General features: G+C 44.0%; 1 protein-coding gene and 2 pseudogenes across 1 annotated transcript; all 3 read left to right on the top strand.

The window, feature by feature from the left end:
* Positions 1 to 21551: 21551 nt before the first annotated feature.
* On the top strand, positions 21552 to 34165 carry LOC127624713 (myosin-13-like; annotated as a pseudogene).
* A 4561-nt stretch (positions 34166 to 38726) lies between these two features.
* On the top strand, positions 38727 to 49852 carry LOC127630231 (myosin heavy chain, fast skeletal muscle-like). The gene is made up of 41 exons (XM_052107708.1): positions 38727 to 38753; positions 38962 to 38992; positions 39454 to 39672; positions 39769 to 39912; positions 39995 to 40151; positions 40251 to 40278; positions 40383 to 40497; positions 40740 to 40832; positions 40928 to 40991; positions 41082 to 41180; positions 41271 to 41374; positions 41454 to 41592; positions 41739 to 41857; positions 41966 to 42115; positions 42214 to 42384; positions 42472 to 42772; positions 42871 to 42935; positions 43019 to 43106; positions 43185 to 43302; positions 43383 to 43506; positions 43606 to 43742; positions 44393 to 44648; positions 44743 to 44985; positions 45101 to 45277; positions 45379 to 45524; positions 45629 to 45719; positions 45812 to 46201; positions 46278 to 46404; positions 46554 to 46672; positions 46748 to 46944; positions 47031 to 47214; positions 47305 to 47470; positions 47595 to 47719; positions 47851 to 48159; positions 48272 to 48475; positions 48573 to 48698; positions 48793 to 48963; positions 49107 to 49211; positions 49289 to 49384; positions 49465 to 49596; positions 49762 to 49852. The coding sequence occupies exons 3-41, from the start codon at positions 39466 to 39468 to the stop codon at positions 49780 to 49782; spliced, it is 5808 nt and encodes a 1935-aa protein (XP_051963668.1). The 5' UTR covers positions 38727 to 38753; positions 38962 to 38992; positions 39454 to 39465; the 3' UTR covers positions 49783 to 49852.
* An 8886-nt stretch (positions 49853 to 58738) lies between these two features.
* Positions 58739 to 72089, top strand: part of LOC127624707 (myosin heavy chain, fast skeletal muscle-like) — a 22605-nt pseudogene continuing 9254 nt past the window's right edge.

Here is a 72089-nt window from a genome sequence, read left to right as displayed (position 1 = left end):
GGGCACCAAAGCGAAGCCAGCCGAAGAAGGTCTAAGAGAAGAGCAAGAGCTAAGAGAGAAGAGTTCCTCCTATGCAGGGAGGTTTGGTTGAGTTGAGGTTGGCCACACCCCAAAGGTGTCTTGAGCCTATAAGAAGTGTCTTCTATTGGGTCACATGGTTATATCTGTCCTCCCCTCAAGATAATTAATTTATAGCCTTTGTTCTATGATTTATCAGTTTTCCCGCTCAAAAAGTGAACACATAAGATGAAATCGGTGCAAGAGACATGAAATTTGTTAACATCAACATTCTGTATGTAAACAGACAAACATTTACATGTGAAACATGACATACGATCATGAATATTCAAGGTGCTAGATAAAAAACATGAAAATACCTGATTAAAAAATCGTAATGGTTCATTCATTGGTTTTACAACATGGATAATACATTACACATTATGAGAAACATAATTTTCAGGGTTATAATGTTCATAGGAAACATTTGTCCATATTTTTATTATAATCGTACACATGGCTTTGTATTTAGATTAAGTGAAATGAGAAAAGTGCAAAGTCCATGTCAAATGTTCATCAATTCAGCTTCTTGTGAGCTGGTGAGCCAAAAACATGCCTCATGATTAGTATAATAATTTTAAGTATAGAGAGTTGGTTATATTGAAGAACAAAGGATTTCCATGGGATTCATAGAAGAGCAGTCCTCAGCAAATGCTGACCATTAATGTTTCGGTCATTTCTGATATACAACATGGACGAGGAGGGGTTTTGGTGCATCCACAGAACTCTCTTTGTTCTCAAGACGGTTAAAGTTAGGCAGCTGTGAATTTTGTCTCATTTGCACAGGGTTGCTTCAGAGTTCAGCACCGTCTTTCGCTGAGTCTTCAAATGTATTGCCCTAAGGAATTTCAGTGAGACTGTGGCCTCTGTGTCTTAATTTTAAAACCTGGAAGGAAAATATCAGTGTAAATCCTGGAATAAAATCGTTCTGCATAGAAAATGCTCATTCTTCTGCCCATAATATACGTTCATATTCTGCATTAAAACAATTAAAATATTCAATAACCATGCTGTATGTTTTCAGCTACAATTTAAACAAACTCTGCATTATTGTGCATGAATTCAGGTGTTCTTCAAAGCTAGTCTTCTGGATACTCTTGAAGAGATGCGTGATGAGAAACTGGCTGCTTCAGCGGACAGAACGCCCCTCTGCTTTTCTGGCGGCACCTGGGGACATTCCTCCGCCCCTGGCAGCAAACCTATTGCTCCAGGCGATCAGGGAGTTACTTCCCTCCTCCCCTCATGGACGGCGGTCTTCACTCGACCCCTCCGCGTTTCTGGGGGACGGCAGGGCACTCCTCCGCCCCTGGCAGCGGCTCCATCACTCCAGGAGGTTGGGAATCCAGTCCCCACTCGCCCCGCGGACGGCGGCCGTTCAACGCATCTGGGCAGTTGGGCTACTCCGTCACCCGGCAGATGGCAGCGGCATTTATCCCTCGCGCGCCTCATCAGGCCGATTGGCGACCGGGCACGCAATATTCCGTCCCGCAACCCCCGCCCACTCCCCAGTGACCATAAACTTTTGACTGGTAGTCTAGATCTGTACATATCAGCACATATTTAGCTTTTCTGTGATTTTAGACCATAGTACAGTCTCAATGCAAAACTTTTAAAAAGTATTGTACATGTTTGTATTGTTGTATTGTTAGACATAAAGATTGAAAGAGAGGCTCTAAAAATGGATTCTTTGAATTATTAATGAGGTTTGTAATGGCGGGCTCTGAGGTGTTGTCATCACAGCTGCACTACACAGAACGCGCCGGCTATCTGTACCGCTTAACTCATAAATATTTTTTTAATTTACTGTTAATGCTTTGCTACACACTATTCATTTTGCTATTCATGTCAGTTTTGGTCCAAATTCCCCTAAAAAATGCTGTTATATCAAGGTAACCTCATTTCTGGATTTAGTAGTTCAGGATTTAGTAGGGAGTCCATTTTACCAGAAGGGGTAAACATTGCATTTATTGTTGCCTTTGAGTTTTTAGATGTAGTTTAAATATATATATATATATATACTGTATATGTATGCAAATTGCTCTTGATTTCCTCTTACTTTGATAATGTTTGTTTTGTCCCTGTATGTATGTTTTGCATTTTTAAGGGTTTTGTTTACCTTCATTCCCCATTGAATGGTTTAGACCATCAATTGGTGTGGCAAAGGTTTTCTATTTATTTAGGATGACCAGATTCTGATGGAGCGTGAACTTTTCTTCCCTCTCAATAAGAAAACCCTTGAAGTCAGGAGTTCCAGGTGCCAAAGGTTAGAGTTTATTGAGCAAATCAACAAACCTGAGATCAGCTGAGATCTGACTCTCTTGGTCAAAACCCACATTTTTTATTAAGTTTGTTATCTAGCATGACCTCATATCTACACCCTCTTTATATTTTCTGTAGCCACTGGATACTGTCCGCAACCATTATTTCACAGAGCCTCTGGCATCTGATGTCTTTTTAATGGTGGGAACCTGGCTTCTTGCCCTTTTTAAACAAACTTTTTAATTAATTTATTATAAAAGCAACAATTTGAGCAAATACAATATAACAGTCTGAACATATTACGGTAAATTTGATCATTGGTTGTATTAATCTTTAACCTTTCTGTGCTTCCCAGAGTTTTCTCATGTCTCAGTACCATTGTTCTTTGCTACAGCTGAAAGTGTTTCTTGCAACATTTCTGCTATTACGTAGTGCACATTGTGTTTCTTGCAGCATAAGCACATTTAGTTACCTTATATGCCCTCTCCTGGGTCGCACAAAGTCCACACTTCTAGCAACCTCATATGCCCTCTACTGGGACACACAATGTCCAGGCTGTATATTAGATCTTTTCTATGTATTGATATAAAAATCTTCTATATATTCCCTCCTTTGTGACTTATAAAAATTCTCACCATCTATTGCCCTTTCCCAGAGTGCAACTTCACAAGATAGTCTCCTTTATTCATCCAAGTGACCAATATAAGTCACACATTCCTCTAACACTGACTGTTCTAATGGAATTGCACTCCGGAGGAGAAACGTTCCTCTTTTGAAAGTCACTTTGGATAAAAGTGTCTGCCAAATTAATAAATGTAAATGTAAACAAGACCAAACATCTCCCCTCACATTTGACTTGAAGGAAGTAAAAGATTTTTCACAGTGTCTAAGGGGTCCCAGAGAAGCTACAGATTTCAATTTGGAGCCATTTGGACCTTTCCAAGTCATGTCCACGGACCCGCTGTGAAAATGAATGGTAGAAATTGTAAGTAGGATTGCTCTTCCTGAGGTCCTACAGACCCCAAATTTCGCACAGTGACACGTCAAGGGCTAAGGCCTAGGATGCAAAAAAATAATTTTCATTATTTTGAACAGATCTCTCTGCCTGTCATTGGAATCAATGAGACAGGCTGCATTTTAGGCCTGTGTGCAAAAGTATCAGAGGCTTTAATACTTAGCAAGCCCCCAGGGCCTCCAAACTCTAGGACCTGACTCGGACCTGATATCTGAAATTTCAAGGTCCTGCGACCTTTGGAACCCCCTTTTCTAGACATCCCACCTGCCCACTGAGCAATGTAATTCCCCGTGGTTTCGTGTATGGGGTTAAATTTAGTGCTATGACCTGGGGGCTTTGAGTGCTTCATCTTTGGTCCCTCAGAAACGACCTATTAAAAGGCAGTGTTCCTGGGAATGGAAGTACTTAAATAAATTGCAGATGGACTTTTCTAGAAAGCTCCTCTGGGCCCCAAACTTCACATGCTGGTAATCCGGGGCCCCTAGTGTGTCATATTAAAAGCGCAAGTCTCTAGAATGAATTTTTTTTTTTTGCTATAATTCGAGAATCAACCTCACAGGCCTCTTGCTCTCAAAGCCAGAGAGACCCTCTTGCATGTGCAAAGTCATTTGGGTGTTAATTTAAGGTCTAGAGCTGAAAGAGTGCATTCAGAAAATGTCTAGAGCTTCCAAATTTTAGGCACTGATTTGTGGGGCCCCTGGGGCTCCAGAATCCCAGAAGCCCCTGAGAAGCTACAGTTGTCAATTTGGAGTCGTTTGGACCTTTCGGGGTCGTGAAAATACACGGTACAAATTGTAAGTGGGATGTGCTCTAACTTCGCTCCCTGAGCTCCAACGGAGCCGAAATTTTGCTCGGTTGCACATCTGGTGCCCCTCTATCACATACTAAGAGGGAAGAGGGTAGACTCCTGGGTCTGGGGTAGCTGCTGCATCAGGTATACCAGCATTAGTATCCATATCAGACCTTTTCTCACCCTCCAGTTCTGATTCCACTGGTTGCCGTACATCCTCCTGCAGCTGTACTTCATCTCTAGTTTCAGCATGCTGAGCTGCCCTAAAATGAGGTGTAACAGCATCACTACTTTCTCCCTCCTGCTCTGAGCTTTCCACTTCTTGTTCAGATCTTTTGTGGTTATGGGCTTCAGATTCTCCTTAAGTTTCAGGAGAATCAACTTCAAAATTTTCCTGCTCTTCTACTCTAGCTGCTGATCTTGATAATCTCAGTTTTGGCACCCTAGTGCAGTGATTTCAATTATACTACGTTGTGCTACCTTCTACCTGCACTGCTGTTGGGGTCCTTCACTTCTGGATTCATTAAATTTTCTCTTAAAAACTCTCAATTAGACTTGGTCTCCAGGAACTATGGGACACTGCACTTCCTTTTCTTCATGTCTGGGGCCCCTGTTCTGTTCCTGTGAATGAATGGCTTCCTGTACAGAAGTTAATTGTAAGGAAATTGTAACATGTAAGCCCTTAGCTCCATAACTGTTCTAGCAGTGGGCCTCCATATGGACCTCTCAAATATGGTATTGGCATTTTGTTAGCAGTGTTGTTAGATTGGTGATTATATTAGTCTGCATGTGGTAAGACATCAATGCAAGAGGCAGAGCATCTAAACAATTGAGTCTAGTATCAGGACACATTTTGTTGAGCTTAGATTTGAGTGTTCAATTCACTCTTTCAAACATTCCCTGTGATTGTGGACGGTAAACACACCCTAGCCTTTGTTTTATTCTCAACTGTTGTATCACTGTTTTTACTGTTCTTTGAATGAATGCCAAACCTTGGAATGACCTCTCTGGTCAAAAAATGTATCACAGTTTGAGCTCCCTGGTCTGCTGACAGTACTGCCTCTACCCATCTGCTGAATCTGTCTATTATCACCAACATGAATCTTTTCCCTCTTATTGATTTTGTCATGTTCACATAATCCATTACCGTGTGTTAAATGGTCCTTCTGGGACTGGTATGTGACCTATTGGTGCAGATGTACCCTTTCTGACATTGCTCTAGGCACAAATTTCACATTCAGACAAAAATGTATCTACCATGGCCTCTAAATATGGGGACCAATATCTCTGTCTTTTTATTTTCCTAATTACCTCCCCCCTTACGGAATGGTCAAAACCATGTGCATCTGAGATTAAAATGTTAAGGAGTGCTGTTGGATCAATCATATGGCCTTCATGAGATTGCCATGTAGGGTGCTACTGGTTGTTTAGAACATATTTATTATTTATTGGTTATTGGTTATTTAGAACCAACAATATTAATAATATTAAGTATTTGGTTAATAATCAAAATAATCAAGAAGGGGAGAAACTAGTCAAATTATTGCCATGAATCCAACAGTAATCTGGTTACAGTTGGCTTCTAACAACAACAAAATATCAATACACTGAAGTAATAGAGGAGTTCTTGACGTGGCAGAGGCAGGCTTCAACACAATATTCAAACAAACAACTAGGAGTACTTCTTATTATAAATATAACAAGATTTATTATAATCAAACAGCAATGAACACTGCTAACACTATATGATTTTAATACAAAAACATAAAATGGAAATCATAACTAAATAGTGGAGCTATATGCTAGTGTATGTATGTATGTATGTGGGGGGTATCTTCACAGATTAAACTCCACACGGAGAGCTAGTTTCAAAATGGAGGAACATTTTCAACATGGAGAACCAGGTTCAAAATGGAGGATCAGGTCCACTTGGAGAACTAGGTTCAAAATGGTGAACTGGATTCAAAATGGAAACTAAATTAAAAATGAAGGACCAGGTCCAGTATGGAGAACCAGGTTCAAAATGGAGGACTAGATCAAAAAGGTGGAGCCAACGATCATTTGAATTTGGAGGGAAGGGAGGAATGAAAAATGGCTGGATCAGATCCAGAGCAATGGAACTATTACCGCGTGTGGGTGGAAATGAGCAGGCACACAAAGGAACTGACGAAACAGGCGGGAGAATTTGAAACACCAGCCTGAGTCATACATAAACCGCAATGCCGCTCACTCCATGAATTTCAGTGAGAGAGAGAGCGAACGAAAGGGTGTGCATGCAGTATAACTGAGGGTATCCGCTCATAACAGCGGGGCTGAAACGATAGTTCAGATCACTCAATAAACAACATTTCACTCAAAATTGACGATCTCACAAATCAAAACAGCAATCAGCGATCAGAATTAAACATATAAGATTATACTCAAAACATCAAACATTCAGCATCAAATATACGATTTAGTTGTACAAGATAAGTCACAGTTTCTAAACTAAATCTGCCCAGATAGCAAGCCTTACTTGGGAAATCCTGTGGGATTTCAGCAGGGTTGTCCATTTGAATTCATGTTGCTTTGAGCGGTCAGGAGAAAACGATCTGGACTTGGTCCTTTGTCTTACGCTCGTCAGCGAAAAGACGTCTCTGCTTTGTTCCTCGGTTCCGGTGATGGAGAGAAATGCAGGTGATGGTCAACGTTGATAGAAAAGGGAGAAGGAAAGCTGGTTGCCTTTCCGTTTTCTAAATCAATTCACTGTTGTCTTTTAGTGAAAATGAATGAACCGGTTGTAATAGGTATACTACTAGACTGGAACAAAGCTAAGTTGATCTTACTCTACCGTGGCCAAATGTTGAGGTTAGAAAAATGTGGTCTCTCTTTGTCCTTTGTCTAGAAGGAGGGAAAACTCCTTTGTATGTGTAGATACACATCTCTTTAAACTGCTAGCTTAGAAGCTGGGCACAGAGATTTGTTGGCAATATAATGTCATCGGTCATAGGCAGCTTTTTGACCAATGACGTTTGATATTGGGTCCATGGACGGGACTGTGAAGGACCCTGGGAAACTGAGTTCAATGTCTCACCTTTGATCATAGAACAACGGGCCATGAGGTCTCCGCTGCCATTTTGATTGGGCAAGGCCCTACAGCCATATACCATTGACATCTACTGCATGTTCATATGGGGCAGCTTGATGTCGCATATGTGTAATGTCATCTAACTGGGTTTGGTAGAAGCAAACCTGATCCAGTTGCCATTACTGCTACTTGAAATCCTGAGGCTTTTTTGTTGTGTAAGTCTGCATCATTATTACCTTGAATAACAAAATCATTGCCTTTTTGTGTGCTTGACATTTGATGACAATTTTTTTTGGATGCATCATGGCCGAAATGAGCTTGATTATTTGGTCAACATGCTGAATTGGTGTCCCATCAGTCTTTTTTAACCCTTTTTGTTTCCAGACTGCTCCAAATTAATGGCATACTCCATGTGCATATGTGGAATCTGTATAAATATTGTGCAGTGCACAAGCCTCAGTCAGTGCTTTTAATTCAGCCAATTGTGCTGAGAATGGCGGCTCATAATGCTGCAACACAATTGGAACAACATTTTTGAAGCTATAATAAGACATTGGTTGCTTTTTTCTTCTACTACAGGTCTGCTGAATTAAGACTGCTGATGCATATCCATAATTTCTATCGGCAACATACAGATAAAATGGTTTAGTATAGTCTGGGGTTGTTAGAGATGGAGCAGTCTGAAGCTAGTTTTTTCAATGATTCGAAGGCTATCAACGCATCTGTATCCCATGTTAGTCGAGCTCAGAGATTTTGATGCATTCTCTGTTTCATCAGTGCTCTTAAGGGAGCTGTTTTAATAGCATAATTAATCCAATCAGCACTAAAACCGGTCAAGCCCAAAAAGGTCATAATTTGTCCCTCTGTTTGTGGTTGGGGTGCTGTTATGTGTTACAATCTTAATCAGTATATATGTGTGACAAATCTTAAACAAAGTATGCCTGCTAACAAATGATGAATGATGTGTGTAACTAACTAGAAAATATATGTTAAAACCAAAAACGCTAAAAGGATAAGTGAATGTGAAGGTGTGATAAACTGCAGCTGCATTGTTCACACAGGAGATGAGGGGAACCTAGAAACAGTTTCTAAATTGGAAATTCTTTAGGCAGGGGAACCTAGAAACAGTTTTCTACATTGGAAATTCTTTAGGCAAAAAACTGATAAGAATGAACCAATGGGAGGCAAAACCAGTAACCCCACTGTAGCAAAAAACGAACCAACCAAATGATTGGAACTTATCTCTTAGAATATTGGAGATGCCCCAGTGGCAAAAATAAGCCAATCAAAAGAGTAAAAACCTGAGAACAAAGGGATACACCCTGGGTCAGAAATGTAGAAAAGAAGGGACCACAGGAGAAACGGGGTCTTTTGAGCTGAGCTTAGGGGTGAAGCAGACAAGATCCCCAGCTAGGCAAATTATTTTTGTACTTATTCTTTCTTGTTAATGAATACTATTTTTATCTTGAAAACTTGACTTCGTCTCCTCAAAAAAGAACACGACAGTGCTTAGCTTATACCTTACAATTGGCTTGGTGATATAGCTTTAGTTTTGTGCAATGATTCAACCTAAGTATTCTAACTGTTGTAAGCAGTACTGCAGTTTCTCTTTTGAGACTGTGTGGCCACCTTCAGTTAATGTTGAACAAATCAACAGATCATCTAAATATTTATCAACAACAGCATTGTTGTTTCAATCATTATACCAATTTTAGCCAACCATTTCTTAAACAATTCTTTTTAAATTGTAATAAACAAACAAGACAAGCAATCTTAATTTTTAGTCACCACCATGATTTCTTTTTCATTACTATTGAAAATATACATGATTTCAATAAAAGCACAAGTAAAAGTTATAAATCATTTTCCTATCTTAATTCCATACCCAGGTTTGTTTAATAGTTTTATAAGTCAGACACTCCTTTGTCTGCAACAGCTTCTCGAAACTTAACCCCCAAAACCTATCTATAAATAATCCTCTACACAACGTATGTGTTATGTACTGTATACCTTGTCTTGTTTCACTGTTGCCCTTTTGTTTGCCATTTTTGTCACTTTTGCATTCCTTAGTTTTCACTTTTGTCCCTTGTGTACTCCATAGTCTCTTTGTTAGCTTTCGTGTTCACCGTTCATTGTTTGCACCTGCCCTCGTTGATTTGCCATTTTGATTCTGTTAATCACCTTGTTATCTTGTTTGAGTTCTGTTTGTTCATTGGCCCCTTTGTCCCATGTTTATGTATTTATACCTCGGTTCTTTGTTCACTCCTTGTCTATCGTTGTTTGTTGTCAGCCTGGTATGTGTTCCCTGCCCGAGTTCTCTGTTTGTTTTCATCGTGTTTAGTTTTCAGTTTTATGTTTTATTTCCCCATTGAGGGTTGTTCCTTTGTGTTTACTTGTTTGTTTATTTAATAAAATCTAAACTGCATTTGGATCCGCATCTCCTCGTCTGCCTGGTTGCTCAAGCGTTACAGAACGATAGACCACCATGGATCCAGCGGTTTTACGTGCCAGATACCACCTGCTCTGCCTGAGGCAAGCGGACCGTCCGATTGAGGCCCACGTCCGCGACTTCCTTGGTCTTGCGGCTGTTGCGGACTTCCCGGACACCTCCCTTGTGGTCTTCTTCAGGGAAAACCTGAGTGGCTGGCTGAAGGAGCGACTGCCGCCGGCATCACGCGGCTGGACTCTCCTCGACTTCCTGGAGGTGACCTTATTGTTGTGCGGCTCCCCGTTCACTGTGGGCCATGCTGGGAAGGACCCTACCTCCCCACCTACTGAGGAGACTCTTCAGCCGTCCCAGGCTCTCCCTGTCACGCCTGCCCCGGTCTGCGAGCCAGAGCCCACGCCTGCCCCGGTCTGCGAACCAGAGCCCACGCCTGCCCCGGTCTGCGAACCAGAGCCCACGCATGTCATGGTGAGCGAGCCTGCGCCCACGCCTGTCACGGTGAGTGAGCCTGCGCCCACGCCTGTCACGGTGAGCGAGCCTGCGCCCACGCATGTCACTGTGAGCGAGTCAGCGCCCACGCATGTCACTGTGAGCGAGCCAGCACCCACGCATGTCACTGTGAGCGAGCCTGCGCCTGCGGCCTCTACCGTCAGCGAGCCGGAGCCCTTGCCAGCCACGGCCAGCGAGCCTGAAGCCACGCTGACCAGGAAAAGCGTCCCAGCTTCGCCAGTCGTATCAGTCCGGAGGAAGAGAAGGGGAAAGGTCTCTGCTCTCCAGCCTCCGCCTGCCGCAGCCCCGTGCCCTAAACCCCCCTTGGCTCTGCCCTCAGCACCCAGCGAACCCAAGCCGGCGCATACCACGGTAACCCAGCCAGAACCTGTCGCCTCAGAAGTCAGTGAGCCAGTGCCTGTCACCTCAGAAGTCAGTGAGCCAGCGCCTGTAGCCTCGACCGTCCCTGAGCCAGCGCCTGTAGCCTCGACCGTCCCTGAGCCAGCGCCTGTAGCCTCGACCGTCCCTGAGCCAGCGCCTGTAGCCTCGACCGTCCCTGAGCCAGCGCCAGTAGCCATGACCGTCCAAGAGCCAGTGCCAGTAGCCACAACCGTCCAAGAGCTAGCGCCAGCAGCCATGACCGTCCAAAGGCCAGCGCCAGTGGTCGCGCCCGTCCAAGAGTCAGCTCCTCTCGAGCTTCCCAGTGCTCCGCCTTCCGAGCTTCCCAGTGCTCCGCCTTCAGAGCTTTCCAGAGCTCCGCCTTCCGAGCTTCCCAGTGCCCCGCCTTCCGAGCTTCCTAGTACTCTGCCTTCCGAGCCTTCCGAGCTTTCCAGAGCTCCGCCTTCCGAGCTTCCTAGTACTCTGCCTTCCGAGCTTTCCAGAGCTCCGCCTTCCGAGCTTCCTAGTACTCTGCCTTCCGAGCCTTCCGAGCTTTCCAGAGCTCCACCTTCCGAGCTTCCTAGTACTCTGCCTTCCGAGCCTTCTGAGCTTTCCAGAGCTCTACCTCCCGAGCTTCCTAGAGCTCTGTCCTCCGAGCTTCCCGAGTTTTCCAGAGCTCCGCCTCCCGAGCCTCCTAGGGCTCCGCCTCTCAAGCCTCTCGAGCCTTCCAGGGCTCCTCCTCCCGAGCCTCCTAGGGCTCTGCCTCTCAAGCCCCTCGAGCCTTCCAGGGCTCCGCCCCTCAAGTCTCTCGAGTCTTCCAGGGCTCCGTCTCTCAAGTCTCCCGTGCTTTCCAGAGCTCCTCCTCCCGAGCTTCCTGGGGCTCCGCCTCTCAAGCCCCTCGAGCCTTCCAGGGCTCCGCCCCTCAAGTCTCTCGAGTCTTCCAGGGCTCCTCCTCCCGAGCCTCCCAGGGCTCCATCTCTCAAGTCTCTCGAGTCTTCCAGGGCTCCTCCTCCCGAGCCTCCCAGGGCTCTGCCTCGCAAGTCTCTCGAGCCTCTCGAGCCTTCCAGTGCTCCGCCTCTCAAGTCTCTTGAGCCACTCGAGCCTTCCAGGGCTCCGTCTCTCAAGTCTCCCGAGCTTTCCAGAGCTCCTCCTCCCAAGCCTCCTGGGGCTCCGCCTCTCAAGCTTCTCGAGCCTACCAAGCCTCCGCCCCTCAAGCCTCTCGAGCCTTCCAGGGCTCCGCCTCCTATGGCTCAGCCTCCTACAGCTCCGCCTCCCGAGCCTCCCACAGCTATGCCTCCCGAGCCTCCTACAGCTCTGCCTCCTATGGCTCAGCCTCCTACGGCTCCGCCTCCCGAGCCTCCTACAGCTCTGCCTCCTGCGGCTCCGCCTCCCGAGCCTCCTACGGCTCCGCCTCCTGAGCCTCCTACGGCTCCGCCTCCCACGGCTCTGCCTCTCGAACCTCCTACGGCTCAACCTTCCTCGGCTCCACCTCCAAAGCCTTCCAGCTCACCGCCTGAAGAACCTCCTACGGCGCCACCTCCCTCGGCCCTGCTGCAAGAGCCACTCCCGGCTCCGCCTCCAAAGCCTCCCTTAGCCTCGCCTCCGATGCCTCCTAGTTCCTTCCCGGCTCCGCCTCTCCCGGCTCGGCCTCCCATGCCTCCCTCGGCTCTGCCCCCTGGGCCTCCCTCGGCTCTGCCTCCTAAGCCCCCTACGGTCCTGCCTATGCCTCCTTCGGCGCCGCCTCCCAAGTCTTCTACGGCTCCGCCTCCGAAGTCCTCCTTGGCTCTGCCTCACGCGGCACCGCCGGCCCCTATCCTGCGGCCACCACCCAGGACCCCCAAGCCTACCCATATCCCGTGGTCAATTCCCAGGCCTCCTGAACCTGTCCCTGCACTGTAGCCAGCTCCCAGGCCACCTGAGCCCGTCCTTGCCCTGAGGTCAGCTCCCAGACCTCCTGCACCTGTCCTTGCCCTGCGGCCAGGCCCCAAGCCACCTGAACCTGTCTTTGCCCTGAGGCCAGCTCCCAGACCTCCTGAACCGGTCCTTGCCCCATGGCCATCTCCTAGGCCACCAAAACCAGCCTCTGTCCTGTGGCCACGTCCCAGGTCCCCTGAACCGGCCCTTGGCTCACAGCCATCTCCCAGGCCACCAAAACCGGCCTCTGTCCTGTGGCCTCCTCCTAGGCCCCCTGAGCCGGCCCTTGCCTTATGGCCAGCCCCCAGGCCATCTAAACCTGTCCCTGCCCGGTCGATACCTCCCTGGCCCCCTAAACCTGTCCCTTTGTGCCCCCATAGACTGCTTGCCTGTCCTCTCGGCCTCCTTGGACTGCCTGTCTGCCAATCGTTGCCCCTCTGGACTGCCTGTCTGCCCTCTGTGCCCCTTGGACTGCCCTCTTGCTCTTGTGCCCCCCTGGTCTGCCTGTCTGCCCCTGGTGCCCTCATTTTGTTTTTTGTGAGTTTTTTGTCCTTGGTTTTTTCTTTAGGATCGTCTGGAATCCGATCCTTTGAGGGGGGGCTCTGTTATGTATACCTTGTCTTGTTTCACTGTTGCCCTTTTGTTTGCCATTTTTGTCACTTTTGCATTCCTTAGTTTTCACTTTTGTCCCTTGTGTACTCCATAGTCTCTTTGTTAGCTTTCGTGTTCACCGTTCATTGTTTGCACCTGCCCTCGTTGATTTGCCATTTTGCTTCTGTTAATCACCTTGTTATCTTGTTTGAGTTCTGTTTGTTCATTGGCCCCTTTGTCCCATGTTTATGTATTTATACCTCGGTTCTTTGTTCACTCCTTGTCTATCGTTGTTTGTTGTCAGCCTGGTATGTGTTCCCTGCCCGAGTTCTCTGTTTTCATCGTGTTTAGTTTTCAGTTTTATGTTTTATTTCCCCATTGAGGGTTGTTCCTTTGTGTTTACTTGTTTGTTTATTTAATAAAATCTAAACTGCATTTGGATCTGCATCTCGTCGTCTGCCTCATTGCTCAAGCGTTACAGTATGATCCCCTGATGGCACAGTGACAGAATGCTTGGTATTTAACACTGTGATAAGTTAATTTAGTAAAGCAGTTTTAAAATGCAGTCGTGTTGACTCGTCTCTTCTAGACCTCCCTTTTGATGCTTCTGACCTAAGAGCATTCATCCACTTCCTTAAACCTTGGGCAGGTTTCCAGGGCAGTGATGCTCTGCCTTAGTTTGCCCCCCTTTTTGCAATTGGAGAGTCTTACCCGTCATTGGGTCATCACCTCTTGTCACTTGTCTCGATAACGCTCAGTCCTATTAACCAATCCTTAATAATTTGTATCAGTAAACAAATATTTTATTTTGTTTCAGTGAGTATCACCTGAGAACCATCACAGACAATGAAACCATCTACAAATGCTTAAATATGGAGACAGTTGAAAACATGGTTAAATTCACAAAGCATTACTCAAAATTCTTCAATCTATTAAAATGGTCCAAAGTAAAAGTAAGAATAATACAATTAAACTCACAGATCATTCATTTTCATTCAGGTTGTATATCTGCTACTTTAGCAAAAATCAGAACAATCAAAATAAAGGGAAGCCTCTGTCAAGCTTCTAGGAAGCTTAATTTAAAAACCACCTTAATTCAATAATAGTCTCTAGATAGTATTTGAACCTACATTTATTCTTTCAGATGAATGTTTAACTGAATCTCTTATCTTTAGTATAAACCCTTCACTTTAGATTGTCCTCTGAATATATAAAATATTTTATCATGATGAGGAAAACTGTTTGAACCTCTCATTCATATCACTGTATCTACCATTATTGTCAAATCACATCATTTTCCATATATCAAAAGGAAATAAAACAACTCAGAGATGTGCCTCTAGTAAACAAAAAAAATCTGCTTTTGTGTTTCTGTTTCAAGCAGACACTTATCAAACTTAGACTGAGAGTGAGAGAGAGAGTAGGGCAGGGTAGAAATTAGGAGGGGGGACATTCCACTCTCTCACACCATTTCAAATCTCATTACAGCCATTCCTTCTTTTTCATTTTAGTATCTCACAATAATATTTAAGTTCCCCTTCTGTCACTCACTCAACATTGTGTTGATGTTGTGACACTAGGGGTCTCTCTTGAGAGCCTCGGTTACCTCTTATCTTTGAGAAAAGGCCAATAAGAATTGGCAAACAGAATTTGCATGCCCCTCCCCCAGACATATGGGTATAAAAGGATAGAAGTGTGCGTCTGTTCAAAAAAAAAATTTTCTTCAGAGCCGAGTGGTTGTGTTTCAGCGAGCTGAGTAAAACACAACCACTCGGCTTGTGTTTTACTCAGAGGAGTGGTGGTGTTGTAGTGGCTAAAGCACAGGGCTGTTAATCAGAAAGTCATAGGTTCTAACCCCACGGCCACCACCATTGTGTCCTTGAGCAAGACACTTAACTCCAGGTTGTTCTGGGGGGATTGTCCCTGTAATAAGTGCACTGTAAGTCGCTCTGGATAAAAGTGTCTGCCAAATGCATAAATGTAAATGTAAAACCACTGCTGTTCCACTCACCTCTAAAGAGCATTCGCTGTTGGAGATATGGCGCATTTCAACAGCTTTTCTCTTCTTCTGAAGTGCAGACTACCCTGGGTGCTTCGACAGCCCTCTAAAAGTATATACAGTATTTGTCTAAAAGAGTTAGCACATTGACATTGAATGTCTTTTTAAAGACGCATCTTTCTCAAGATGCCCTTCCGTCTTTGTGTCATTCCTGGATGCGGTCATTATCTCTCCACTTCTGACGGCCATGGGCGCTGCCTCACGTGTCTGGGCAGAGATCACACCGAGGCAGCATTAATGGCAGCATTGCAACGTTGTGGTCATGGTTTTCCTTCAGCCACTCTTGCCACTTCTACCCATGGGTATAGGGCCGGCATGGCTGGTGCTGGAGGCAATTTTGGGAATTTAATGGGCACGGTTTCACCAGGTAAATCCCCGCAGACTACCCATTCCACAGCACACCCCTGTCCGGTCCCAAGATGAGACCAGCTTGCCTTACGGCCAGTCTGATTCATTCTTGTCATTCGCATACTCAACTACCTCAATGACTGTATAGACTGTATAGAGTTGCTGGCTGTATTTCTTGCCCTGTGCAGATTCCTGTCACTGATCCACTGCAAGCATGTGTTGATCCGCTCAAACAACATGATTTGGGGTCGGTTTGGCAGAGCACAGGTAGATCTGTTTCCCTCCCTAGAATCCACCGACTGCCCGATCTGGTACTCTCTGACAGAAGCCTCCCTCTGCACAGACACACTGGCAAACAGCTGGCCCAGGGGCTGCGCAAGTATGCATTTCCCCCAGTGAGCCTACTTGCACTGATTCTGTGCAAGGTCAGGTAGGATGAGGAACAAGTCACTCTCGTGACAGCTCCTCGTGATAGCACCTTCCTGACGGATTCCCCTGAGGAAGGACCTTCTTTCCCAGAGATGGGGCACCCTCTGGCATCCATGCCCAGACCTTTGGAACCTCCACTTCTAGCCCTTGGATGGGATGCCATATGTGACTGGTAAGCCCATGTGTCATATGAATAGTATTCAAAACATATGCAAGTGAAAATTACTATTTTTTTTTTGTTGTTGTTAGTGACTAGTTAAGTGCTTTTGGAAAATATGTGTTTTGAGTAGTTTTTTAAAGACAGAGAGTGAGTCTGCTTCACGGATGGAGTTGGGGAGGTCATTCCACCAACGTGGTATGATGAAGCTGAAAGTCCGAGAGAGTGTTTTGGTGCCTCTTTGTGTTGGTACAACAAGGCCGAACGTAGGCTTCTAGTGGGCATGTAGCTCTGCAGAAATGATTTTAGGTATGTTGGAGCAGAATGTTCTGTATGCCAGCATAAGAGATTTGATACGTGCATCAACGTTAGCCAGTGGAGAGAGACAAGAAGTGGTGTAACATGTGCTCTCTTTGGTTCATTAAAGATCAGACATGCTGCTGCATTCTGGATCATTTGCAGAGGTCTAATTGCACATGCAGGGAGGCCTACAATAAGAGAGTTACAGTAGTCCAGTCTAGTTATGACAAATCACTGAACAAGCAGTTGTGTGGCATGTTCAGATAAGAAGGGTCTTATCTTCCTGATGTTGCAGAGTGTAAATCTACATGATCTTGCTGTCACAATTTTGCCACATGTTAACCTCCCCTGCTGGGCAGGATGTGTTCTCCACAGGGTCTTTTACCCCTGAAAGAATAGGATAGGAAAAGAAGCCTTCCCTGATGTGTGTTATATCGTTAGATGGCCCTAGCCGCATCTAACACACTATGGAGAGAAAACATAGAGAGAGAAATGGCTGGTGTGGCCTGCTTCCATGCTAGTTGCATTGCTTCCCCCCTCAGGGATGTGGGGAACTACATAATGTCTTTTAGGCCATTGGGAAAGGTTACGTGCAGTCTGATGCACTTGCTATTTTTGCACACAGCGGCTTGCTTGCACCTGCATGAGCAGTCCACGTAACATGGTTCAGTATATTGCCGTTTTTAGATAGGGTCCCCTAGTGTCACTACATCGACACAAAGTTGAGTGAGTGACAGAAAGGGAACATCTCGGTTACTGACGTAACTTCCATGGGTCCTTACATTTAAATATCATGTTCAAAATTTGATTCTCTCATAAACTGGACCAGACAGAATGTAAAACAGACACAGGAATGTAAAGTTTTCACATTTAAGGTTTGCTTCTCATACTTTATAGTTATAGTTATAAAATAGAATGTTTTTCTTATTAGTCAGTTTCTCCGTTTTTTCTCTTTCCCATTTCTTTGATATTTTATCAATCAATTTTCTTTTATACCGTATGTCCAGGGAAGGGGCATACAAATTCTGTTTGGCAATTCTCATTGGCATTTTCTCAAGATAAGAGGTAACCGAGGCTCTCAAGGGAGACCCAGAGTGTCACTACATCGACAAAATGTCTCATTCCCTCCATCAGGGAACAGAGGTTACAACAGTAACCGAGACATCATTATTTAACAATGAAAATTGTAATAATAACTCTCTTAAGTTTACTTTCTCCCTTTCCTAGATGAGCACAGGTGACTAGCTGTGTCAGATCACACGTACCCTTCACAACTGCCCCAAAACAGTCATCGGAGTCCTTCTGGTTACCCTAAACAGGGGAACAAGGTGACACTTGCCAACCTGGGAACAGGCCAAGCCTGGCTGGGCCTCTTTTCTCTCTATGTTTCTCCCCATAGAGCAATAAATGGCCGGGGCCCTTACACGCATCGAGGGAAGGGGGTCTTACCCAGTTTCCTATTCTTTCAGGGGGAAAAGACCCTACGGTGACCACACCTACCCTGAATGGGAGGTAAGAGAGCTGAATACATCACATGGGTTTTTTAGAAGGCATGTGGAAATGGCGCAGTGGTAGATCCAGCATCACTAGGAGGGGGAGTTGCTACAACACAGCGACCGGAGGGCAGCTGGGACTGCCTAAGGGAGACGCGGGTCCACTCGCAAGGGGACCATACCACAGAAAATACACACAGGGTAGATTAAAAGCATGTCGGTCATCTGCGCATCTGCCTCATCCTGGGCTTGCTGGCCTGAAGGCGGCAGCCCAGGGAAGTCGTCAGCATCAGATGCCACGCTCTCCTGTCATGTATTTACCTATAATTCCCATTTTTGCCCACTAGATGTCCCTAGTTCTCTTTTGTGCCCTGTTTTCCCGCCATTTTTAACATCATTGTTTTCACCTGTGTCTTGTTTGGTACTATATATTTAAGTTACCTCAGTTCCCTTGTTTGTCACTTGGTTTTTGAATGTGCTAGCCACCAGTCCCTTGTGTTGCTCTCTCAGCCTGCCCTGTAACTAGGAGGAGTGAATTCTAAGTTTTTTCCCTTGCTGGACTTACTGAGCTTTGTTTTGGATATCTCCTCTTCAAGTTTTCTTCATTGGATTGAGAAGATGTGGCTCAGTGGATAGTCAGTGCCACTCCCTCACCAGAGACCTGGGTTTGAGACCAGCTCGTGACAGGAAAACCAAGTCAACATGGATCCAGAGACAACCAGCACTTCTGAGTACTCCAACCAGCTTGAAGCTAGTGTGCAGAGACATGAGAAACAGATCGTGGATCAAGAGGAACTGCTGGCCAAACATTCAGAGCTGTTGACTGAGATTCGCCCCGCTCTGAAGCAAGTTTTTGAGAAGCTGGCAGTGCCAGCTCCTTCTGCCCCTGTTCCTCCTCCGTCAGTCAATGTCCAGCAGCCAATGTCATCCACTGAGCCAAAATTACCTCCACCCCAACGATTCTCAGGTAACCCGAGTGCATGTAGAGGCTTCTTGATACAGTGTTCCTTAACTTTTGATCTTCAACCCTCCAGTTTTCCCACTGATCGCTCCAAGATTGCTTATGTGATCACTCTGCTCTCTGGTACTGCCCTGGACTGGGCCACTGCTGTATGGGAGGCACAGAGCCCCTGCTGTGCTAGTTTCCAGACTTTCACAGATGAGTTTCGGTGGACTTTTCATCACCCCCTCACCAGTCGGGAGTCCTCCAGATGTCTTCTCTCCCTGCGCCAGGGACAACGTAGTGTGGCGGAGTACGCCATCCAGTTCCGTACCATAGCTGCAGAGAGTGGCTGGAACAAGGAGGTTCTGATGGCCAGCTTTTTGTCTGGGCTCTCAGATGATATCTTGGATGAGCTCGCTACACGAGAACCAGCCGTGAATCTTGAGACCCTCATCGAACTCTCCCTTCGCCTGGATAATCGTCTTCGAGAGAGGGCACTCAACAACAGATCAGCCAGTCCCATCTATCAAACCCTTATCCTTGACTCTCCTTCTGACCAAGAACCTCCTCAGCCTATGCAGGTAGGCCGAGCCCGGATCACCCCAAGAGAATGAGATCGTTGCATGCGGGAGCACTGCTGCTTGTGCTGCGGCGGAACCGACCACTTCCGAGTGACTTGTCCTGTTCTACAGGGAAATGCTCGACTGTAACGGGAGCTGCCATCACCTCCCTATCGTTTAACTCTGGTCTTTTTCTACCCATTACCCTCAAGTGGAACTCTCACAGTCACCCCCTACAGGCTTTTGTGGAATCAGGAGCAGCTGGAAATTTCATGTATACCGCCTGGGCCAGCAAACATGGAATCCCATCTGGACTCCTACCTGTTCCCATTGCAGTTACAGCCTTGGATGGAAGACCCCTAGGCGTGGAAGGCGTCACCCGGGCCACAAGATCCTCTTTCTCTCTCAGTCCATCATCACCAAGATGAAGTTTACACTCTGACTCTCCTGTCTCACCTCCCGAGTTCCCAGAGTCCATTGACCTCTCCCGAGTCCCCAGTGTGTACCATCAACTTAAGCTGGTATTCAGTAAGCATAGCGCCACAACACTGCCACCCCACCGCCCATATGAATGCACTATTAACTTGTTCCCTGGTACCTGTCCCCCCAGAGGCTGGATTTTCTCCCTGTCGGCTCCTGAGCGTGCAGCTATGGATGAGTACATCAAGGAGGCCCTTGCTGCTGGTTTCATCCATCAGTCCATGTCACCTGCAGGAGCCGGTTTTTTCTTTGTGGGGAAGAAGGACGGGGGCCTCCGGCCCTGCATTGACTACCATGGATTAAATAGCATCACCATCAGAAACTGCTTATGAACTGCATCAGAAACCCCTTACCACTGCTGGGAACAGCGTTAGAGTTGTTGCAGGGAGCATCCGTCTTCACCAAGCTCGATTTGCGCAACGCTTACCATCTCGTGCGCATCCGGCAAGGCGATGAGTGGAAGACGGCATTCAACACACCCACCGGTCAATAAGAATATCAAGTGATGCCCTTCGGCCTGACCAATGCTCCAGCGGTGTTCCAGGCCTTGATTAATGATGCTCTCCGGGATATGCTCAACATCTTCATGTTTGTCTATCTGGATGATATCCTGATCTTCTCGAGTTCCCTGCAAGAACACATTGAGCATGTTCGACTAGTGCTCAAACGCCTTCTGGAGAATCATTTGTATGTCAAGCCAGAAAAATGTGAGTTCCACGCCACTAAGGTGCAATTCTTGGGATTCATAGTGGAACCCGGCCATATGCTCATGGACCCCAGCAAGGTCAAGGCTGTGTTAGAGTGGCCCACCCCAGCCTCAGTCAAGGAAGTCCAGCGATTTCTCGGCTTTGCCAATTTTTATCGAAAATTCATCAAGAATTTCAGCTCTGTGGCGTCAGATCTCTCAGCACTCACCAAGGCAAGCCACACCCATTTCCAGTGGATCCCAGGAGCCGAGGCCGCCTTCGACAAGCTCAAGCATCTATTTACCTCCACACCCATTCTCTCTATGCCTGACCCTGAAGTTCCATTCGTCGTGGAGGTGGATGCCTCAGATGTAGGAGTGGGAGCTGTGCTTTCTCAGAGAGGAAAGGATGAGCAGCTTCACCCATGTGCTTTTTTCTCCAATCGCCTTACATCAGCCGAAATGAATTATGATGTGGGGGACCGGGAACTCTTGGCAGTAAAACTGGCACTGGAGGAGTGGAGACATTGGCTCGAGGGTTTTACTCATCCTTTTGAAGTTCTTATGGACCACAAGAACCTTGAGTACATACAAAAAGCTAAGCGTCTGAATCCCCGTCAGGCCAGGTGGTCACTTTTTTTAACCGCTTTGAATTTACACTTACTTATCGTCCAGGATCCAAGAATCTCAAGCCAGATGCCCTGTCTCAAATCTATGCCCCTTCTGTCCGAGAAGATTCTGTAAGATACATCATCCCCAGAAACAGGATTGTGGCCCCGGTGCGGTGGAAGATCGTGGATGTGGTCAGACAGGCTCAAGTCCGAGAACCTGATCCGGGCAATGGCCCCCCTGACTGTCTGTTCGTTCCCCACTCTGTCCGCTCTCAAGTTCTCCAGTGGGCTCATGCATCTCCTCTCACCTGTCACCCGAGTTACGGTCGCACCCTCGAGTTTCTCCAAAGGCAGTTCTGGTGGCCTACGATTAAGGAAAACACTGAGACTTTTGTTAAGGCCTGCAAGGCTTCTCACCGTGCTCCTTAGGGCCTTCTGTTTCCACTTCCTATCCCTCGATGCCCCTGGTCTCATCTCTCCATGGACTTCATCACAGGCCTCCCGTCATCCCACAGTAATACCACCATTTTTGTCATTATAGACAGATTTTCCAAGGCTTCCAGATTCATTCCACTTCCTAAACTACCCTCCGCTAAACAGACAGCTGAATTGGTCATTGAACATGTTTTTCGAGTCTTTGGTTTTCCCCAGGACATTGTCTCTGATCGAGGACCCCAGTTCTCTTCCCGGTTCTGGAAAGCCTTCTGTCGGCTGGTGGGATCGACGGCGAGCCTGTCCTCAGGATTCCATCCGGAGTCCAACGGACAGACGGAGAGAGTTAACCAGGAGCTGGAAGAAACCCTGAGGTGCATGGCTGCCGGCAATCCATCCTCCTGGTCGTCATTCATTGTGTGGGCCGAGTATGCCCACAACACTCTGAAATCCTCCGCTACAGGCATGTCACCCTCTGAGTGCCAGTTTGGATTTGTGCCCCCCCCCTTTCCCGAGCAAGAAGAAGTTGGAGTCCCTTCAGCCCTGCGGTTTGTCAGGCGGTGTCGGTCAACCTGGAGGAAGGCCTGGTCCAAACTCCCCGGACCTATCAGCGACAGGCCAATCGCCATCGCAGATGATCGCCCGGGTCAAAGAGTATGGCTCTCCACGAAGAACCTGCCATTACGGGTGGAATCCCGTAAGCTCTCCAAATGGTTCATTGGACCATTCCGCATTGCCAGGAAAGTCAATCCAGTTAATTACCGGTTGTACCTACCTAGGTCATTAAGAATGAATCCCACGTTTCATGTGTCTCTCCTAAAACCTGTTTTGTCTTCTCCCTTTGCCCCCCCAGACAGACCTCCTCCACCACCCCGTATTATTGATGGACAGCCGGCCTACACAGTCCATCGGATACTAGACTCCCGTTGGGTACAACGGTCCTTGCAGTATCTGGTGGATTGGGAAGGCTACGGTCCTGAGGAGCGCTCCTGGGTTCCTGCCAGAGACATCCTCGACCCTGAGTTGATTCGAGAGTTCCGCGCTCGCAGACCGGGTTGTCCTGTGGGGAACGTCAGGAGCCGTTCCTAGTGGGGGGGGGGTCCTGTCATGTATTTACCTATAATTCCCATTTTTGCCCACTAAATGTCCCTAGTTCTCTTTTGTGCCCTGTTTTCCCGCCATTTTTAACATCATTGTTTTCAACTGTGTCTTGTTTGGTACTATGTATTTAAGTTACCTCAGTTCCCTTGTTTGTCCCAGGGGGCATACCCGGTGGAGCTGCACCCGCTGCCATCCCCAGATCGCCTCCATCACCAGCCACATTGTTCTCAATCCCTTGGGAAGAAGGAGCAATGCGGGGGGCGGCTGGAGAGGTGTGCTTTCTGTTGAAAGTGAGCCGTGACCGCAACGTTGCCATGGTCATGAACCATCCACAAATGCAGCCTCATTGTGATCGCTGCCCAGACACATGAGACAACGCCTGTGGCCGTCTGAAGCATCCAGGAACTACACAGGGATGGAAATGCATCTTTAAAAAGACGCATCCTGAAAAGGACGTTCAACGCGGCTGTGTATTGCTCTTTTAGTGAAATATACTCTTTTAGTAGGAAATCACTCTTTTAAATAACTCTTTTAGAGTTTCTCTGCGCTGTCGAAGCTCCCAGGGGCAAATCTTTGGTGTGCAAAGAAGGAGAACAGCCGCTGTAATGCGGCGTCGATCCAACAGCATGCAGATTGTCAGAGGAAAACAGGAATGAGTGTGACTCGCAGCAGACTGCATGCACTACCATCGCCTCCGAAGAAAATTTCTGAATGAACTCAACGTATTTCCTCGCCTTTATACCCGTATGTCCGGGGGCGGGGTATGGAAATACTATCTGCCAACTTCTCATTGGCCTTTTTTCATAGATCAGAGGCATATTCGGCGCTCAAGAGAGACCCCTAGTGTTGCTTCTCCGACACAACGTCCAGAGAGCGACAGACGAGGAACTTCCATTTTATCTAATAAAATAACATAAATCAAGTTTTTAAACTAACAGAAAAGTAATTGTGACCAGGTGCTCCCGAGACGTTCGCTCCGGAGCTGGTAAGCAGACCACTCCGTCCCCTGGTGGAGGGCCAGGAGGAGAATCCTTATTTTAATTTATTTTATTTGCCGCTCCTCTCCGTGGCTGCGGTACCCACATTCTCAATAAAAGAGCCTGCAAATGCCATTCTCACGGCACTCTGCCGCCAGACCTTGACAGTCCGGTGGACGCGGACCCCCCACCTCCAGCCAAGCCACAACTGTCCCCTGCTGGCCGGTTCTGACAAGTCTAGAGGACACTGTCGCTGGACCTCCTCCTCAGTCACTAACCCGACCCCTGCTGGGTGTGTGGAGCAAGGTAAGTGCTTCAAGTCTTTTCTCAGCACCAGAGCCTCGGGACACACTTTTGCCTCCCGATGCCGTACTACCTGCTCTGCCCCGCTGCGAAGCCCTGCTGGGTATGTAAAAAATAATCGTCCCTTTAGGTCCCCTAGCACGGAGCCTGGATGCATGGCTATCACTTCCCAACCTGTCTTGCTGGCTGGCCAAGACCATCTGACTTGGTTACACAATCCACTTTTCCACAGTACACGGCGAACATGCCAAGTCCCTGTGCACGGAAATCGCGACCCTTTTGCTCAAAGACGCAATAGAGCCTGTCTCTCCAACCGAGGTGAAGAAGGGTCTCTACAATCCTTACTTCATCGTACCCAAGAAAGGCGGTGGCTTACGACCGATCTTGGACTTGCGAGTTTTCAACCGGGCCTTAAACAAACTCCTGTTCAAAATGCTCACGCAAAAAACATATTTTAATTTTCTTCCAGCATCTAGATTTGTTTGCAGCGGTAGACCTGCAGGACGCGTATTTCCACGTCTCAATACTGCCTCGACATCGCCCCTTTCTACGGTTCGCATTCGACGGCCAGGCATATCAGTACAAGGTCTTCCCCTTCGGCATGTCCCTGTCCCCTCGCATCTTTACGAAGGTCACAGAGGAAGCCCTTGCCCTGCTCAGAGAAGCCAGCATTCTCATACTCGACGACTGGCTCATCCTGGCCCACTCCCGAGAGTTACTATAAACCCACAGGGACCAGGTGCTCAGACACCTCAGCCGTTTAGGGGTTCAGGTCAACTGGGAAAAGAGCAAGCTCGCCCCAGTTCAGAGCATCTCTTTTCTTGGCATGGAGTTAGACTCAGTCTCAATGTCAGTGTGCCTCACCAACGAGTGCGTGCAGTCAGTGTTGAAATGCCTCGACACCTTCAGGCCAGGCACACCTTTACACCCTTTAAAACGTTTCCAGAAGCTCCTAGGGTATATGGCATCCTCCGCGGTGGTCGCACCACTGGGGTTGATGCATATGAGACCACTTCAGCACTGGCTACAGACTCAAGTCCTGACATTCAAACATTCAAACCCTGGACAGACCTCTGCTTTCTGCGGGCAGGAATCCCATTGCAGCAGGTGTCCTGACGCATTCTGGTCAAGACCGATGCCTCCAGATTGGGTTGGGACACCGTGTGGAACGGGCACGCAGCTGTGAGCCGTTGGAAAGGGGCCCCGCTGCGCTGGCACATCAACTGTGTGGAGTTGCTGACTGTTTTCTTTGCCCTGCGGAGGTTTCTCCCGCTATTTCAGGGCAAACACGTCTTGATCAAATCAGACAGCACCACCGTGGTAGCGTACATAAATCGCCAAAGTGGCGTATGCTCCCGCCACATGTCACAACTCACCTGTCGTCTCCTCCTTTGGAGCCAGCAGCGACTCAAGTCAAAACCTCAATGTGGTAACAGATGCGCTATCTCAACAACGCTTGCCTAGTGGAGAGAGGAGGCTTCACCCCCAGTCGGTCCTGCTTATTTGGGAACGGTTCGGCAAGGCTCATGTAGACCTGTTCACCTCCCGAGAGACCTCCCACTGCCCGCTCTGGTATGCCCAAGCAGAGGCTCCACTCGGGGCAGACGCACTTTGCACACAGCTGGCCCGCAGGACTGCAAAAGTACGCATATTCCCCAGGGAGCCAACTTGGAAAGGTGCTGTGCAAGGTCAGGGAGGATGAGGAACAAGCCACTCTAGTGGCTCCCTATTGGCCCACCCGGGCATGGTTTTCGGACCTCATACTCCTTGCGACATGGAACCTCCACGTCTGGTTCCTGGATGGGACGTGGAAAATCTAGCTGATCTACCACCTGCTGTTGTAGACACGATAAACCAACCCACGATTCTATCAGGCAACTTTACGGAGGATAAATCCCTCCCGGCCAAGCCTTTTCCCCTCCTGGGATCTCTCAGTGGTCCTCTCGGGCCTTCAGAGACCCCACTTCGAGCCACTAGAATCAGTTGGACTCAAGGCCCTCTCCTTAAAAATGGCCCTGCTGATCGCGCTCGCCTCCATCAAGAGGGTCGGGGACCTTCAAGCGTTCTCTGTCAGCGCACTTGCCTGGAGTTCAGTCTGGCAGACACACATGTGATCCTAAGACCGCGGCCGGGCTACGTGCCAAAGGTTCCTACCTTGCCCTTCATAGACCAGGTAGTGAACCTGCAAGCGCTGCCCCAGGAGGAGGCAGACCCAGCCCCTTCGTTGCTGTGTCCGGTACATGCTTTGCATACCTACTTGGACTGCACGCAGAGCTTTAAATGCTCTGAGAAACTCTTTGTCTGCTTCGGTGGACAGGAGAAAGGGAACACTGTCTCTAAACAGAGGCTCTCCCATTGGGTGGTGGATGCCATTTCATTGGCCTATCGCACCCAGGCTGTTCCCACTGCCCCCTGGTCGCCGTGTCTGTAGCAACTCCTCCTTCCGAAGAGGCGGGATCTACAACCGCGCCACTTCCCACATGTGACCTAAAAGCCCATGTGGTGTATTTTGCCACTTTTACCTCCCCCTCTCTGGGCGGGTGTGGTCTCCGCAGGGTCTTTTCCCCCTGAAAGAATAGGAAACTGGGTAAGACCCCTTCCCACAATGCTTGTAAGGGCCCCAGCCATTTTGCTCTATGCAAGAAACACCGAGAGAAAAGAGGCCTGGCTAGGCTCGACCCATTCCTAGATTGACAAGCGTCGCCTTGTTCCCCTGTCTAGGGTAACTATAAGTGTTCTGACAAATTTATGGGGCATTGAGGAAGGGTACATGCAGTCTGATACAGCTGGTCGTTTTGGCACGTCAAGTACCTGCCCGCTCCTGTGTCAGCAGTACACTGCTCAGCGCATGACGTGATTTAAATTGGACCCCTTAGTGTCGCTTCTTAGACACAAAGTCAAAGTGAGCGACAGACGGGGAACGTCTAGGTTATGTATGTAACCTTCATTCCCTGATGGAGGGAACGAGACATTGTGTCCTCCCGGCCACATCGCTGAGCCGAGCCACTTTGTGTGGCCGGACCATTTCCGGCTCCTCAGAAAAATCCTGAATGAAACAGACACATTTTCCCGCCTTCATACCCGTATGTCCGGGGGCGGTACATGCGAATTCTCTCTGCCAACTTCTCATTGGCCTTTTTTCATAGATCAGAGGTAAATTCGACGCTCAAGAAAGACCCTTAGTGTCGCTTCTTCGACACAACGTCTCGTTCCCTCCATCAGGGAACGGAGGTTACATCCGTAACCTAGACGTTTCTCTATAACACAGTTCTCATGAAAAAGCTATTACATGGGCATATATTATCACAATCAACCACACACTCACAGTCTAAGCACACACACACATACAGCATAGCACATTGCAGCCAGCATAAGCACAATATAGTCATCATAAAACACATCAACCAACACAGCCAACATACAACAGCAATGCAATAAGATTTGTACACAACTTAACGCAACCAAAATACTTATTTACATCAACTTATTCAACATATCTAAATATTTACTATTCAGCATGTAATTTTAAATATCTAAACATCTTATCTATCACTATGCTCCTCTTGGATGACCACGCCTCTTGCATGCCTGCCAATTCAGCCCAAAATGCAGTGCTATTTTGAGAACAATGCCAACCATCAATTTTGGGGACCCACATTTTTTATCCAGTTTGTTATCTAGCATGACCTAATATCTATGCACTCTTATTATTTTTTGTAGCCACTGGATATGGTCTGCCACCATTATTTCACAGAGCCTCTAACATCTTTAACCATTATTTCACAGAGCCTCTGACATCTGGCTTCTGGTCCTTTATATACAATATGCTTTTAAAATGTATTTATTATAACATTTTGAGTAAATAAAATATAACAATCTGAACATTTTATGGTCATTTTGATAATTGGTTGTGTTAATCTTTAACCTTGCTGAGCTTCCCAGAGTTTTCTCAGGTCTCAGTACCATTGTTTTTTCAACGTCTCTGCTACAGCTTAGTGCACAGTGTGTTTCTTGCAGCATAAGCACTTGTAGTTACCTCATATGCCCTCTCCTGGGTCGCACAAAGTCCACACTTCCAGTAGCTTCATATGCCCTCTCCTGGGACACACAAAGTCTAGGCTATTCTATGTTAATTCTGATATAAAAATCTTCTATATTTCCTGCTTGTGTAAAATGGGACAGCCCAATCCAGCAAACATGTTATGGATTTATCCTTAACTAGGTGCAGATCAATGCGAAGTAGAGGGTGCATCCGCATCTGTAACGTTGTTGTACCTTTTGCTGGTAGCAATTTTTCTCAGTGCGCTTGACTTTCAAGAGTTTATCATAAAATTCAGAGTAGTCCAGTCCAAAATTAAGACGTATGAAAAGTATTGCCTTCATAACCATTACACTGAGTTGAGATTTATCCTGTGTCCATGCAGCGTTCATTAATGAGAACACATGCACAACAAATGCAGGTGTCCCAGGCAGGCATAAAACAAACTCCTTGACCTTGGCTAAGACTCTGAAGTTGATGGTCTTGCTCTCCAGCTCACGAAAAATGTCTGTCCATCTCTCAGACACGGCCGTCTTGTTCATGTTCCACTCAGTCACTCATTATTACCGGTGTCCATGCTGCGTTCATTAATGAGAACACATGCACAACAGATGCAGATGTCCCAGGCAGGCGTAAAACAAACTCCTTGACCTTGGCTAATACTCTGAAGTTGATGGTCTTGCTCTCCAGCTCACGAAAAATGTCTGTCCATCTCTCAGACATGGCCGTCTTGTTCATGTTCCACTCAGTGATGCGATGAGTGAAAATGTTTTTTGTGCAAGCCCACTCATCATAGAGTGGATTTACTAACTACTACTAAATGTCAGTTTACTAACTGGATGTCTATTGATAGGGGATTGTGATTGCATAGTTTAATCCAATCATGTACTTCTCACAACGGTGTGATTTTATGTTTTACAAGACCTATCTTTGACTACCTTTGATTAGAATACTCACGTGACTGAGAACGCCGCATAGGCGATAGAGAAATTTTAGGAGAGGGGAAATATGGGACAAAACACAATTATTTCAGAATAAGTCGGGACACTAGAAAAAGTGTTTAAATGGGACTGTCCAGGAAAAACAGGATATCTGGCCATCCTATATGACCGTGGAAAGAGAGGAGGAGAAAGTGTCTTAGTGGGGTTTTGCTGCGCTGACTATTTTTCTTTGTTGTAGGGAGTTGACAAAGTAAACACTGAATCTTAGTGTTTGTACATATCATTTTCTGCTCAAGTGCTTAACAATTAATAATGGTGTTGATTGAGGTTATAAAAAAATATAATAAAAATAACACTCCAACCTTTAGACAGAATAAACTTTTTAATAATATATTATTACCTTGATATCAAATTTGTTATGATACACTGTAAATCCAATTAAAAAGCTCTGGTGTTTACAGTGTACATACACACAGTATATTACATTCACATGCAGAGATACATCCTATGGCTAAATGTAGTTTGTCATATATCAACTGTGCTGATATTTTTGATAAATGAGGCTTAAATTAGGTTTTCTGCGGTCAAATTTTTATTCCTGATATTTTACCACACATCTAAATATGTGGTATACAGAACTGTCTGGGAATAAGACATGGATATAAATGATATTTTTCCATTTTGTCTTCATCTGTGTATTTGTGTTCATTTATTCAAAGACAAATGTTTGTTGACATTTGCATTTTAGTAATAAACAGTTAAACTAAGTGAGACTCTTGTGAATACAGTGTGTGAATTGTATATTTGATTACTATAGTGCATCTTTTTCCATTTTTAGTAAGCCGCCACAGACGCAGAGATGGCCATTTATGGAAAGGCTGCCATTTACCTCCGTAAACCTCAGAAGGAGAGAATTGAGGCTCAGACACTCCCTTTGATGCTAAGAATACCTGCTATGTGGTTGATCCCAATGAGCTGTATGTCAAAGGAACAATCAAGAGCAAAGATGATGGTAAAGTCACCATTATTTTGCTTGACACTAAGAAGGTGAATTTTTCCACATTTCCTAAAAAAATGGAATTCTCATCTCAAACCAATCAATTGCATAGTCTTGATAAATCAATATATGCTGGATCACATTTATAGGAGAGAGTTGCTAAGGAGGATGATATCCACCCAATGAAACCTCCCAAGTTTGGCAAGATTGAGGGCATGGCCATGATGACCCATCTCAATGAACACTCTGTGCTCTATAACCTCAAAAAGCATTATGCAGCATGGATGATCTATGTGAGTTAAGAAGCTATGTAAAACAGCATTCAAGTTCATTTTTACTATGATGCTGTAATCTGCAATTTATCTGCTCATTTCAAACTTTGTACTTTTCTGTGCTACTGTGATCCCCTACAAGTGGCTCCAAGTGTATGATGCAGAAGTGGTGTCTGCCTACAGAGGCAAAAAGCGTATGGAGGCCCCACCCCACTTCTTCTCTGTCTCTGACAATGCCTATCAATTTGTGCTTACTGGTAAGATATAGATGATAAAAATGTAATTCTGATATGTGGAATACTGATATTTATTTTTCATCAAACAATTACTTTTTTCATCAAAATGTTATTGCCTTTGAATTTACAGACAGTGAGAAACTGTTATTTTTATTATGTAACTACTTCTATTAGATGTAAAGATCAGTTAAGCTTTCTTCTCATGGAACTTGTACATGTCTGATCATCTTCTGTCTTATCATCTCTCACAAACCAGTGCAGAATCTGGTGCTGGAAAGACAGTGAACACCAAACATGTCATCCAGTACTCTGCCACAGTTGCAGTGCTGGACGAGAAGAAGAAAGAGCAAGCTTCTGGCAAAATGCAGGTATGAGATATAAAACTATGTTCATATCTTTATGTGAAATATATTATTTTAAATGATACAGTGTCTCAAATTCAACTGCCAGCTGAATTTGCAATATACCAATCACTGACTGCAAACATGAGACAGAAAATAAATGTAAATCCTTGGTATGAAACAGGGATATCTTGAGGACCAGATCATTGCAGACCATGGTTATCTGCTTGAGGCTTATGGTAATGTCAAGACTGTGAGAAATGACAACTCTTCTTGATTTGTAAATGTATTTCCAGTTTTTTATTTACATGCAGCACAATTGGTATGTTCTATTACATTTTTCTATAAACTGTTGCCTGAGAAGTCTGTTCATATTTTATATAGCCTTCTGTCTTTGCACAATAGCAACTCAGATGTTATTTTGTTTTAAACAGGGTAAATAAATCAGAATTGACTTACAACTGTACAACTGTAAAACTGGCTAGTGCTGATATCGAGAGATGTATGTGGACAGGGTTACTTACTAGAAAAAAAAAGAAATTATGATCCAACATTCATTTTCTTGATATAAAAAATATGATCATGCCTGGTAACATGTGCATGTAAAATGGCTAGTAATAGCATTTTAGCTTAGCATAAAGCTGACAATTTACAAAAGGACTATTTCTATTTCTTTTGCTCCAAACTTACTTCAAACTTACTTCTCTGTCTGCTTGTATGTATATAACACATAATATCAATATCTGTTTTAAAGTGTTTCACCACTGTTCAAATGCACTTTGGATTGCACCATTATATGTATAAATGTTTTCCATCTGAAAGGACTAAATATTAAATGAAACAAATGACAATAAAATGCAAAGTAATAACTTCAGTAATCAAAATACTTTTTGAATGTAACTGTTTTCTAATTACATATGATTTAAATTGTAACTAGTGGAATACAGTTACTTATATTTTGTATTTTAAATACCTAATCCCATTACATTTATTCTGTTACTTCCCAACCCTATATGTGGATATGCTTTTAATTTATCAATCTGTATATTCTTCTTTGTCTATCCCTTTTCAGAACATGATTTCATTACATTCTCTCATCAGATCTTCTTTTGAAGTCTAGAGTGACATTCCAGCTTCCAGATGAGAGAGGCTACTACATCTTCTTCCAGATGATGACCAACCATAAGCCTGAGCTGATTGGTAGCTGCACAAATGTTTTACAATTACATTTTTTTAAATTTCAGTGTATATCGTAAAAGGCTTGGTGATGAGCACTCTGCTTATTTTACAGAAATGACACTCATCTCCACCAAACCCTATGACTTCCCCATGTGCATTCAGGATCAAATCACAGTAGCAATAATTGATGAAAAAGAGGAGCTAGTTTCAACTGATGTAAGTTTTAAGAACAACTGAAATATACAGTATGTCTCTTAATTGTTACTGCATATACTGAAAAAAAAAATTTTTTTTTAGATTGCTATTGACATTCTGGGCTTTAGTGCTGAAGAGAAGATTGTTATCTACAAGTTTACTGGAGCTGTGCTGCATCTTGGCAACATGAATTTCAAGCAGAAACTGCATGAGGAGCAGGCTGAGCCTGATGGCACTGAAGGTGAGATTATATAGTTCTTATTTCTTATCAAGAATGCTTTGAGGGATCATTATTTGCATTAAGATGTTTTTAAGGCAAGAAATATGACCAATTTTCGTAAAAACATTTCAATTGCTGTGGCTGACAAAGTCGGCTACCTTCTGGGGTTGAACTCTGCTGATATTCTGAAGGCTTTGTGCTACCCCAGAGTGATGGTAGGAAATGAGTATGTGACCAAAGGTCAAACCATGCATAGGTATGTAGTAGTAACATTTACCAAGCAACAAGAGTTGCCAACTAAGTCAAATTATAAAACAAGCCGTATGATAAGCACCTTGGCAAGTGTGCAGCTTTCCAGAAACCAAAGCCTCAAGGCAAAGCTGAGGCCAACTTCTCTATGGTTTGCTATGCTAGAACTGTGGATTACAACATCGCTGGCTAGTTGAATAAAAATAAGGATCAAATGAATGAGTCTATTGTGCAGCTGTACCAGAGGTCAGCTGCAACAACAAACATACCTGTTGCAACTGTGGGGAGGAGGGCCACAACAAAGAGGGTTCTGAAAAACCACCTAAATGTTGTAACTGCTCAGGTGACCACCCAGCTACAGTGTTCCATGTGGATCAAAGAAAAAGAAATACAGAAAATCAGATGTACTAAGAGAATCAGTTATCTTGAACCAAAGAAAATGGTGGCTGCTGTCCCTGTGTTTACTCTGAATCAAACCTTCCCCTATGCTGCAAAAAAAGCTGTGCGAACAATAGATTACCAGAAAGATTTTACCTGGATGCACAAAGATAAACCCGAAACTATAAATTATAGTAAGACTCCCCCAAAGAATACAAGACAACTGTCCCTATTCTCCTAACAGGTCATGGAGAATGTTATCATCCAATGAAACTGTTGTGGTATCAGTGCTAATTTTACAGAGCTACAATGTTTAATTGCAATCACCAATCCTATAGTCATATGCCTTCAGGAAACACAATTACCATCAGATTGTAGGCAATCTGTCAAGTCTGTCATGAGAGTCTGGCATGACCTCTGTGGTAGTGACCACTTCCCAATCATTATAACCATCAAAGGAAGAGAGGAAGAAACAAATTTACAAAGATGGCAAATTAAAAAAGTGAATTGGTTTCAGTTTCATACCCTCTGTTATGAGAGGTTTGCACGGTTTCCAGAAGACAGCCTGATGCTATGCAGAATTTTACTAAAACGCTTATAGCTATAGATAATGATACAGTCCCAAGAACATCTTTAAATATGAAATGTAGGTGAATAACATGGTTTGATTATTAATGTAAGGAAGCCATAAAAGAGAGGAAGAAAGGTGAAAGGCTTTTCTTTAGACACCGTCAACTGAAAATCGTATAAAACTCAAAATGAGTAGAGCATGAGCAAGAGGAATCATAAATTAATTAAAAAGGAAAGTTGGAGAAGATTAGTTTCCAACTTGACAGTACTTCATCTGTCTACTGTTTTTAAAGTATCTACCCCAACTCTTTCTGAAAATGCTCCTTATAATTTTTAACTCCATCTGGATATCTGGAAAAATTCCACCCACTTGGCATGAAGCAGAAATAATACCTATTCCAAAGCCAGGAAAAGACAATAGTGATCCCATAAATTATCGCTCTATAGCCTTAACCAGCTGCTTATGTAAAACAATGGAGAGGATGTTCAATGATCACCTGATCTGGGTACTGGAATCTGAACATCACATAAGTAATGCTAAATGTGTTTCAGAAAAGGCCGAAGCACTACAGATTATCTTATTTGTCTTTAAAGCTATAATCGTGATGCTTTCATTAGAAAGGAGCATGTTGTAGCTGTCTTCTTTGATCTGGAGAAAGGTTAGGATACAATGTGGAAACAAGGCATTTTTAAAGGATCTTTATTATTGAATGAAATTTAGAGGTCACCTGCCACCTTCATTATAAAAAACATGTAAACAGACTTTTTAGATTAAAGATCTACATAAAAAAAGAATTCTGAGTACCTCAAGGTACTATTCTATCAGTAACTCTCTTTAATATTAAAATAGACAGCATTGCGAAAGTCATTGGTTCTGATGTTCTTGTAGTTTATATGTAGACGACACCTGTATTTGCTACAGAAGCATACTATCGAGCGAAAAATCCAACTGAGGATAAACAAAATGCACTCCTGGTGAGCTCAGAATGGTTTCAAGTTCTCACAAACAAAAACTGTCTGTATGCATTTTTGTCAGCTCCGTTCATTTCAGAGTTGATTATGGACAGAATCCCCATCAAAGACGTTAAAGAGAACAGGTTCCTTGGTATCAAAATTTATAGTAAGCTGTTTTTTATCCCTATATAAAAATATAAATATTTTAAAGCTATGAATGTCTTAAAGGTTTAATCCAAAACCAAATGGGGAGCAGACAGTTTAACTCTTTTGAATCTGTACTGAACCTTGATTTGCTCAAATCTGGACCATGGAAGCATCATTTATGGATCAGCCAGGAGATCATATATAAGACTTCTAGATACTGTAGACCCAGCTGGCGATGGAGGCAATTTGGGGATGGCAGCTGGCTCGGTTTCGCCGGGTACATCTCCACGAACCACCTGCCGCCCGACATGCTCGTTGACTACCGCCCGGGCTCAGGGTGACAGTGGCTAACCACCTAGCCAGTCTGCCTATCCTCTTGAGCCCCCTGAGCTGGATGATGAGCTCGCCGCTGCATTGGAGAGTGTTCTGGCGTCTGACGCGGAAGACTCTACTGAGCTGCCACCCTCGGGTCAGCACGTCCAGTCAGAGGCTGAGGCCCAGATGGCCATCAGCGTGGGGTTGGACTGGAACCCTCCATCCTCCCCACAGCCTTCACGGCTGGATGATTTGCTCCTCGGGTCTGCGCGCCGCTCACAGCCACACCCCCCCCCGGTTCCTTTCATCCCGGAAGTGCATGATGAGCTGACTAGGTCATGGAGGGCAGCTTTTACTGCCCATATTCGACCCCCTCGTTCATCCACTCTCACTACCCTCGACGGCGGAGCGGCCCACGGATACTCAGCAGTCCCCCAGGTGGACAGAGCGGTTGCGATCCACCTGTGTCCCGAAAACGCTGCCACCTGGCCGTCCTGACCCTTCGCTCAGCAACCGACCTCACCCTCAGGGCAACGAAGGTCACAGCGCGGACACTCGGGCAGGTGATGGCCACCCTCATGGTTCAGGAAAGGCATCTGTGGCTGAACCTGGTCGAGATGTGGACGTGGAAGCACGCTTCCTCAACGCGTCTCCCAGTTCGGTCTCTTCGGCGACACCTTCGTGGATTTCTTTCAGCAGTTCTCAGCGATGAAGAATCAGATGGAGGCCATCTCTCATATCATGCCCCGCCGTGCCACCAGCACGGGCCATGCTCCGTCTGCCCGCAGAGGGCGTCCTCCTGCGGCTTCCAGAAAACGTGCAGCTATGCCTCAACCTGGGCCCAGTTCTCAGCCCCAGCGACGAGCGCCCCTTCGGCATGTTTACGAAGGTTGCAGAGGCAGCCCTTGCCCCGCTTCGGGTAGCAGACGTTTGCATACTCAACTACCTCGTCAACTGGCTCTGTGCGTCCACAGGGACCAGGTGCTCAGACACCTCAGCCGCTTATGGCTTCAGGTCAACTGGGAAAAGAGCAAGCTCGCCCCGGTTCAGAGCATCTCTTTTCTCGGCATGGAGTTAGACTCAGTCACAATGATAGCACGCTTGACCAACTAGCATGCGCAGTCAGTGCTGGAATGCCTCACCTTGTTCAGGCCAGGCACGGCGGCCCCTCTAAAACATTTCCAGAAGCTCCTGGGGCATATGGCATCCTCCGTGGTGGTCGCGCTGCTCAGGTTGATACATATGAGACCGCTTAAGCACTAGCTCCAGACTCGAGTCCCGAGACGAGCATGGCGCCACGGCATGTTTTTAACGGGCAGAAGTCCCCTTGCAGCAGGTGTCCCGACGCGTTCTGGTCAACACAGACGCCTCCAAGCAGGGTTGGGGTGCCGTTTGCAATGGGCACGCAGCCACGGGCCATTGGAAAGGGCCCCCGCTGCACTGGCAAATCAATTGGCGAGAGATGTTGGCTCAAGTCATTGGCAGTAGTGTAGTTGGGCAATCGCAGGCATACGCCGTATGCCCACCTATTTATCAAAGGATTTTCCGTATGCCCACCTAAAATTATTTATGATACCACCAGAACACCAAAGAGAATTTTGAACCATAACTTTTAATTATGCTAGTGAGTAAAAGGTGATGAGTGACTCCAGCCAGGTCTCCTAAGCAACCAAATTGGTCCGGTTGCTAGGGAGGGTAGAGTCACATGGGGTAACCTCCTCATGGTTGCAACTAGTGGTTCTCACTCTCAATGGGGCACATGGTAAGTTGTGTATGGATCGCGGAGAGTAACATGAGCCTCCACATGCGGAGTCTTCGTAGTGTCGTAGTGTCATGGACAATGAGCCATGTGATAAGATGCGCAGATTGGCGGTCTTAGAAGCGGGGGCAACTGAGACTTGTCATCTGCCGCCCGGATTGAGGTGAGTAACCGTGCCACCACGAGGACCTACTAAGTAGTGGGAATTGGAAAAAGGAATAAGAAAAAGGTGATGCCACAGCACAGTTGAGTGAATTGTGATTATTATTATTGAATATTAATTATTTAAGTGTACAGAAATTAAAAAACTAGCAATGGCAGATTCTGATTAGTCTCGTAAGAAAGTAGTTCAATGTACAAATGCGTTTTTATGGCCTTAATCAGTTTTTCCTAATTATTTTATATTTACTTGTTCATTGAATAGTTGTATTTAAGCAATATCTCAATCGCAATCATCTGCGGCCGAATCACAAAGGTGCTGATGTAGGGCCATATCGCACTCTTGCTCGTGTGATACTGCTTAAATATATATATATATATATATATATATATATATATATATATATATATATATATATATATATATATATATATATATTATATCTCGTCTTATTGTGTATTCTATACATTATTTTCTATTACATTTTTAATAATGTTTTATTATTATCTATGTCTTGTTGCTGTTTTGTATTGTTGAGCACTGGACACACTAACTGTCACACTGTCACAAAGACAAATTCCTTGTATGTGTATGCATACTTGGCAATAAAACTCTGATTCTGATTCTCAGTTATACATACACAATGCTTAACAGTTTACTGTGTATACGTTTATGTATGTATTAGTTTATTAATTAAAGTATAAATCCTGTTAATGTACTGTTAAAAGAACAGTTAATCAAACCTATTTATTTAAATACATATTTAATATCAAGCTTTAGTAGTGTAATGCCAGCAAACAACTGTCTATCACAAAATGTATGTCAGAGTAAAACAGACTATGCCTACAACTAACCATATATTGTTAATATTATGTGTTTATGTATTGAAAAATATAATTTTCTTAAATCTATATTAGTGTAAATATATGACTTTTTGAGAAAGTGTGTAGTATACATTTTTTTTATTGTTTTGCCCAACTCTTCAGTCACTACTACACCACTGGCACCACAGTGGCATGACCAACTTTTCATCTTGCTCTAGTGTGAGCTGGGAGAGGGAGAAAAACAGGGTGAAAGAACATAAACAAGAAAAGAAGGGGTACACACACCCTTTATATCGCTGACATCAACCCAACTTTATAAATTTCTCGAATTTCTTAACAATTATAATAATTGAGATAGTCATTTGTTTACAAAACAGTCAATGACTAACAAATCTTAAGCAAAACGATTAATGAAGAAAAAACATCAACCGCATATTTTATCAAATGCACAGTTTAATCAATAATTGTGAATGAAACGATTTTAACGTTTGCACACGACAGTGTTGACAAGCCATACAGATCATTTATCCATTAACTCACAATGAATCAGCATGTGTGATCATGATTCAACTCCCACCCCCTGTGGCGAAATGCCCAGTTATAACACATCAGCATGCCATGTCGTAAATAGAAATGCTATAAAACAAATATACAGTGGTCAGCTCTGTATGTATCTGTTTTGATGAAAGATATGGTTGTTATGAAAAATAGGAGAATCATAAAGAGTATTCGTAATGTTTTACATAATTTTGTTATTCAGGTTCCAGCTGAAAATGAAAATGTGCATACAATCCATGGTATTCCCTTATAAATATGTTATAAGACCCATATAAAATGTAACATTCCACTGAATATGATTCAACCTGATATCTCTATTACATTTGATACAACTTCATTATTCCTTATGTCTGGAACTGGTTTCTAATAAGGCTCTACATCCATTCTTAACTGTAAATGGACAGCTTCTACACACAGTAATTAAAACTCTAATGCCTGTCCATATTTAGTATCTGCTTAGTGTGCGAGTAAATCTTAATATAAGAGAGGTCAGTATGATCAGCCCATTAGAAGACTGAAGGTGCTCCAGCTGGTGGTAAGTTGATTTGCATGGATGTTGGCATACACTTGGCAATATTGATGTTAACCACTTCAAACCTGCAGCAGAAGCAAAACAGGATAAACTAATAATACATATAGGATCCTGTTTAGTTTGTAATGAAGCAGTATCAATAAAAAATGCTCTGTTTTTACTAAATTCATCAATTGGGTAATCATGGATGTTTAACTGTGTTATTTTGCAGGAAATTGAATCTGGTCTCAAAAAGAGGGAAGGTAGGTGGATGTTCCTACTTTAATGTAATGAGTGTTGGATTAGTTGGTGTATTGACATCTGTGTTAATGTTTATGTAGCTTATTCTATGTCAAGTGAGTCTTTGTTTTTTATACGACGGTTAAGTTGTTTGCTCAGAAAATGTTGTCACACACATGGAAAAATAAACTATAGTTGTGCTTTGTAGATAATTTCATACTGTTTTGGGGGCATTAGATAGAGTACAGAGATAGAACGTCTTGGTTGCAGAGTTGATCAGAATTGTATCATTGCTATCAGACTTGTTTTGAATCTAAATAGAATTTTTTTAATTTATTGTTAATTTAGTATAGTTTTTTAGATGAAAATATAGGTACAAAATTGCAAATCACTTTGTTAATATTGGGCTTGGTTTAATGGTGTAATGTTGCATTTTTTTATGTTATTATTTCCACACAATACAATTTCCCTTTACGTTTTCCAGTAAGCCGGCACCATGAGTACGGACGCGGAGATGGCCGTTTATGGCAAGGCTGCCATATATCTACGCAAGCCTGAGAAGGAGAGAATTGAGGCTCAGAGCAAGCCCTTTGATGCTAAGTCTGCTTGCTATGTGGTTGATACCAAAGAGTTGTATGTCAAAGGAACAATCAAGAGCAAAGATGGTGGCAAAGTCACCGTTATTGTGCTTGACACTAAGGAGGTACATTTAACATATTGCATGTAAACAAGATGCTCAATACATTACTCATTGCCATTTTCACTGGTAAATCTAATATATGCTGGATGACATTTATAGGAGAGAGTTGCTAAGGAGGATGATGTCTTCCCAATGAATCCTCCCAAGTATGACAAGATTGAGGACATGGCCATGATGACCCATCTCAATGAAGCTTCTGTGCTTTATAACCTCAAAGAGCGTTATGCAGCATGGATGATCTACGTAAGTAAAAAATAATAATAATAATTTCAAATTCATTTTGACTGTGATGCTGTAATCTGACCTCTTCTCTGCTCAAACTCAGACCTACTCTGGACTGTTCTGTGCTACTGTGAACCCCTACAAGTGGCTCCCAGTGTATGATGCAGAAGTGGTGTCTGCCTACAGAGGCAAAAAGCGTATGGAGGCCCCACCCCACATCTTCTCTGTCTCTGACAATGCCTATCAGTTCATGCAAACTGGTAAAATCTTAATTTTATACAAATTATTTTGATTTGTGTAATTCTGCATTTTTGTTTTTATAAAACAACTATTTCAAATGATTACTTTTGAATTTACAGACAGAGAGAACCAGTCTGTCCTGATTACGTATGTATCTACTGTTATAAGATGTAAAGAACATTAATATTTCTTTCTCATGGAAAATTGCACATGTCTGATCATCTTCTGTCTTATAATCTCTCATAAACCAGTGGAGAATCTGGTGCTGGAAAGACTGTGAACACGAAACGTGTTATTCAGTACTTTGCCACAGTTGCAGTGGCGGGTGGTGACAAGAAGAAAGATCAAGCTCCCGGCAAAATGAAGGTATAAAACTATGTTTATATCTATGTATGTAAAAAATATAAAATAATTATTAAGAATTGCAGTTGTCTTACATAATATATGACTATTATATTGAAAATTGCCAGCTGAATTAGTAAAAAAACTGTACCTTTTGTAAAATATTTGTACCTATATCATTTTTAAAACACAAATAAATAAATAAAAATCCTGACTAAATTTAGACATGAAGGGAAAAATACATTAAAACACTTCACACGATACAGGGATCTCTTGAAGACCAGATCATTGCCGCCAACCCTCTACTTGAGGCTTATGGTAATGCCAAGACTGTGAGAAATGACAACTCTTCTCGTTTTGTAAGTTCACCTTTTTTATTTAAACAGAGCACTTGGCCAGTTTTGTTGGATTTTTCTGTTGCACTGTAACAACAATATTATTTTGTTTTAAACAGGGTAAATTCATCAGAATTCACTTTGGCTCAACTGGAAAACTAGCACGTGCTGATATTGAGACATGTAGGTGGACGTGCTTTTACTTTATCAATCTGTATATGTTTCTCTGTCTATCACTCTTCAGAACATGACTTTCTTACATTCTCTCAACAGATCTACTGGAGAAGTCTAGAGTGACATTCCAACTTTCTGATGAGAGAGGCTACCACATCTTCTACCAGATGATGACCAACCATAAACCTGAGCTGATTGGTAGGTGGACACATTTCATTCAAAGCCATTTTTTTTATGGAAAATAATATTGTTAAATACTTTTTCATAAATGCTCTGTGTATTTTACAGAAATGACACTCATTACCACCAACCCCTATGACTTCCCCATGTGCAGTCAGGGTCATATCACTGTGGCAAGCATTGATGATAAAGAGGAGCTGGTTGCAACTGATGTGAGTAATTGCTAATACGATTATTGACATACAGTATTCCATGTAAATATGTCAGATCTAACTGCTTTTTTATTTCCAGACTGCTATTGACATTCTGGGCTTTACTAATGAGGAGAAGATGGGCATCTACAAGTTTACTGGAGCTGTTCTGCATCATGGTAACATGAAGTTCAAGCAGAAGCAGCGTGAGGAGCAGGCTGAGCCTGATGGAAATGAGGGTGAGAATAAATTGATTAATGTGTAATCCCATTTAAGAATGGTTTGATTGAAAGATCATTTTCTATTTGCAAATAGGAAAGAGTAGTTCCTAGTTTTCAGGCCAATAAATGGGATGACATTTAAAATGTTGAACTAAAAATTGCAGAGGCTGACAAAGTCGCCTACCTTCTGGGCTTGAACTCTGCTGATATGCTGAAGGCTTTGTGCTACCCCAGAGTGAAGGTCGGAAATGAGTACGTGACCAAAGGTCAAACCGTGCCACAGGTATGTAGTAACATACAGTATATCCAGCTAAGTATGTGTTAGACCTAAAAATTATGAGTAAATCTGACTATTATTGCAAAAGAAGAAGTGACAGTATTTTATCCACAGGTGTACAACTCTGTTAGTGCTTTAGCCAAATCTATCTATGAGAGGATGTTCTTGTGGATGGTCGTTCGTATCAACCAGATGTTGGACACAAAACAGTCCAGTCAGTTTTACATTGGTGTGCTGGATATTGCTGGCTTTGAGATCTTTGATGTAAGAATTATTCTTTTATCCAATTTAATGAAAGTTGAAAGTCAGTCAAATTCAGTGTTCAGTAAATGTTTCTCTCTCAATTAACCCCCCCACCCCAGTATAACAGCATGGAGCAGCTGTGCATCAATTTCACCAATGAAAAACTGCAACAGTTCTTCAACCACCATATGTTTGTGCTGGAACAAGAGGAGTACAAGAAGGAGGGCATTGTTTGGGCATTCATTGACTTTGGCATGGACTTGGCTTCTTGCATTGAGCTCATTGAGAAGGTTTTACTAGCTTATTTCTACATTTTTATCATTTACATTTCTTAACATGTAAAACATATAGTAATACTCCTCTTTCATTTACAATAGCCCATGGGTATCTTCTCCATTCTTGAAGAGGAGTGCATGTTCCCCAAGGCTTCAGACGCTTCCTTCAAGAACAAGCTGTATGATCAGCACCTTGGCAAAAACCAAGCCTTCCAGAAACCAAAGCCTGCCAAAGGCAAAGCTGAGGCCCACTTCTCTTTGGTTCACTATGCTGGAACTGTGGACTACAATGTCACTGGCTGGTTGGACAAGAACAAGGATCCACTGAATGAGTCTGTTTTACAGTTGTACCAGAAATCTTCTGTCAAACTTCTGGCTACTCTCTACCCACCTGTTGTTGAGGGTAATTTTATACATTACAAGTGCATATTAAAAATAGAGAATGATTCAATTAGCTAATTTGAATGGACAATTTTCCTTATAATTTTAATGTTTGTAAAGACACTACCAAGAAGGGAGGCAAGAAGAAGGGTGGCTCCATGCAGACTGTGTCCTCCCAGTTCAGGGTATGTACAAAGGATTTGAATCTGATATAAAGACAATACTGCTGTATTTGAAAAGAGATAGAACTCCTTTTTGTCTTCCACAGGAGAACTTGGGGAAGCTCATGACCAACTTGAGGAGCACTCATCCTCACTTTGTGCGTTGTCTAATTCCCAATGAGTCCAAGACTCCAGGTGAAGTAATGAAGGACTTTTAGATTTTTTTATGTGAATTGTTTATATTCACAACTCTTGATATAAACTGTTTTATAGGTCTCATGGAGAACTTCCTGGTTATCCACCAGCTGAGATGTAACGGTGTATTGGAGGGTATCAGAATTTGTAGAAAGGGCTTCCCCAGCAGAATCCTCTATGGAGACTTCAAACAGAGGTAAATAGAAATGCATAAAAATACTACTTCCTGTCGGAGGGTTATCTCAATGTAAAGCATTAAAAAAAAATCTTTCACAGATACAAGGTGCTGAATGCCGGTGTAATCCCTGAGGGACAGTTTATGGACAACAAGAAGGCCTCTGAGAAACTCCTGGGATCCATTGATATTGATCATGAAGAGTATAGATTTGGGCACACAAAGGTTCATATTCTGCATTACAACAATTCAAAGATTCAATAACCATGCTGTATGTTTCAGCTATAATTTTAACAAACTCTTCATTGTTGTGCATGAATTCAGGTGTTTTTCAAAGCTGGTCTTCTGGGTGTTCTTGAGGAGATGCGTGATGAGAAACTGGCTGCTCTGGTCACAATGACTCAGGCTCTCTGCCGTGGTTACCTGATGAGGAGGGAGTATGTGAAGATGACGGAGAGGAGGTGAGTTATATAAGGGATAATGTATGGTCATCTGGTCATTATCACAAAATAAACCAGACAGGGGAATCAGGACCTCAGTGCAAAATGGAGTGGTCTTATTTTTTGCGACAATCAGCGACTGACTGTATATTATCCCGCACAAATTATTACACAGCTACTTGCCACCAAATAAATAAATAAATGGACATAAAATATAGATTTTCATTGAAATTAAGTTAGAATATTAAGAATGAAATTGCTGAACAGCTAAAATCAGAGTTCTGTTGGTATTTATTTTGAGAAAATAACTGTCTGACTGCTCATTATACAGCTAATTACAACACTTGTTACAAAATAAATAAATAATTGTACATTAAACGTTAAATTAAGTTGAAATTATTTTATAAGCTTACTTGTAGAGATCGCAGAGTGATACGAGAACTAGCCAATAACGTTAGAGCAGCAGCAGTAGAATTGCCCACTAGTGACTTACAGTACAATGACTAGCATCAAGCGATAAAGTCGCTGCCTGTGAATAGGGCTTGGATGTGCAATTGTTTCTGAGAAATATTAGAGCTAGATCATGCCATTGGCCAATCATAATTAAGTATTTCAGTGAGCCGTGTTATACTTAATGATATTTGTGACATTTAATCACCAATTATTCACAGGGAGTCCATTTACACCATTCAATACAACATCCGCTCATTCATGAATGTCAAACACTGGCCATGGATGAAGGTTTACTACAAGATTAAGCCTCTGCTGAAGAGTGCTGAGACTGAGAAGGAGCTGTCAAACATGAAAGAGGATTTTACAAAATGCAAAGAAAATCTTGCCAAGGCTGAAGCCAAAAAGAAGGAGCTTGAGGAGAAGATGGTTTCACTGCTGCAAGAGAAGAATGATCTGCAGCTTCAAATAGCCTCTGTGAGTATGCACTTATTAATTTATTGAAATGTGGTTCCATTTAAAAATTATATACATTTTTTACCATAATATGTCAAATACTTTTTCCTGTCAGGAAGGTGAGAATCTCTCAGATGCTGAGGAGAGGTGTGAGGGTCTGATCAAGAACAAAATCCAGCTTGAAGCTAAACTCAAAGAGACAACTGAGAGACTGGAGGATGAGGAGGAAATCAATGCTGAACTCACAGCCAAGAAGAGGAAACTGGAGGATGAGTGCTCTGAGCTGAAGAAGGACATTGATGACCTAGAGCTCACCTTGGCTAAGGTGGAAAAGGAGAAACATGCCACTGAAAATAAGGTTTGAGTTTGATTTGGTTTAATACAGTATATTATTTCATTTCTATTGTTACCTAATATTTTTTTAAAGAAAATTAATTAGGACAAAAGGAAGTAACTTATCCAATATCACACAGGTCAAGAACCTGACCGAGGAAATGGCAGGACAGGATGAGAGCCTTGCCAAGCTTACAAAGGAGAAGAAAGCCCTCCAAGAGGCACATCAGCAGACTCTGGATGATCTCCAGGCAGAGGAGGACAAAGTCAACACCCTGACCAAAGCTAAGACAAAACTTGAGCAACAAGTTGATGATGTGAGTTACTGTTTCAACTTGTCCTTAATTCATTTAATGTACATTTTTGTACCATTTTTTTTTTTACAATATATAAACATTTATACATTGTTTCCCCATAGCTTGAGGGTTCCCTTGAACAAGAGAAAAAGCTCCGCATGGATCTTGAGAGAGCCAAAAGAAAGCTTGAAGGAGACCTTAAATTGGCCCTTGAGACCACTATGGACCTGGAGAATGACAAGCAGCAATCAGATGAGAAACTTAAGAAGTATTTTAAAACATCAAATTATTAGAATTTCTATTGCTATGTTTGTGGTATGTTGTTTATGTATGTTATTGTTATATACACAAGTTACTGTTGAACTCCCACAGGAAAGACTTTGAAATAAGCCAGCTCCTGAGCAAGATTGAGGATGAGCAATCTCTTGGAGCTCAACTCCAGAAGAAGATCAAGGAGCTTCAGGTATTTGGAATTTTTTGTTATTTTGTTTTTGTTACATTGTTATTTGTTTAAAAAAATAAGATCAGAAATTAACTAATTACTTGCCCCTGTAGGCTCGCGTTGAAGAACTGGAGGAAGAGATTGAGGCTGAGCGTGCTGCTCGTGCAAAGGTGGAGAAGCAGAGAGCTGATCTTTCCAGGGAACTTGAGGAGATCAGTGAGAGACTTGAGGAGGCTGGAGGAGCAACTTCTGCTCAGATTGAGATGAATAAGAAGCGTGAGGCTGAATTTCAGAAGCTACGTCGTGATCTTGAAGAGGCCACCCTCCAGCATGAAGCCACTGCTGCTGCCCTCCGCAAGAAGCAGGCCGACAGTGTGGCTGAGCTGGGAGAGCAAGTCGACAACCTCCAGCGCATCAAGCAGAAGCTTGAGAAGGAGAAGAGTGAATACAAAATGGAGATTGATGATCTCTCAAGCAACATGGAGGCTGTTGCCAAAGCAAAGGTTGAGAATTGTGTTTCTAAAGAAATGAATCAATTGTGTAGGATTTTTTGAATATCTAAAAACTTTGTATTTGCAGTCCAATCTAGAGAAGATGTGCCGCACACTTGAGGACCAACTCAGTGAAATTAAGTCCAAGAGTGATGAGAATCTTCGCCAGTTAAATGACCTCAGTGCTCAAAGAGCAAGACTTCAAACTGAAAATGGTAAGAGATGAAAATTATTATCAAATTATTAGTATGTTGAGAATTATTAAGTATAGTGTATTAAAATAATTCTGAATTGAATTTATGTTTCTAACATAGGCTTATTATAAACAAACATACTGATTAGTAAAATACTTTCTCACCAACAGGTGAGTTTGGCCGTCAGTTAGAAGAGAAGGAGGCTCTAGTTGCTCAGCTCACCAGAGGAAAACAAGCTTTCACTCAACAAACTGAGGAGCTTAAGAGACATATTGAAGAGGAAGTTAAGGTATTACAGCAAAATTATTGTGACCACATATTTGCCTGTGCAGGGTAAAGCTAATAGCATGACATTGCATCCTAGGCCAAGAATGCTCTGGCTCATGCTGTGCAATCAGCCCGTCATGACTGTGACCTGCTCCGTGAGCAATTTGAGGAAGAGCAGGAGGCAAAGGCTGAGCTGCAGCGGGGAATGTCTAAGGCCAACAGTGAGGTTGCTCAGTGGAGATCCAAATATGAAACTGATGCCATCCAGCGCACAGAGGAGCTAGAAGAGTCCAAGTATGAACATCAGAGGAGCTTATAAACACTTGTTAATATGTGAAAATGTTTGCATCATAAGATTAATGTTGACAAATTCACAACAGGAAGAAGCTGGCTCAGCGTCTGCAAGAGGCAGAGGAACAAATTGAGGCAGTAAACTCAAAATGTGCCTCTCTGGAGAAGACCAAACAGAGACTCCAGGGTGAAGTGGAGGACCTCATGATTGATGTGGAGAGAGCCAATGGCTTGGCTGCCAACCTTGACAAGAAGCAGAGGAACTTTGACAAGGTAAACAATTTGACTGCTTCTGTGATATGCTAATTCCTCTCAAATTAAGTAATAATATTTTTAGCTGAATTTGAAATTTCTCTACCCAAGGTCCTGGCAGAATGGAAGCAGAAGTATGAGGAAGGTCAGGCAGAGCTGGAAGGTGCCCAGAAAGAGGCACGCTCACTCAGCACTGAGCTGTTCAAGATGAAGAACTCCTATGAGGAGAGTCTGGATCAGCTGGAGACTCTCAAGAGAGAAAACAAGAACCTGCAGCGTAAGACCACATTTGTTGAATTATTTATTAACTTCAACACTCTTAGTGTTAAATCAGTAATGGGAATTGAATAAACTGTAAACTGTTTATAATATACTGATACTATTTTCTTTCTCTTCTGTAGAGGAGATCTCGGATCTGACAGAGCAGATAGGTGAGACTGGTAAAAGCATTCATGAGCTGGAAAAGGCCAAGAAGGCTGTTGAGACTGAGAAGTCTGAGATTCAGACCGCCTTGGAGGAGGCTGAAGTGAGTATCTGAAGATAAATGTATTGAAGATTAATATGTATTATTTTGTTGTAAAATTTTTTTTAAACTATCCTGTCCTGTTAATGATTGTTTTCATTATGAAATTACAAAATTATTTTTCATCTTTATAGGGCACCCTGGAGCATGAGGAATCTAAGATCCTTCGTGTCCAACTTGAGCTAAACCAGGTCAAGAGTGAGATCGACAGGAAGCTTGCAGAGAAGGATGAGGAGATGGAACAGATCAAGAGAAACAGCCAGAGAGTTATTGAGTCCATGCAGAGCACTCTTGACTCTGAGGTCAGGAGCAGGAATGATGCCCTGAGAATCAAGAAGAAGATGGAGGGAGATCTTAATGAGATGGAGATTCAGCTGAGCCATTCCAATCGCCAGGCTGCTGAGGCCCAGAAACAGCTGAGGAATGTTCAGGGACAACTCAAGGTATGTGACCACTCTCTGGCTTTCAGTTTGTATAAGTGTGTAAATGAGTATGCTACACAAAAATGAAAAGCAAAAAACTAATCAGGGAGCCTTCAAAAATTGTATGTAACAGGATGCTCAACTACACCTTGATGATGCCCTGAGAGGACAGGAAGACATGAAGGAGCAGGTGGCCATGGTGGAGCGCAGAAACAGTCTGATGCAGGCTGAGATTGAGGAGCTAAGAGCAGCTCTGGAGCAGACAGAGAGAGGCCGCAAAGTGGCTGAACAAGAGCTGGTGGATGTCAGTGAGCGTGTTGGACTCCTGCACTCTCAGGTAAAAGCATATAGTTGCTGTTGTTTTTGTAGATTTAAATTATGGTAATTGAAAGTGTTGTTATAAAAGAAATGTAATTATCTTATCCATTTTGTAGAACACAAGTCTAATGAACACCAAGAAGAAGCTTGAAGCTGACCTTGTTCAAATCCAGAGTGAAGTTGATGACACTGTACAGGAAGCCAGAAACGCAGAGGAGAAGGCCAAGAAGGCCATCACTGATGTGAGTAACTGAAAATTCAAGGAGCTCCTCAAGAATCTGCACACTTAAATATTTAGACCTAATGCAAATTTGTGGAATTTATGAATTCCAAAAGGCTGCAATGATGGCAGAAGAGCTCAAAAAGGAGCAGGACACCAGTGCTCACCTTGAGAGGATGAAGAAAAATCTGGAAGTCACTGTGAAGGACCTGCAGCACCGTCTGGATGAGGCTGAGAATCTGGCCATGAAGGGAGGAAAGAAACAACTCCAGAAACTGGAGTCAAGAGTATGCTTGCCTTTATTTCAGTGTTCATTATCTTGATATGGGTGCTGTGAAGTGTGTCATACTATAATACTGCTTATTTTGTGTTTGATAGTGTAAACCAAATTTTTTTGAGTGAAATTAGTTTAATAATATCTATAATTAAGGTCCGTGAGCTTGAGACTGAAGTTGAGGCAGAACAGAGACGAGGAATTGATGCTGTTAAAGGTGTTCGCAAATATGAAAGGAGAGTGAAGGAGCTCACCTACCAGGTACAGAAAATTTTATACAATTTCAGACAACATTTTTCTTAGTATATTCTAGTCTAATTTATGTTTATTACCTTCAGACTGAGGAGGATAAGAAGAACATCACCAGACTGCAAGACCTTGTTGACAAGCTTCAGCTGAAGGTCAAGGCTTACAAGAGGCAGGCTGAAGAAGCTGTGAGTATCTAATTTGAAAACGATAAAGGCCACATTTCACATTGTTTGTGCCTTGTATACCTATATATTTGACGTTGCAGGATGAACAAGCCAACACTCATCTGTCCAAATTGAGGAAGTCACAGCATGAGCTGGAGGAGGCTGAGGAGCGCGCTGACATTGCTGAATCTCAGGTCAACAAGCTCAGAGTCAAGAGCCGTGATGCTGGAAAGGTAATTTATATGATAATATCAGTTCTAATTCTTACTGAAGGATTTACTTTATAAGATATTTAAAACCATACTTGCCACAGCTTTAAACATTTTGTTTAATATCTCAATTTTATCTTTAAATTTATACTAATTATATATTTGTTCAATTTCAAATTTTGTTTTCAGGTTAAAGAGGTAGCTGAGTGAAACACTTTCAAAAGCTTCTTCGAAAATGTTGAATGAATACTAAATAAAACTTTTATTTAGCATCTTTTGGACTTGAATGATTTGTTGCTGAACACCTAACACAACACTTTCTAGTACACACAATATGCACTTTTATATGACATAAGCAAAGATCTCAATATGTCACTAAACATTATTATTGCAGATTTATATTTTTCACTTTAAATGGTAGCAACTTAATAAATTAATCAAATTTCCAGTCATACTCAAAGATAGTAGATAGAGTGCATAGTTTGAAAGGTTAAAGTGGTTGTGAGGGTTGGGAAAAAATACAGAAATGATTTCCATATTTGCCAGCAATGAAGAAGGTCTTCGTTAAGTACAACGTATCAGCTGCTTGTGAATGACTGCAGATAATGGTATTTTCACATACAGTGCTGGGTAGATTACTTCTGAAATGTAATCTGGTACTGATTACAAATTACACAATTTAAATTGTAATCAACAACATAATCTTTTAGATAACCCTTTTTATGTCATATCTAAATCCAAACAGATCTAATCTGATTACTATTTGATTACTTTTGCTTTAATAATTGCATATTTTGATGAACATCTAATCATTAATTTTAAATGTATTAAGTACCAATAAACACTCCTTTATTAAAAATTTGTAAATATAAAGTCAAACAACAACCAGTTGCTGGGTTAAACAAAGGTGCTTAAACTGACATAAAAAAAAACTTTTTTGAAAGCTGAAAGTCAATTAAAACATGCTTTTTATTTAATTTTTGTTATTTATAAAAATAGGAATTAGACTTCAATTATCCAGTTTTGAAAAAAATAATGACATAATTTCTTTAAATATGAAAACATTCATTTGTTTATTATTTCAAAATTAAAAAAACTTTTTTTTTTTTTTCAAAATTTAGCTTTAAATGTTGATTTTTATTTCAGAGAAAATGAGAAAACTGCTTAATTTCTCATGTTTATTGCTCATAGAGCTGAACCGCGATTGGTCAACCAGCGCTGTTATCTGACCTGCCTTAATCATAATAAGAGTTCGGTGCAATACAGCTCTGCAGCATGGCTGTGTCTAAGGGGGGACATGGGGGGCATTTCCCAACTAGATTTTCCTTGTACCCCGCCCAGGAAACTTATCATGCCCCTACCCCGTGAAGAGACAACTAGTTGCCCAACCAAAAGATAAAAAAATTATTATTGCCTAGTAAGAATATTCTAGAGCTGTGATTTGATTTTTGCTAAATTGAACATGTGATTTTATTAGTTTAAACAAATGAGAGGTAGTTTTATATTTTCCCAATGGATGTATACACACTACAAGTTAACATCCTCAGAAAAATATGGGGAGACCATCTTATGACACCACTCTCCAATTTATATGTTACTTTCCTATGTCTGATAACATGATAACAAGAAAGAACTAATATATTCACTAATTTTTGGCAAGTTAATTTGTATCTGGCTCTGTGACTTGATGGGGGAAAGACCAAACAAAGTTCAACATCTTCAATCTCTACTGGGTTAAGGTCTGGGCTCTGGCCTTTGGCCACCCCAAAAGATTGGTTTAGTTTAGTTTAATCATTTATAAAGCACATTTAAAAACAACAGGAGTTGACCAAAGTGCTGTACAATGCAGAATAAATGAATATACAGACAAAGCAATAACAATAGTAATAGAATCAAACACACAAAATGAAAACAAAAATTCAGACTGAATTAAAAGCTAAAGAATAAAAATAGGTCTTTAAACTGGATTTAAAAATAGCAGTTGATGGGGATGATCTAAGATAATAAAAAAAAAAAAATCAGTGGTGGTTGTAGGCATAGGCGACATGGGCAGCCACCCGGGACGTCATCTTGCCGGGGGCTGTACGGGGTGCTTGCCGAGGCAGCACAGACCACCACTCACTCACTCACTCATTCACTCACTCACTCACTCTCTCTCTCTCTCTTTCTTTCTTTCAATTCATTCATGAATTTAATTGTCTGGCTTACTTATCTAAGCTTACGGATGGAATTAAAGAAAACACTATCTTTAGAAGGAGCATTTGCTATCATGTATCAAGTTCTAATACGTCTGTCCCTGCTGACTTATTTCTTATTTACCTGATTTTCTCAGTTAAATTGTTGTTGTTCTCCTCTGGATCACTCATTTTGATAGATTTGACTTGCAGTCTCGAGACCAGAAATTAAAAACAGGCAACTAGAATAATCATGGTGCCGCCCAGTGGTTGCTAAGGAAATCTGTTATTATGGTATTAGGAAACCATGATGGACAGAGGCCAATGGGCCTTACACTCCTCCTCTTTTTGAGAAATGCCATGGGATTTTTAATGACCACAGAGTGTCAGAACCTTGATTTAATGTCTCATGCAAAAGATGGTGCTACAGTACGCTGTGAACAAATTACCTTTTTGGTGCCACCTATAACGGGACCAACGTTTTACCTTGCTCTAGTATGTGCAGAGAGAGGGGGAAAGAATGGTAACACAGCCGTTATATCGCTGACCTCAACCCTACTTTACACATTTCACTAATTTCTTAACAATTATAATAATTGAGGTAAGTTTGGTTAGTCATTTGCTGTTTTTGTAAACAAATGACTAAGCAAAATGATTTATGAAGAAAAAGCATCAACCGCATATTTTCTCAAATGCATAGTTCCCCTTCTGTCGCTCTCTCCACGTTGTGTCAGAGAAGCGACACTAGGGGTCTCTCTTGAGCGCCGATATATACCTCTGTTCTATGAAAAAAGGCCAATGAGAAGTTGGCAGACGGTATTTGCATATCCCGCCCCCGGACATACGGGTATTTAAGCGGGGCGAATACGGGAGTTCATTCAGAACATTTCTTCGGAGCCGATGGTCGTGTCTGCAATTGCTGCGAGTTACACACCAGTTTTCTGTCATTCCTCTGCTGCATGCTGTTGGATCTTACGGCGCACCACAGCGGCTTTCTCCTGTTTGCACGGCTGTGCATTCCTGCCCCTGGGCGCTTCAACAGCGCAGACAAAATAACTCTCACGAGTTTTTTTCATAAAACAGTGATTTTATTTAAAAGAGTAATTTCCTCTAAAAGAGCAAAACACAGCGGCGTTGAACGTCCTTTTAAGGATGCATCTTTATAAAGATGCCTTTCCGCCCCTGTGTTGTTCCTGGATGCAGTAGAGTGCTCTCCGCTTCAGACGGCCACAGGCGTTGTCTCGTGTGTCTGGGTAGCGATCACACCGAGGCTGCGTTTGTGGATGGTTCATGTTCTCACTGCGAGAACATGACCATGACAACGTTGCTGTCGCGGCTCGCGGCTCGCTTACAACCATAAGCAAGCCATTCCAGCCGCCCCCCGCGTTGCTCCTTCCCACGGGATTGAGGACGATGCGGTTGGCGATGGAGGCGATTTGGGGATGGCTGCGGGTGCAGCTCCGCCGGGTACGCCCCCTCGGACCACCCGCACCCCGGCACGCTCGTTGACTCCCGTCCGTTGATAGCCAGTCTGCCAATCCTCTAGAGAGAGAAGCGGATGAGCTCGCCGCTGCATCGGAGGGCGCAGTGTCTGACGTTAAGGACTCCCCTGGGCTGCCGCTTTCAGCCTGCACGCCCAGGCTGAGGCCGACGCGCTGATGACCGACATGCTTTCCCGGGCAGCCAATAGCGTGGGCTTGGATTGGAACCCTCCATCCTCCCCACAGCCATCATGGCTGGACGACTGGTTCCTGGGGTCTGGGCACCGCTCACAGCCTCACCCCACCCCAGTCGCGTTTTTCCCGGAGGTGCATGATGAGCTGACCACGGGTACTCGGCGATTCCCCAGGTGGATAGGGCAGTTGCGCTCCACTTATGCCCCGGAAACCCTACCACCTGGCGGGGCCGCCATGTACTCCATTCCCGGCCCTGTAGAGCAACATCCTCGCTGACCGCAAAGGCCTACAGCGCCGCCGGACGCGCTGCTTCCGCCCTGCATGCCATGGCTCTCCTGCAGGTCCACCAAGCCAAGGCTCTCAGAAATATGCACGGGGGTGGCCCTGATCCCGACACGCTGCAGGAACTGCACTCAGTGACCGACCACGCCCTGAGAGCGACGAAGGTCACAGCGCAGGCGCTCGGTCAGGCGATGGCCATGCTCGTGGTCCAGGAGCGTCAACTATGGCTGAACCTGGTCGAGATGCGTGAAGCCGACAAGACTCGCTTCCTCAATGCCCCTGTCTCCCAGTTTGGACTCTTCAGTCCTGGCTTCCTGAATGCGGTGTCCCCGCCCTCAGCCCCACGACTGTTCCCCGGCCGGCCGGTTCAGATGAGTCCAGAGGACGCCAACATCAGACCTCCTCCTCAGTCACGAACCCGCCCCCTGCCGGATGCAGGTAAGTGCTTTGAGTCTATTCTCAGCACCAGAGCCTCGGGACACTTCACTGCCTCCCGATGACGCATTACCTGTTCCGCACCGCTGCGAAGCCCCGCCGGGTATGTCCAAAATACTCGTCCCCTTGATGCCCCTAGCACGGAGTTTAGAGGCGTGGCTCTCACTGCCCAACCCGTCACGCTGGCTGCACTGGACCATTCGACTCGGTTACAAAATTCAGTTTGACAGGCCTCCGCCCCCTTTCGTGGGTGTCCATTTTTCCGCAGTTCATGGCGAACATGCCCAGTCCCTGCGCGAAGAAATCGCCTCTCTTCTAATCAAGGACGCGACAGAGCTTGTCCCTCCAACTGAAACGAAGAAAGGTTTCTACAGCCCTTACTTCGTTGCACCCAAGAAAGGCGGCAGCTTACGACCGATCTTGGACCTGCAAGTTTTCAACCGGCTCTGTCCAAACTCCCGTTCAAAATGCTCACCCAGAAAAAAATTATATCTGGCGTCCGGCATCTAGATTTGTTCGCAGCGGTAGACCTGAAGGACGGGTACTTTCATGTCTCGATTCGCCCTCATCATCGACCATTCCAAAGGTTCGCGTTCGATGGCCAGGCATATCAGTACAAAGGCCTCCCCTTCGGCCTGTCTCTGTCCCCTCGCGTCTTCACGAAAGTCGCAGAGGCAGTTTTTGCCCCGCTCCGAGAAGCCGGCAAATGCATACTCAATTACCTCGACGACTGGCTCATCCTGGCCCCCTCGCGAGAGTTACTATGCGTGCACAGAGACAAGGTGCTCAGGCACCTCAGCCGCTTGGGGCTTCAGGTCAACTGGGAAAAGAGCAAGCTCACCCCGGTTCAGAGCATCTCTTTTCTCGGCATGGAGTTAGTGTAACGAGGACTCAGGCAAGTTGGGAACCATCTGCGGTTGTTTATTAATAACAAAACACAAGTCGTACAGGCAAGGTTGTGGGCAGGCAAACAGTGAATATAGCAGGCAGGCAATAGAGTAAACGGAACAGGCAGAGGTCTGGGCAGGCAGCAAACAAACGTAGTACGGAACAGGCAGGAGGTAAACGAGGCAGACAGCAAACACGCAGGGTCTAAGTAACAGACTGGATCGATACACAGAATAACTAGTAAGGGAGTCAGAGAGTAACTTGCTTGGTAATGTCGCCGGGGCAAACAAGACTTCGCAAAGGACTAAACAGGCACGGTTAAATAGGGTAGGGTAACACAAAACAGCTGGGGATTAATCAGACCTAGGTATACGGGCAGAAGGGAAATGAGTGTAAGTGATCAGAATTCGGGTGAAAGCGATCTCTGACGACTGAGGGAGGAGGCGCCTTCACCGGCGTTCATGACAGTTAGATGCAGTCACAATGTAAGTGCGCCTCACCAACGAGCGCATGCAGTCAGTGTTGAAATGCCTCGCCACCTTCAGGCCAGGCACAACGGTCCCTTTAAAATGATTCCAAAAGCTCCTGGGGCATATGGCATCCTCCACGGTGGCCACGCCGCTGGGGTTGATGCATATGAGACCACTTCAGCACTGGCTCAAGACTCGAGTCCCGAGACGAGCATGGTGCCGCGGCACGCACAATGTGAAAGTTACCACCGCCTGCAGCCAAACCTTCAAACTCTGGACAGACCTCTGCTTTCTACGGGCAGGAGTACCCTTGCAGCAGGTGTCCCGACACGTTCTGGTCACAACCGACGCCTCGAAACCAGGTTAGGGCGCCGTGTGCAATGGGCACGCAGCCGCAGGCCATTGGAACCGGGCCCTGCTGCGTTGGCACATCAACTGCCTAGAGCTGCTGGCTGTTTTCTTTGCCCTGAGGAAGTTTCTCCCATTAATTCGAGACAAACATGTCCTAGTCAGGACAGACAGCACCACAGTGGTAGCCTACATAAATCGCCAAGGCGGAGTATGCTCCCTCCACATGTCACAGCTCGCCCGTCGTCTCCTTTGGAGTCAGTAGCGACTCAAGTCACTGCGCGCCACTCACATCCCCGGCAACCTCAATGTGATAGCGGACGTGCTGTCAAGACAAAGCTTGCCCAGCGGAGAGTGGAGGCTCCACCCCCAGTCGGTCCAGCTGATCTGGGACCGGTTCGGCAAGGCCCAGGTAGACCTGTTTGCCTCCCAAGAAACCTCCCACTGCCCACTGTGGTATGCCGGACAGAGGCTCCCCTCGGGGCAGACGCTTTGGCACACAGCTGGCCCATGGGGCTGCGCAAGTACGCATTTCCCCCAGTGAGCCTTCTTGCACAGGTGCGGTGCAAGGTCAGGGAGGACGAAGAGCAAGTCACTCTGGTGGCCCCCTACTGGCCCACCCGGACTTGGTTCTCAGACATCACGCTCCTCGCGACAGCCCCTCCCTGGCGAATTCCCCTGAGGAAGGACCTCCTTTCTCAGGGACGGGGCACGCTCTGGCACCCACACCCAGACCTCTGGAACCTCCACGTCTGGCCCCTGGATGGGATGCGGAAGATCTAGCCGGTCTACCACCGACCATCATAGATACTATCAACCAAGCCAGAGCCCCCTCTACCAGGCATCTTTACGCCCTAAAGTGGCGCTTGTTCGCAAATTGGTGTTCTTCGCGGGCTGAAGACCCACAGAGGTGCGCAGTTAGGTCAGTGCTCGTGTTTCTACAGGAGAGGCTGGAGAGGAGGCTGTCCCCCTCCACCCTCAAGGTGTATGTCGCCGCCATCGCGGCACTCTAGGTAAGCACGACTTAATTATCAGGTTCCTAAAAGGTGCCCGGAGGCTAACTCCCTCCCGGCCTAACCTACCTCCGCGCACCCGGCAGGGGGCGGGTTCGTGACTGAGGAGGCAGTCTGGTGTTGGCATCCACCGCCCGGCCGGGGATCAGTCGTGGGGCCGAGGGCGGGGGCACCACTTTCAGGAAGCCGGGACTGTTGAGATCTGGATGCAAAGTGCAGTGAGAACGGCATTTGCGGGCCAGATGACCCAGAGACAAAGGAAATAGCTCTTTTATTGAGAATTTGGGTACCGCAGCCCTTGTTATGGGGTGCGGCAAATGAAAAAACACAAGATTCTCCTCCCGGCCCTCCAGCGGGGCACGGAGCGGTCTTACCACCTCCGGAGCTAACGTCTTGGACTCTGGGTGGACTGTCTCAGGAGCGACTGTCTCCTCGAGGGGGTCCGTGCGACAGGGGGCGTGTGCTTCCTGTGGGTTGCTCGACGCTGGGGCTGAGAGCTGGGCCCGGGTTGAGGTGGAGCAGAAGGTTTCCTGGCTGCGGCGGGACGCCCTCGGTGAGCAGACGGGGCATGGCCCGGGGCGGCAGGTTTGCGGCGGGGCATGATGTGTGAGATGGCCTCCGTCTGCTTCTTCACCGTGGAGAACTGCTGGGCGAAGTCGCCGAAGAGGCCAAACTGGGAGACAGGGGCATTGAGGAAGCGAGTCTTGTCAGCTTCACGCATCTCGACCAGAGATGCCATAGTTGACGCTCCTGGACCACGAGCGTGGCCATAGCCTGCCCGAGCACCTGCGCTGTGACCTTCGTCGCTCTCAGGGTGAGGTCGGTCGCTGAGCGCAGTTCCTGCAGCGTGTCGGGATCAGGGCCACCCCCGTGCATGTCTCTGAGTGCCTTGGCTTGGTGGACCTGCAGGAGAGCCATGGCATGCAGGGCCTACGACTCCATCGCCAACCGCATCGTCCTCAATCCTGTGGGAAAAAGGACCAACGCGGGGGGTGGCTGGAGTGGCTTAAGGTTGTAAACAAGCCGCGACTGCAACGTTGTCATGGTCATGTTCTCGCAGTAAGAACATGAACCATCCATAAACGCAACCTCGGTGTGATCGCTACCCAGACACACGAGACAACGCCTGTGGCCGTCTGAAGCGGAGAGCACTCTACTGCATCCAGGAACAACACAGGGGCGGAAAGGCATCTTTATAAAGACGCGTCCTTAAAAGGACGTTCAACGCCGCTGTGCTTTTGCTCTTTTAGAGGAACTTACTCTTTTAATAAAATCACTCTTTTATGAAAAACTCGTGAGAGTTTTTTTTTATCTGCGCTGTCGAAGCGTCCAGGGGCAAGAATGCACAGCCGTGCACGAAGGAGAAAGCCGCTGTTGTGCGCCGTATGGTCCAACAGCATGCAGAGCATCAGAGGAATAGCAGGAACTTGGTGTGTAACTCACAGCAACTGCAAACACGACCATCGGCTCCGAAGAAATTTTCTGAATGAACTCCCGTATTCGCCCCGCTTAAATACCAGTATGTCCGGGGGCGGGATATGCAAATACCGTCTGCCAACTTCTCATTGGCCTTTTTTCATAGAACAGAGGTATATATCGGTGCTCAAGAGAGACCCCTAGTGTCGCTTCTCTGACACAACGTGGAGAGAGTGACAGAAGGGGAACTATATTTGAGCTTTGTAGATAATTTCATATTGTTTTGGGTGCATTAGATACAGTACAGAGATAGAACGTCTTGATTGCAGAGTTTATCAGACATGTATCATTGCTATCAGACTTGTTTTGAAACTAAATTGAATTTTTGTAATGTTCCATTTTTGAAATGTTATTAATTGAACATAATACAATTTCCCTTGACTTTTTTTCAGTAAGCCGGCACCATGAGTACGGACGCGGAGATGGCCCTTTATGGCAAGGCTGCCATATATCTACGCAAGCCTGAGAAGGAGAGAATTGAGGCTCAGAACAAGCCCTTTGATGCTAAGTCTGCTTGCTATGTGGTTGATACCAAAGAGTTGTATGTCAAAGGAACAATCAAGAGCAAAGATAGTGGCAAAGTCACCGTTATTTTGCTTGACACTAAGGAGGTGAATGTAACTTATTGCATGTAAACAAGATGCTCAATACATTACTCATTGCCATTTTCTCTGGTAAATCTAACATATGCTGGATTACATTTATAGGAGAGTTGCTAAGGAGGATGATGTCTTCCCAATGAATCCTCCCAAGTATGACAAGATTCAGGACATGGCCATGATGACCCATCTCAATGAAGCCTCTGTGCTGTATAACCTCAAAGAGCGTTATGATCTACGTAAGTAAAAATAATTATAATAATAATAATTTCAAATTCATTTTGACTGTGATGCTGTAATCTGACCTCTTCTCTGCTCATTTCAGACCTACTGTGGACTGTTTTGTGCTACTGTGAACCCCTACAAGTAGCTCCCAGTGTATGATTCTGTCTGCCTGCAGAGGCAAAAAGCGTATGGAGGCCCCCACCCCACATCTTCTCTGTCTCTGACAATCAGTTCATGCAAACTGGTATAATCTTAATTTTTTACAAAATATTTTGATTTGTGTAATTCTGGATTTTAGTTTTTATATAACAACTATTAAAAATTATTACCTTTGAATTTACAGACAGAGAGAACCAGTCTGTCCTGATTACGTATGTATCTACTGTTATAAGTTGTAAACTTATAACTCTGATGTAAAGAACATTAATATTTTCTTCTCATGGAAAATTGCACATGTCTGATCATCTTCTGTCTTATCATCTGTCATAAACCAGTGGAGAATCTGGTGCTAACACCAAAACACCAAACGTGTCATCCAGTACTTTGCCACAGTTGCAGTGGCGGGTGGTGACAAGAAGAAAGATCAAGCTCCTGGCAAAATGAAGGTATAAAACTATGTTCCTATCTATTTATGTAAATAATTGAAAATAATTATTAAGAATTGCAGTTCTCAATATAATATAATATATGACTATTATATTGAAAATTGCCAGCTGAATTAGTAAAAAAAACCGTCTTGGGTTACATGTGTAACCCTTGTTCCCTGAAAAAAGCGGAATGAGATGCTGCGCTGCTAAGCGGTACGGGGAACAACTCTAGCTGTGAACCGAGCTGAATAATGTGTGAGCTGAGATGTCGACTCAAGGGCATAAGAGCCCGGAGTAGCAAAGCATCTTACCCATAAAGTTCGATGAATGTGTGCGAAGAGAACCCTATCGCAACACAAACTTGTCATAAAAACTGATGAATGTGAACGGAGAGGACCAGCCTGCCGCATCACAAACTTGTTCAGGCATGAGCTGAGATGTCGACTCAAGGGCATAAGAGCCCGGAGTAGCAAAGCATCTAACCCATAAAGTTCGATGAATGTGTGCGAAGAGAACCCTATCACAACACAAACTTGTCATAAAAACTGATGAATGTGAGCGGAGGGGACCAGCCTGCCACATCACAAACTTGTTTAGGCATGGGCTGAGATGTCGACTCAAGGACATAAGAGTCCGGAGTAGCAAAGCGTCTAACCCATAAAGTTCGATGAAGGTGTGCGAAGAGAACCCTATCGCAACACAAACTTGTCATAAAAACTGATGAATGTGAGCGGAGAGGACCAGCCTGCCGCATCACAAACTTGTTCAGGTATGAGCTGAGATGTCGACTCAAGGGCATAAAAGCCCGGAGTGCAGAACATTCAAACTAAAAAAGTCCAATGAATGTGTGCGGAGAGGACAACCTGCCGCATCACAAACTTGTTTAGACATGGGCTGAGATGTCGACTAAAGGACATAAGAGTCCGGAGTAGCAAAGCATCTAGCCCATAAAGTTCGATGAATGTGTGCGAAGAGAACCCTATCGCAACACAAACTTGTCATAAAAACTGATGAATGTGAGCGGAGAGGATCAGCCTGCCGCATCACAAACTTGCCGGGGAAAGAAATGCATACACGCATTCTGGGTCATGTATGTGTCTTAACGTCCAGACCCAAGGGGGCTGGGTGATTTCAGGGAGAAGTAGAGGAGACATTGCGCTATTCATAGAGGCAAAGAGGTCCTCTTCTGCCCTAAGATCTCACCCAAACTTGTTCCAAGTAGAAAAAGCCCGGCATTTAAAAAGGTCTCGATAACCTCAGGAGAAAGCCCTGTGTCCCTCAGTTGGTACCCTTAGGGGCCAAACATGAAAGATTCCACAATTCGGGGCAGGGATGAAATATTGCCCTGTGCCTGAGATAGAAGATCCTTCCTGTTCGGAATCGCCCAAGGCGAGCCGTCGAGGGAAGAGATTAGCTCCAAGAACCAAGCCCTGTTCGGCCAGCGCGGTGCTATCAGTAAGAGGCAAAAACCCTTGCTGGTGAACTCTGGGCAACTACTACCTTAGGGTGGAGTTCTTAACTCCCCCGTTGGTATTTTCTGTCTGGACCGTAAATCTGCTCCCGTATACGGGCATCCAGGGATATAACTGACCTGAGCGACAGGAGCTTACCCTGGGCCCTAAGGAGAATCCGACGTGTCAGAAATACAGCTGACAAGAACGTGGGTCTCCTTGATGATTTATGTAAGAGGCTACCGCTGTATTGTCCACCCGCATCAAGACATGGCAGCCTCAGGAGGAGGTATTTCAGGGCCAGAAATACAGCCATCAACCCGAGACAGTGACTGTGACAACCGAGCTGATGACCCTCCTATCCCCTTAAGCTGGACGACCACTTAAGGCCGCTACCCAGCCCGTCAGGAAGGCGTCTGTCGTTAGCAGTCTGCGACAACAAGACGCACCTAGAGTGGGACACAAGGCAGAAAACCGGGGTCTGAACCACATAGAAAGGGAACGAAGCCTGAGGCGCGTAACCCTTTTTAGCTTAGGGGTTTTGGCCCTTGGAAGAAATCCCCTGGCTTTTGGCCACAACAAAAATGGTCTCATGAGCAGAAGGTCCAGAGGGATCACCGTGGACGCGGTCGCCCTGAGACCTGGAAATCGTTGATACTGATAACAGTGCAACCTTGACCTAGCCTGACTTTGCTCAGGGTGATCTGAATGGACTCAATCATAGCGGGAGACAGTTGTGCCCGCATTGTGATTGAACTCCATACGATGCCCTGATAGACAGTGTTCTGAGTGGGAGAGAGGACGCGTTTCTTGGCGTTGAGCCTCAACCCCAGAGAAACAGATGAGCTAAGACGATGTCCCTGTGCTGAACTGCCAGTTCCTGGAACTGCGCTAGGATCAGCCAGTCGTCTACATAATTCAGAATGCAGATGCCCCGGAGTCGCAAGGAGCCAGCGCTACATCATGCATTGTGAATGTGCGGGTAAAAAGGGCTAGGCTGAGTGAAAGAACCTGACCCTGGAAGACTTTGCCCCCGGAAGTGAACCTCAGGAACTTTCCATGTTGTGGCAGAACTTCTAAATGAAGTACAGAAGTGCATCATAAGATCGATGGTGACCAGCCAAACGAGTTGTAGGGCTTGAGACACGACCGTCTTGACAGGCATCATCTTGGACTTGAACACCCACGGGCAGTTCAAGCTTTAAGATCTAAGCCAGACGCCACCCCTCACCCTCCATGGGAAAATGGGAAGTATTTAGTGTAATAACCTAACTCTCTCTCTGGAAGGGGAACACATACCATGGCCCCTTTAACCAGGAGATTGAGTTTTTTTGTTTTTACATAAAAAGAAATCCGGTTCACGGTAGTGAGAACATGCCGTTGAAACACGGAAAAGCGGCGAGTGAATTAAATCCTGACGCCCTTCTAAGACCCACAGAAAAGAATATATCCGTCAGAAGTTTCCACGCTGCCAGGATCTCTGAGATGGGTATTATATTTTAACACTTCCTGTTGAGGGGTTGTCGAGTGTTTCGCGTCCTGAATAAAATGCAGGAACAGCGAAAACACCCAATTTTGACGGAAGCCTCTGCAACCCGAAACACCAAGAGGTGGCGGGAATGGAGAGGCTTCATGGGGGTACCGGGAGGGGTGAAGTGAAGCACGCGCCCCGTCCCGAGGGGAGCTACCCCCTAATCTAGGCGCAAGACCGTCAGGGTTTTCTCTTACTAGCATTTATAGTCCTGAGGTCTTGCTTCGGGGGCTGGCGAGGGCGGCGAGACTGTCCCCAATCGCTGGGAGGAGGAGCACGACTCCCCACGCTTTGCTTTTGAGCCTCCCTTCAGTTAGGACCGAGGCGGGTCTGAGGCTTGCTCGTCAAGTGCAGAACCCACACTCAGGTCGTCCAGGAGGTCAGCCTAGTACGCCTGTAAAACAGCATAGTGTGCAGAGCAGCACCAGCCTGACCTGCTGCTTGATAAGCCCTTCCCACTAAAGTGGAGGTAGTCCTACAAGGCTTTGAGGGGAGAGCGGGCTACTTAAGTGACGATGCCGAGCCCGGCGAGAGATAGCCCGCAAGCGTCTCTTCGACCGGCAGCATCACTGAATACCCCTGTGCCTCAGCACCCATGATAGTCATATAATGACGTCGAGGGTATTTGAACACGGGAAGAAAAAGAAAAAAAGAAAAAAAAAAAATATATATATATATATATATATATATATATATATATATATATATATATATATATATATATATATATATATATATATATATTTATTTTTTTTATTTTTTTTTTTTTTTAGGGGTTCTCCATGAACGAAAAAGCTCTTCATGGAGGTTATCAAAGAAGGGAAGGGACCCATGAGGCGTTCCCTTTCTTAGACTGGAAGATAAAATCTATCCCCTAATTTGGAGTGTTTGGGGGTCTCTTTTTCGCGTGGCCAGTCCAATCAGGCAACCGCACGAGTAACAACATCGAGCAATTCCTCCATAGATTTTTTATCGCGGATGGAAAGCTCGGAGGCGGGAAAGAGAATCGCGATCCACCTCATGATCCGAAGAAGCGTCGGAACGCGCTTCGAGATCATGTGAAGGACCAGCTGGGTTTGGGGAGAGAGTGAGAGAAAGGGATCAACCCGTCCCTTGCTCCTCAGCCAAATCCATGCAAGAGCCCCACAAACTATCTTTTTTTTTTTTTTTTTGTGAGTGCTGACTCCCGGAAGCAAGCGAGGCGAGCACGACGCACTCTGCCTGTTAAAGCAAATTGCAGCTCGCACCCACCCTGCTGCAACGCGAGAGCAGCGTGCTTTTACCCCCAAACAAACAGAGCAAAAACTGATGTGTGTCGTCTTCAGCTATAGAGCGAGAAGAGGGGAACACACACCATTTGCGGCTTTCAGTCATTCTCTCTTTTTTTTTCTTTCTATTTTTAGAAATATATATATATAATATTTTCTAAACAGAAGAGAAAAGAGAACAACGTTCACTGCACACTGCCTAACTGATTCTAACTCCTAACAGAGGAAAGAAAGTTTTGACAGGGTTTGTGAAACAAACAGAAACTGTGTAACACTCCCCAAAATCTTTAAGTGGAGTTTACACTAATTATGGGATCTACCGTACTGTTTCTAAAGATAGGTAATGGAGTGGAGAAAATAAATATCAACACTGATGAAAAATCAATAAACCCAAGTGTATTAACAAACCAATAATATTTACAACAATAACAAGCAAGGTGTATATACATGTAAAAGTGAAGTCCAGAGTGCACAGAGTTATATACAGTGATCAGATCAGCCTCACCGGGAATTTTGATAGTCCGTGAGCACGACCAAGTGATGAAGTGATGAAGTGATGATTGACCAATGTCCTCTGATAAAAAAGTAATCCTGGCTGCGAGCCAAACGAAAATACTCCCAAAGAGGAACGACGTCTCAGCGCTTCCAGGTCAGTCACCAGTGTAATCTGATGTATGAGTGAAGTTTTGAAAATGAGCGTACTCGCAAAAGAGCGTCTGACAACCGGCATAGCAGTTCCTTAAATAGAAAGTCAATGATACTTCCTGTTTACGTGGCAGGAAAACACGTAACATGAAAACACGCGAAGATCTCGCGTGAACAGAGATGGGGATCAACACACAACAGCTGAGGGATTGACAGATAACAGGGGAAAGCAATATAACTAATAAGCAATAATGACAAGCATAATTAGTTTAATGTCATAACCCATATATATATCACATCCCCTTATGTGGCCACGCTACAACAGAATCGCTCTGAAAAAAGAGTTTCTGACGACACCTGGTGACGTATCCATTTATAGCCTGGCCGCAGGTGCATCTAATGATTACATCAGCCGAGGCTATAAATTCCGGTCAATGTTCATTCACGTGTTGCACACATTATTCAGCTCGGTTCACAGCTAGAGTTGTTCCCCGTAGCGCTTAGCAACGCAGCATCGTAGTGAAGCTTTTTGTAAAGGGAACTGCACCTTTTGTAAAATATGTGTACCTATATCATTTGTTAAACAAATAAATAAAAAAAAAAAAGTCCTGACAAATTTAGACATGAAGCATTCAATACATTAAAACACTTCACACGATACAGGGATCTCTTGAAGACCAGATCATTGCTGCCAACCCTCTACTTGAGGCTTATGGTAATGCCAAGACTGTGAGAAATGACAACTCTTCTCGTTTTGTAAGTTCATCTTTTTTATTTATACAGAGCACTTGGCCAGTTTTGCTGGAATTTTCTGTTGCACTGTAACAACAATGTTATTTTATATAACAACAGGGTAAATTCATCAGAATTCACTTTGGCTCAACTGGAAAACTGTCACGTGCTGATATTGAGACATGTAGGTGGACATGCTTTTAATTTATCAATCTGTATATTTTTCTCTGTCTATCACTCTTCAGAACATGACTTTCTTACATTCTCTCAACAGATCTACTGGAGAAGTCTAGAGTGACATTCCAACTTTTCAGATGAGAGAGGCTACCACATCTTCTACCAGATGATGACCAACCATAAGCCTGAGCTGATTGGTAGTTGGATATCATTTAATTCAAAGCCATTTTTTTAATGGAAAATAATATTTTTAAATACTTGTAATATTGATAAATACCTTTTCATAAATGCTCTGTGTAGTTTACAGAAATGACTCTCATTACCACCAACCCCTATGACTTCCCCATGTGCAGTCAGGGTATTTGCTAATATTGCTAATACGATTATTGACATACAGTATTCCATGTAAATATGGCAGATCTACAGTAAGTGCTTTTTTTCTGTTTCCAGACTGCTATTGACATTCTGGGCTTTACTAATGAGGAGAAGATGGGTATCTACAAGTTTACTGGAGCTGTGCTGCATCATGGTAACATGAAGTTCAAGCAGAAGCAGCGTGAGGAGCAGGCTGAGCCTGATGGCATTGAGGGTGAGAATACATTGTTTAATGTGTAATCCCATTTAAGAATGGTTTGATTGAAATATCCTTTTCTATTTTCAAATAGGAAAGAGTAGTTCCTATAGTTTTCAGGGCAATAAATGGGATGACATTTAAAATGTTGAACTAAAAATTGCAGAGGCTGACAAAGTCGCCTACCTTCTGGGCTTGAACTGCTGATATGATGAAGGCTTTGTGCTACCCCAGAGTGAAGGTCAGAAATGAGTACGTGGCCAAAGGTCAAACCGTGCCACAGGTATGTAGTAACATAGAGTATATCCAGCTAAGTATGGGTTAGACCTAAAAATTATGAGTAAATCTGACTATTATTGCAAAAGAAGAAGTGACAGTATTTTATCCACAGGTGTACAATTCTGTTAGTGCTTTAGCAAAATCTATCTATGAGAGGATGTTCTTGTGGATGGTCGTTCGTGTCAACCAGATGTTGGACACAAAACAGTCCAGTCAGTTTTACATTGGTGTGCTTGATATTGCTGGCTTTGAGATATTTGATGTAAGAATTATTATTTTATCCAATGTAATGAAAGTTGAAATTCAGTCAAATTCAGTGTTCAGTAAATGTTTCTCTCTCTATTAATGCCCCCCTCTACCCAGTATAACAGCATGGAGCAGCTATGCATCAATTTCACCAATGAAAAACTGCAACAGTTCTTCAACCACCACATGTTTGTGCTGGAACAAGAGGTAGAAGAAGGAGGGCATTGTTTGGGCATTCATTGGCTTCGGCATGGACTTGGCCTCTTGCATTGAGCTCATTGAGAAGGTTTTACTAGCTTATTTCTTCATTTTTATCATTTACATTTCTTAAAATGTGAAACATTTAGTAATACTCCTCTTTCATTTACAATAGCCCATGGGTATCTTCTCCATTCTTGAAGAGGAGTGCATGTTCCCCAAGGCTTCAGACGCTTCCTTCAAGAACAAGCTGTATGATCAGCACCTTGGCAAAAACCAAGCCTTCCAGAAACCAAAGCCTGCCAAAGGCAAAGCTGAGGCCCACTTCTCTTTGGTTCACTATGCTGGAACTGTGGACTACAATGTCACTGGCTGGTTGGACAAGAACAAAGATCTACTGAATGAGTCTGTTTTACAGTTGTACCAGAAATCTTCTGTCAAACTTCTGGCTACTCTCTACCCACCTGTTGTTGAGGGTAATTTTATACATTACAAGTGCATATTAAAAATAGAGAATGATTTAATTAGCTAATTTGAAATGACATTTGGCTTATAATTTTTATGTTTGTAAAGACACAACCAAGAAGGGAGGCAAGAAGAAGGGTGGCTCCATGCAGACTGTGTACTCCCAGTTCAGGGTATGTACAAAGGATGTTGAATCGGAAATAACAATACTGCTGTATTTGAAAAGAGAGAGAACTCCTTTTTATCTTCCACAGGAGAACTTGGGGAAGCTCATGACCAACTTGAGGAGCACTCATCCTCACTTTGTGCGTTGTCTAATTCCCAATGAATCCAAGACTCCAGGTAAAGTAATGAAGGACTTCCATATTTTTTAATGTGAATTGTTTATATTCACAACTCTTGATATAAATGGTTTTATAGGTCTCATGGAGAACTTAATGGTTATCCACCAGCTGAGGTGTAACAGTGTACTGGAGGGTATCAGAATTTGCAGAAAGGGTTTCCCCAGCAGAATCCTCTATGGTGACTTCAAACAGAGGTAAATAGATCTGTATGAAAATACTACTTCCTGTTGGAGGTAGTATTTCCCATCTCCATGTAAAAATAAGAAGCATTTAAAAGAAATATTTCACAGATACAAGGTGCTTAATGCCGGTGTAATCCCTGAGGGACAGTTTATGGACAACATGAAGGCCTCTGAGAAACTCCTGGGATCCATTGATATTGATCATGAAGAGTATAGATTTGGGCATACAAAGGTTCATATTCTGCATTACAACAATTCAAAGATTCAATAACCATGCTGTATGTTTCAGTTATAAATTTAACAAACTCTGCATTGTTGTGCATGAATTCAGATGTTCTTCAAAGCTGGTCTTCTGGGTGTTCTTGAGGAGATGCGTGATGAGAAACTGGCTGCTCTGGTCAAAATGACTCAGGCTCTCTGCCGTGGTTACCTGATGAGGAGGGAGTATGTGAAGATGATGGAGAGGAGGTGAGTTATGTAAGGGTTAATGTGCAGTCACCTGGTCATTATCACAAAATAAACCAAATGGGGGAATCTGGACCTCAGTGCAAAGCGGAGTGGTCTTGTTTCACCCCGAAGGGGGTTATTTTGCGACAATCACTGACTGACTGTATATTATCCTGCTTAATACACAGCTACTTATCACCAAATTAATAAATAAATGGACATAAAATATACATTGACATTATGCTATTATTTGAGAAGAATGAATGAAATAAACCTATGTTTTGATTTCTGTTGATGTTTATTTTGAGAAAATAACTATCTGACTGATCATTATACAGCTAATTACAACATTTATTACAAAATAAATAAATAATTGTACATTAAACATTGAATTAAGTTGAAATTATTTTATAAGCTTACTTGTAGAGATCATGGATTGATACGAAAAGTAGCCAATAATGTTAGAGCGACAGCAGTAGAAATGCCCACTAGCGACTTACAGTAAAATGACTAGCATCAAACGATAAAGTCGCTGTCTGTGAATAGGGCTTTAATACCTGGATGTGCAATTGTTTCTGAGAAATATTAGTCTGCTAGATCATGCCATTGGCCAATTATAATTAAGTATTTCAGAGAGCCGTGTTATACTTAATGATATTTGTGACATTTAATCACCAATTATTCACAGGTCCATTTACACCATCCAATACAACATCCGCTCATTCATGAATGTCAAACACTGGCCATGGATGAAGGTTTACTACAAGATTAAGCCTCTGCTGAAGAGTGCTGAGACTGAGAAGGAGCTGTCAAACATGAAAGAGAATTTTACAAAATGCAAAGAAAATCTTGCCAAGGCTGAAGCCAAAAAGAAGGAGCTTGAGGAGAAGATTGTTTCACTGCTGCAATAGAAGAATGATCTGCAGCTTCAAATAGCCTCTGTGAGTATGCACTAATGAAATGTGGTTCCATTTAAAAATGATACACATTTTTTACCATAATATGTAAAATCCTTTTTCCTGTCAGGAAGGTGAAAATCTCTCAGATGCTGAGGAGATGTGTGAGGGTCTGATCAAAAACAAAATCCAGCTTGAAGCTAAACTCAAAGAGACAACTGAGAGAATGGAGGATGAGGAGGAAATAAATGCTGAACTCACAGCCAAGAAGAGGAAACTGGAGGATGAGTGCTCTGAGCTGAAGAAGGACATTGATGACCTAGAGCTCACCTTGGCTAAAGTGGAAAAGGAGAAACATGCAACTGAAAATAAGGTTTGAGTTTGATTTGGTTTAATACAGTATTATTTCATTTCTACTGTTACATAATATTTTTTTAAAGAAAATTAATTAGGAGAAAAGGAAGTAATTTAGTATCCAACATCACTCAGGTCAAGAACCTGACCTAGGAAATGGCAGGACAGGATGAGAGCCTTTCCAACCTTACAAAGGAGAAGAAAGCCCTCCAAGAGGCACATCAGCAGACTCTGGATGATCTCCAGGCAGAGGAGGACAAAGTCAACACCCTGACCAAAGCTAAGACAAAACTTGAGCAACAAGTTGATGATGTGAGTTACTCTTTCAACATGTCCTTAATTCATTTAATGTAAATTTTTGTACACTTTTTTTTTTTTTTTTTTACAATATATAAACATTTATATATTGTTTTCCCATAGCTTGAGGGTTCCCTTGAACAAGAGAAAAAGCTCTGCATGGATCTTGAGAGAGCCAAAAGAAAGCTTGAAGGAGACCATAAATTGGCCCTTGAGACCACTATGGACCTGGAGAATGACAAGCAGCAATCAGATGAGAAACTTAAGAAGTATTTTAAAACATCAAATTATTAAAATTTCTATTGCTATGTTTGTGTTATGTTGTTTATGTATGTTATTGTTATACACACAAGTTATTGTTGAACTCCCACAGGAAAGACTTTGAAATAAGCCAGCTCCTGAGCAAGATTGAGGATGAGCAATCTCTTGGAGCTCAACTCCAGAAGAAGATCAAGGAGCTTCAGGTAATTGGAATTTTTTGGTATTTTATTTTTGTTGCATTGTTATTTAAAAAAAAAATCAAGATCAGAAATTAATTAATTACTTGCCCTTGTTGAAGAACTGGAGAAAGAGATTGAGGCTGAGCGTGCTGCTCGTGCAAAAGTGGAGTAGCAGAGAGCTGATCTTTCCAGGGAATTTGAGGAGATCAGTGAGAGGCTTGAGGAAGCTGGAGGAGCAACTTCTGCTCAGATTGAGATGAATAAGATGCGTGAGGCAGAATTTCAGAAGCTGCGTCGTGATCTTGAAGTGGCCACCCTCCAGCATGAAGCCACTGCTGCTGCCCTCCGCAAGAAGCAGGCCGACAGTGTGGCTGAGCTGGGAGAGCAAATCGACAACCTCCAGCGCATCAAGCAGAAGCTTGAGAAGAGTGAATACAAAATGGAGATTGATGATCTCTCAAGCAACATGGAGGCTGTTGCCAAAGCAAAGGTTGAGAATTGTGTTTCTAAAAAATGAATCAATTGTGTAGGATTTTTTGAATATCTAAAAACTTTGTATTTGCAGTCCAATCTAGAGAAGATGTGCCGCACACTTGAGGACCAACTCAGTGAAATTAAGTCCAAGAACGATGAGAACCTTCGCCAGTTAAATGACCTCAGTGCTCAAAGAGCAAGACTTCAAACTGAAAATGGTAAGAGATGAAAATTATGATCAAATTATTTGTATGTTGAGAATTATTAAGTATATAGTGTATTAAAATATTTCTGCATTGAATTTATGACTCTAACTTAGGCTTATTAGAAACAACCATACTGATTACTAAAATACTTTCTCACCAACAGGTGAGTTTGGCCGTCAGTTAAAAGAGTAAGAGGCTCTAGTTGCTCAGCTCACCAGAGGCAAACAAGCTTTCACTCACTTAAGAGACATATTGAAGAGGAAGTTAAGGTATTACAGCAAAATTATTGTGACCACATATTTGCCTGTGCAGAGTAAAGCTAATAGCATGACTTTGCATCCTAGGACAAGAATGCGCTGGCCCATGCTGTGCAGTCAGCCCGTCATGACTGTGACCTGCTCCGTGAGCAGTTTGAGGAAGAGCAGGTGGCAAAGGCTGAGCTGCAGTGGGGAATGCCTAAGGCCAACAGTGAGGTTGCTCAATGGAGAACCAAATATGAAACTGATGCCATCCAGCGCACAGAGGAGCTAGAAGAATCCAAGTATGAACATCAGAGGAGCTGATAAACACTTGTTAATATGTGAAAATGTTTGTATCATAAGATTAATATTGACAAATTCACAACAGGAAGAAGCTGGCTCAGCGTCTGCAAGAGGCAGAAGAACAAATTGAGGCAGTAAACTCCAAATGTGCCTCTCTGGAGAAGACCAAACAGAGACTCCAGGGTGAAGTGGAGGACCTCATGATTGATGTGGAGAGAGCCAATGGCTTGGCTGCCAACCTTGACAAGAAGCAGAGGAACTTTGACAAGGTAAACAATTTGACTGCTTCTGTTATATGCCAATTCTTCTCACATCTCAAAGTAATAATATTGTTAGCTGAGCCTGAAATTTCCTGGCAGAATGGAAGCAGAAGTATGAGGAAGGTCAGGCAGAGCTGGAAGGTGCCCAGAAAGAGGCACGCTCACTCAGCACTGAGCTGTTCAAGATGAAGAACTCCTATGAGGAGAGTCTGGATCAGCTGGAGACACTCAAGAGAGAAAACAAGAACCTGCAGCATAAGACTACATTTGTTGAATTATTTATTAACTTCAACACTCTTAGTGTTAAATCAGTATTGGGAATTGAATGTGTATACTGTT

Source organism: Xyrauchen texanus, chromosome 3 (genome assembly GCF_025860055.1).
Source record: "Xyrauchen texanus isolate HMW12.3.18 chromosome 3, RBS_HiC_50CHRs, whole genome shotgun sequence".
Classification (NCBI taxonomy): Eukaryota; Metazoa; Chordata; class Actinopteri; order Cypriniformes; family Catostomidae; genus Xyrauchen; species Xyrauchen texanus.
Note: the sequence above shows the minus strand (reverse complement) of the source record. Positions and strands in the feature narration are given on the sequence as shown.

Bases quoted from the DNA above. Each gene is read 5' to 3' on its own strand.
- LOC127630231 (XM_052107708.1), top strand. From the start codon at position 39,466: ATGAGTACGGACGCGGAGATGGCCGTTTATGGCAAGGCTGCCATATAT. The intron at 41,181-41,270 runs GTAGGTGGACAC...TGTATTTTACAG, and splicing joins CCATAAACCTGAGCTGATTG to AAATGACACTCATTACCACC. The intron at 43,107-43,184 runs GTGAAGTAATGA...ACTGTTTTATAG, and splicing joins CAATGAGTCCAAGACTCCAG to GTCTCATGGAGAACTTCCTG.